A 72089-nucleotide genomic window follows, 5' to 3' on the forward strand; every position below is an offset into this window, starting at 1 on the left:
CAGAAGTTCTTGGCAAAAATTCAAACAGCTCGCCCGGCTGTTGAATAGTTTGCAAATGATTTGGAGGCCTGCTGAAAAAGTATTCAGCTTGTGGATTGAGGCCTCTCTCCTACAAATTCTGGAGGTAATTTCTGGTCTCTGGAGATTGATGGATTTGAAGTCTGGATCTCTGGATGTGAAGTCTGAAGTCAAAATGCTCCACCGAAAGTGAAAAACAAAAGTCCTATCTGGCTTCCAGTGGCTCTTTTTATGTGTTTAGAAAGTGGGTGGTTCGGCTAATTCTGCATGCCCAACCAACTAAGGGTTCTGATAGTTTGAAGAGTTTTCTGTGCTCTCACTGGAGAACAGAGTTGTGTGTCAGAGTGAGTCTTGAGGTGTCATCTTTATGGCATACAGAAAGAACACTCCCCTTGTCAATGTGCACACAAATCTATTTCTGATCCAAATACATATTTCCTAGATACACAATTTGTTGAAATTACATGTACATATTACAGATTACTCGTGGTCCATGCTTGTTCAGTTCTGATCTTCCTGGGGGCTTGCATTCACAAATGGCAACTTAATTTCGTTTTTAGTTGGTTTCCCAATGTTAAATCTGTATTAAAAATTACACAAATGTACACCCTCCTTCTACACACATTCCAGTAATGTACTAGGTTTCTAGCATAAACCCGGTGTCTGTAATATCAATAAATAGCGGGGTTTCGGCTCAGAACATGGTACAAAGTTGAATCAAGTCTTGAATTGTGGGTACATTTCTTGGATTAAGGTTCTCCAAATTGCACATTTTTTGTGAGCTTAATACAATATTTTAGAAGCATTTAACTTAAACATATATTTGCTGCAATATGATTCCACAAAAGTGTCTGAGTCCGCCCCCAGAAACTTGGGAGTACCACATGTCTCTCCTCTCCCAGGCAGGGCTCTGTTTACAGTCCATACTGAAAATCAACATACCCCATTCAATTGCAAGAGTCTACAGTGTCGGCTGAGGTCAGCCGGCCAGGGGCCCACTCTGCATTTGGTTAGCATGGACCTGTGATTTCCTGGGCTGTTGTGTGGGTCTCTGAGGTGAGAAGGTTTCCCAGCCTCTTGTCTGTTAATCCAAACAGATTGTCTCTGGGAACAACAGGTGGTTAAGAGTTTTAATTAACCAGCGGGCCTTTGATGGTTTCCAGCTGTCTCAGGAGGCTGATTAGCTTCTGAAGTAGCAGTTCTCCTGTCAGAGTTTAGACCGCTAGCGCCGGTTTGTGGACAAAGCTGGTACTGCACCAATTTTTGGGATCTGTCTTGAATTAATGCATTTCAATAGAGTGGTCTTTTGCTTAATAGTATAGAATCCTTGCTTAACATTGTTCTGATGGCATCCTTACAGTAGAGTGGTGATGTGGAACCCCCACAAGAAGGTTGCATCTTTAGAGTGGTCTTGTGCCCATGATTTTAGCAACTTTTTGACATCAATAAAAACGGATTTTGAACAGAACCATCTTTCTTTGCACTGGTGGGTGGAAGAGTAGGTGACCATTTTGGTGTGCGCAAACTGCGCGGTTCTCCTGGATTCTGGCGTGAACGTGGGCGGTGACAGCTCATCCCCACATCTACCCAGTCTATTGATTTAGCTGGTTCTGGGATAGAATAATGGGCGGTGACAGCTCATCCCCGCATCTACCCAGTCTATTGAATCAACATGGGTCAAAACCCTTGAAAGAAAGATCAGCCGATAGCATGAAGACCCACTATGACCTGAAGACCACCAGAAAGGAATACAGTGTAGGAGACCGGGTTTATCTGTACAATTTCCAAAGGAACCAGGCCAAACAGTGGAAATTTCTGCCTACCTGGAAGGGAGCTTTTGAAATTGTAGACAAGATTTCACCAGTCGCCTACAAGATCCGCATCCCCAAAGGCAGTTTGGCAGAAGGGGAAGACAAGTGGGTCCATATTAATCAGCTAAAGTGTTGCCATCGCAGGCACACTCTGCAGCAAGTGGAGGAGTCCTCTGCAATCCCACAGGGGGCCGCTCCAGATTAATACATTTCCAACTCTAAAATATCCCACATATAAAATACAAGAATGCAAATGTCTCCTGATTGATAAAATGTATATGTTCACCCCGATAGATTAATAGTGGTGGGGAAATGTCTAAGAATATGTTTCTGCCGCTTTTGCTTTGTCATCCTAGGTGAGAAGAGAGAGAGATAAACCAGGCAGACTGACCAAGGTGGATGACCCGGGGACCGGGAGTAAAGATCCGAGGGGCGCGGGGTATCGCTCAATACTCCCATCAGGACTGGCGAGGAGATCCGATCGATCCACCCGCGATGGAGGAAAAGATACTGAACTTTGCCATCTGCAGAATCAGAAGAAGATGAGGCAAACATCCCAGTCTTGCAAGTTCCATTGATGGAAAATCAATGTCATCGCAAAAGGGGGGCTTGTGGGATGTTTCAACCCACACATCTAAGCCCTGAAACATCATTGTGCATTACTGGCAGTGGAACCATCAGAATGGCCACTGGAAAGCATGCTGCTCGCTCAAAACCAGCCAAAAATTCACAGTAAAAATCTAAAGAATAGGCTGACACCCACTTTTGCCTATATTTGTGAGCACAGGAGGTCACTGCCTAAAACCACCTTTGGGCTACACACACAGTAGCCTGAAACCATTTGGGAATAGCAATACTGATTGCTAAAAGCAACCCAGTGCTGTGGGGAATTCATTTTTTTAATGTCAAAAATTGCTAAAATTAGGGCTCACCAAAACCACTAAAAAGATCCCACCGCCTTGTTGGGGGGTCAACATCATTCTCCCGCAAGAATCTACATGAATCTGAGGTCCACAGAAGTGCAGCTATATTTGAACAAAGTATATTTTGAGGATTGCTTACTGGTAAGGCAGCTGTCAAAAATGGGTGCAATACCGGTGCTTGACACTGACCGGCGCTAGCGATCTAAATTCTGACAGGAGACCTGTATTTCTGAAGCTAAACTGTACCCGGAGTTAGCTGAGACTTCAAAGGGTGGCTGTCCCCGGGAAGTCTTAACACCTAGTCTTCTCAGCAACAAGGCAGGAAATCACATTGTTCTGTTAATCAGATGGAGAGTGGCACCCTGGACTGCTGCCCTGCTAGCAGGAAAAACCGGACAATGGATTCCTTCAGCTGAATAGGGTATGCTGATTTTGGGTGTGAACTGTCAACACTGCTCTGGGGAAGGCAAGACATTTGACCTCTGAGTCAAGCCAAGTTTCTAGGGGCGGGGACAAACCAATGGGTGTACTGAATTGAGAGCAAATGTATGTTTTATAAGAATACTGATAACTAATTACACCAAGCGGACAAAAATGTACAATTTGGAGATTCTTAACATGAAAAATTTACCCACAATTTGAGACTCAGCTGGACGCTGTGGTATGTTTTGAGACCAAACCCCATAATTATTAATATTGTCACTGCTGTGTTTATGCTAGAAACCTAAGAACTTACTGTCATATGCGCAGAGAGGGTGTGTACCTCTGTGTAAGGTTTGGGGCGAACCCAATATATTGCGAAACCCACGAAAATCGCGAATAAGTTGTCATTTCTGAACCCACAATCTTAGAAAGAGATGGGTTGAACAGAGACCTGTCTTAATTAATTTGTGAAGTGTACATGTAATTTCAACAACTTGTGTATCTGGGAAGCATGTTTGGTTATGAAAAAATGTTTTCTAAGTAAATGCAAGGGGGAGTGTTCTTTCAGCCAAGCCATAAACATAGCATCACTCTGACTCATTCTGACTCACTACTCCGTTCTCCAGTCAGGTCACAGTAAATCCTTTAACCTATCAGCATCCTCAGAGGGTTGGCATAGAAAGTCAGCCTTCCCACCCACTTTCAAAAGACATAAAACAAGACTGCTGAGACCCAGATAGGGACATTCATTTTCCACTTTTCAATCAATTTCTGCACAGCACTTTGCCGGATGACTTCAAACCCAGTTAGATCCAGAGACCAGACTCTAGAACCCAGCTCTAGAACCTTAAGCAGGGGCCTAATCCAAAAGCTGAACTCTTCTCAGCAGGCCTCAGAATCCAGCAACCTAACAAAACTATTCAACAGCCGTTGAGCTGTTTGATTCTGGCTACAACCATATCCAGACCCAGAAATCAGAGCTGTATCCAGACCCAGAAAGCAGAGCTGTATCCAGACCCAGACCAGACCACTGTGCAGTGCCGATAGCAGACCAGAGGCCCCGCTGTGGGCAGAACCAGTGCCAGAGACCATCCCGTGGTGAGAGAACCGCAGCCCAAACCTGACCAGATCTGTGACGAGGTCCATTCCCTTCCAAAACTAGGAGTGAGTATCTAGAACTGTCCAGAACCCATCTCTTAGTTTAAAGTAATCTTATTCAAACCATTTCAACCTGTCCAGAACTTCATAGAAATCGTGTGTCCATTCTGTGATTTCAAAGCTGCAAAAGTGTCATCTGTCATTCTGAAATCTTGACTTAATTTCTGAAAATCTACCTCCACAAAAACATCTGTATCTTTTGAACCGTATGTCCTAGAAGCGAGATTTAGCATATTTTTCACTTTATTGCAATCACATTGAAAAGTATTTGGCCTGTGTTTTAAAATCATCCCTGTTTCTCTAAGCTTGCTGGAGGGGAACGGGAACTGAACTGCTGTTGATTGTATTCCTGAAAACCTGTGTGCCCTCATTTCCACATCTTCATATTGCATAGGGGGGGAGTGAGTTGTCACAAGGGAAAAAGTGATCATATTATCTCTTGTTGAATCCATATCAGTTTTATTTCTGTGCTGCATTCTTTCCATCATTGCTTTTCATTGAAACCATACAAAGTATTCTCTGCTACCTTATCCTTTCTATACCAACCCCTAAGTAATTAAGAAATTGTGCTACTGTAATATTATCCACTGTTGATCACTGTCATATTCATAAGTGTGCTATCAAATATTAATTTATTCATAAAAGTGATATATATATATTGTTTAATTTTTCCAATAAACCTTTTAATTTGCAAAACAAACCTACTTCTTGGCTCAGTGAGGTCAGGGGGATTCAAAGAGAGGGGCGTTATATAAGGGTTCATCATCCAGATTTAAGAACTTGACATTAAAATATATGAATAAGGGCTTCCATTGGGCATCCCAGAATAGGCATTGACTTAGTTGGAGTGCTTGATTGAAGTCACTTACACACCCAGCCGAAAATTGGTACTCATTTATTGACCTCAGAAGAATGAAAGTCTGAGTTGCCCTTGCCGGGATTCGAACCTGCGACCTGCAGATCACGCTCAGATCACAGCAATGAGCGATCAGCCTGCTGAGCTATCTTACCAGCATGAGATGAGAGCTCGGGAGACCAAAAAGAGTGTCAGAGCAGTAGAAAAGTCGAGCAAAGATTAGGGAAGAAATAAGAAGTTTGGAAGCTTGGAAAGTGAAGTGAGGAAGGGACTAACTTTGTGAATATTATGAAGAAGGAAACGACAGGAACGAGAGGTAAGAGAAATGTGGTGGGCAAAAGAGAGAATGGAATCAAAATAGAGGCCAAGATTATGAGCTGTAGGAGGGATAGAAAGATTGAATGGAGGCAAGGATATACATGGGGTGGAGGATGAGGAGCAAGAGTGTTAGCAGTGAAGAATAGGATTTCTGTCTTTCCTGCATTAAGAGTGAGAAAGTGGGAAGCCATCCAGGATTTAATAGCAGAGAGACAAGCTGTGAAGGTGTGGTGTACTTCCAAAATGAAGGAAGCAAAAGATAGACAAAGTTGTGTATCATCAGCGTAAAAGTGATGAGAGAGCCATGCTCAAGGGAGAAAGGAGAGGAGGTCTTGCCCGCCCAAGAGACAGAGAAGGTTCAATAAGACAGATAGGAAGAGAACCAAGAAAGGACAGAACACTTAAGATCTATATGGGCTGAAAGCAATTTCCGTACAGATTTTAATTACAGTTAGAGTTTCAACCATATCTTGTAAATGCATTACTTCCTCAGCTCATTTATTGGAACAGACACTTTAATTGCATTAACGCCCACCCGCCCATACAGTATTACTGCCAGATCATGGGTTAGGCGCTAAACATTATTTCCCATTCCCAATTGAGACCATTGGATTCAATGGGGAATTTTGTGCGCAATTACTGCTGGTGGTATTACCGCACAGTAATTGCGCAGAAAATCAGCATTTGTACGGCGTGTTTTCCCCAACTCTGAGCTGGGGGTAAAGATGCCATATTCATGATTGGACGGACCCTTAAATGCAGTGATAACCCTGATACCACGACATTTAAAGGCTACCGCCCAACTCGTGATGATGCCCACAATTTTTAGAGCATACATTTACAGAACCTATTCTGTGTTCAGCAATGCAATGGCTTCATGCCTCAGTCAGCATGTTATTAATATCAGTGTTTGTTACAGGTTTCATCTCTGCTAGGAAATCCAGAAGCAATGCACCCTTGTTAGTTGGATGTATATGTTCCTGAGCACAATCCAGCTGTTTGATTAGACTGCTGCCTGTGAAATGGGATGACATCCCGACAGCCTGTATACCAACACAGCCGCACAAAAACTGGTGGCAGACACATTTGCTTGCTGGCATCTGTCTTCAACAGTTGTCTGGCCACATGAAACAGACAGGGTATTGGTTTGCAGGGGTTAAGAAGCAGATGATGCTGTGCCTTGTGTGGCTGATGAGACATCAAGAACATTTGCTCCTGGTTTTTCAGCTCTGTACCATGCAGCAGTTCCTCAAATATTTCCCACATATCAGTGGGCATATCCTCAGATGAAGAAGAGTCATAAGGCCTGCTAATGACTGCCTGCAAGCACTGTGGAATCTCCCCAACAACTACCTGCTAGACTGTGCTGTGTCAGGCATTCCTCATCTGCAAGTGATCATAGAGCAGATTTCATGCAAATCTCCTTGTTAGCACACATGTCATAAGGCTACATCACTGTGGCACATGATACATGCACATTATGTGCAACAAAAGCCCACTGTGTTCATGAAAACTTCACATTTGACATACACACAGATATCACCTGCTACCTGAGAATACACCAAACAGGCTAAATGCCTTAAACCCTTATACGCAATGCCATACAATCAGGTTCACAATGGGCTCAACTGCCTGGGAATTGCAGCATATACAAGGTAAATGCCTGCAGAGCGCCATAAACACCACCAGTCAATGTAATGCTGCAAAATCTTCCTGCCTCTACTCTTCGACCTTTACAACCTATCCAGAACAGGACTGCGAGACTTGTCCTTGCCCTCAAGCCCAGGGATAATATCTCTCTAGCTCTGAAATCTCTTCAATGGCTCTCTGTGGCTGCAAGGATCCACTTCAAGACCATCTGCATTGCCCACAAGGCTTTCTGCGGCCTGGGACCACTCTACATTCAACTTTCTCTTCCAAAATATCTTCCTTCTCGAGCTCTCCGCTCATCCACCTCCAACTCTCTGATGACCAGACACTTCTCCAAGTAGAGAGTTGGAGGCATATATATCTGCTTGGCTGGGACCTCCCTCTGGAACAGCCTCCCTGCTTGTCTCAAAAGTGAGCAGAACCACCTCTGGCTCTGGAAGAAACTCTAGATCTTCCTTTACGCTTCCACTTTCTCTCTTCCTCTCCCCTGCTGATGCACCTGACTACTCTGCACACTGGTCACCTGGTCATCCTCTGAACTCTGACCCAGTCTCCTGCATGTCCAGTTGCCCCCCAGCACTTAAGGGTCTGTATCTGCAACCCTACAGTCCCTTCTCTCTGCACTTATGAGCCACCCGCTGGCTGCAATTGTGAGTTAACTGCACTTCCCCTTTCCTCTCCCCCATGGCACTTCTTCCATTCCCTCTTCCCCGCACTTGTGCGATCTGAATCACGCAAGGCCTAATAAGATCGTTATTTTGTCCTCCCTTGTTTCCCCCTCCTGGTCTTGTCGCACCTAGAAACACTTGTGTACAGGCGCGTTATGGATGCCACATCATATCATATTATATCATGCACACCAACAAATGTCCAAAAATGCAATGTTCAAAGCATCTGTAGACAGTGCCATAGAATGCACTGTAAAACACAATCTGCACATTCAACAATCACACACCTATGGTGTTCATGGCCCTTCAATCCCAGGTAAAACGCACCCATCATTCATACCTAGGGCATGACTATATGACCCATATTGCAAGCACTCATGAGTGTCTATCAATTCTGTTCATGGGTCATAGCCACTGAGGAGAAAACGCCCACTGAATATGGTCCACTGCATAAGTTCCATATATGTGACATGAAGATGTCCACTCTGTACACACCAGCAGAAAACATTTGAATGTAGTCACCACACCAACCGCTACGATGAACAAACACTAATTACCATGCTACAGATCAACCACACATATTCTCACACAACGCACATTGTTTGATAAGCATTACAAGTTTCATAACATAAAACTCAGGCTGACATGTAACTTACCAGATGGAGAGACATAGGGGTCAGTTCCTCTCCCACTGACAACCTGCTCTGTAGGTATCAGCAACTCATGGCCTCAACCATTGGCATTGTGACCTCTATGCTGGGGGTTTCTAAAATGGGGACCTGAGAAGACCTCCAACTCCTCCTCTTTTCCTTAGCATGACAGATGAGACAGCAATGTGCTAAATTGCCCTCTGACTACACAGCATATTTGATGACTGTGAGTGTGCAATGCAAGTATTTTCCATCAATGCTGATCACTACTGCATTTTAAGAGTGTGTGCACATGACAACATGATGGGTCAGGCAGCACACAAGCACAAGTTATGCTCCTAGGGTCTTTTCTCACCACTGCTGTCTAACTGTGCGCATGCTGTTGCACAATCATGCGACCTTCCCTAACACATTGCTGAGCATCAAAAGCTTTTTGTTAGCAGTGAATGTATGTTTGTGCCCACCAGGGTTATTCTGTGTATGGTATTGTAAATAAAACACTCTTCAGATAAATGTTTAATATTTTTGATTTGCAATTTTAAGAAGAAATACTTTACATTGACCAGTCCAGCTTGTATTTAGCTTGTATATAGCAAAACACGTGTTGAGGACCTATTGAATTTATCAGAAAAAAAATTGGATTAAAGTAGACACACAAAACGTATGCAAATTGAAAGGACCAATTGGATTAAAGAAGATTAAGATCAATTATGTAAATTGAGAAGTCTAATTGGATGAAATAACGACTAAAATAGGAATCATGAAAATCTAACATATTTAAGAATTATAATGGATTCAGGATCAACCAAAATTCATCAACATTAAACTGGATTCATGAAGACAAATATAATACAAGAACATTGGTTTGATCTATGAGGGTCAATTGGACTTATTAAGGAAGGACACTTTAAGAAAAACATAATATTTTTAATGTCTATTCTAATTAAAGTAATACAATTAAATTTAAAATTGAATACATGAATATATAGCACATGAATCACCCACACTGCACAAAGTACATTATTCTAGATTTGAGATTGTAAATAAAATACTCTTCAATTAAATGTTTAACATTTTGGATTTCCAAACTTAAGAAGAAACACTGCACATTAAACAGTCCTGATTTTGCATCAGCTGGTAGTCCCCTGAAAATGGAGATCATATTATATTTATTTTATTTTGTGTGTGCATTTGGTTTACGATAATAGTTCAAACATTTTATTACAGTAACATATTACAATGCATCTCTTAAAACCACCACTCCACATTTCTTACATTGGTACAGGTCTCTGCATAATGAAGAGAAAACAGCCTCCATCAGTTGACTCCACATGAGATCCCAAGGCTTATATCTCAGTCTTGAAACAGTTTAAAGGATGGCTGTAAGAGCTTCACAGTTAATATCCAGATGTTTGTTTCCACAATAGTGGCAGTTATCATTATCACACATGTCCCTCTTCTACAGTAAACAGTTTGCACGTGCTAACAAGAGATTTTATCTAAATCTTGAAGTAGTTGTTCCAAACTACCAAGAGGAAAATTGAGTTAAATATGATGCACATGTTCCTAGCTTATTGTTTGTGAGTCAGAATTTCAAATATCATTTAAGATGTACTAACTTGTCACATGTTTGCACCAATCCAAGAGCCAAAGATGCTTCTTAAATGCAAACAGATTTTCTAGGACTTCTTTGCTATCAAGACGCCATGATTATCATTATCCAATATATTTGGCCACATGTCAATTTAAAAGATTTGACTTTGTTGTCTCAATCTGCTCAAATAACACATTTGTTGGTGGCTTCACAAACTTATGACAAAGCAAAAATATGTTCCATCAAACAAGCATTCCCAGTGATGCCAGCCCCAATTCAAAGGGAGAGATAAAATACCTTTCCAAAAGAGGACCTCTAAGTAGTTAAAGACAAGTGATGAATTTCAAGACCAAATGTTACTGCTAGGACGACTTTAGCATTGTAAAACATTAAAATCAGTAACACAGAGAATTTTCTGTAGCAGTAATTAAAATTCCTCATTTGAAAGGTTTGGCCTTTTCCTATAAATTGTTAAATAGAGTGGTCTTGCAGGGATTTGTTTAGATTTTAAAGCCAAGATATTTAAAGTCATTTGCTAACTCAATTGGCTTCACTGCACACCACCATCCACCTCTTTTTCTCTTACAACTGGCTGAGATTGATAAAATCATGGTTTTAGATCTGTTAATCAAAAAATCATTAATATTGCTATATTGGCTAAAGGAATCAAGTAATCTCTGCAGACCCATTGAGGTCCAATCTAGAAAGATAATGTCACCAGCGTACAATCAATCTGAAATATATTTACTCTGCTGACGATTGGAGGAACAAACAATGCTGTTACCAGAGATGCACCCAAGTGAGATAGATAAACACTAAAAAGAAATGGAGCTAGGATGCATCCCTGGTGCAGACCTCTGGCAGTAGGAATTTCACCTGTTAGATCTCAGTCACTGTTTAGACAGACCTTTAATGCTGAATTTGTGTGTAGATGGACCAAAATGGCAAACAATCCACACGGAAAGCTCCAGCTTGTCATCTCCGCCCAGAGTCTCTCTCAGTTGACTTGATCGAACAATAACAATACATAAATTGTTGCAAAATGGACCGCTGGACCTGATTTCTCCCTGGATGAACATTGGAGGAAATACATTACCCAGCTGGCGAGTGAGGATCCCACCCACCACCTGAATTACTTTTAGAATTCCATTACAGTCCGCTCACCATTGTAACTGCTTCAGTATCAGCGACAATATTTTTCAATCTGCATCTAGAAGGGCAATCAGCCGATAGCTGGATGGATCTAATTTCCCTTATTAACAATGGGCACAAGGTGAGCGAGTTTCCGGGTGTATCAGGATTGCCTCCTTTTCACAATGGACTGAAATAATACATATAAGGCTGAGGCCCACAATTCAGGATATCCTTTAATTAACCGGTTGCATAGACCATTTGATCTTGCAGCCCTAAAATTACTCTTTTTTTTGATAAGAGGGTAACAATATCTTCAAAATCATCTGACAAGAACCAAACTTCTCTCTCCAAGTCTCCACATTGCAAATCCAAGTTTCACAGGGCTTTATATAAGCAGTGATCAAGACTGCAAGAGAGTATTGTGTTTCCCTACTTGGAGGCTGTCGAGTTGGTACCTCATTGATGCAGCTAGTATTGCCCCCAACCTACTTTCTTTGCAGTGTTCTGAGAAGTAGCACCTGCTAAATAGAGTGATGTCAAACTGATATTAAGCCTAATTGCCATTGTTACCATTTGTTGATGGTTTTCAAAGGTTCCTTCAATGTATCTAATGTTTGAAACTGATCCAAAAATAAATGATGGGATTGGTTCTGTGCCTGGACCACAGTGACATATTCATTCCCTGGGACTCATTATGAGAAGGGTAGTAACAGTGACTAATATCTAACTATGAGTGTGGATATCATAGGGAACTTATTGCATAAAGCACTATGGGCCTGATTCATAGAATTTGTGTGTGCTGAAAGGTGACTTTGCACACTTTTCAGTGCACAAAACATCTTTACCCGATTCATGGATCAGACGTTGTGTGTTTTTCCAGGACTTTGTGTGGGTCAGTCTTGTCTTTGCACGCAATCGAGAGCTTTGTGCGACACTTCACGCAAAGCGTGGGACGGGCATATGCATAGAAATAAATAGGGGGCGGAACATACATATTCCCCATTAGCCTGGCAAAATGAGAAAGAGCAAGAAATAATGTGGGCGTGTTGAGGTTATCCAGTGATTTTACAAAAAATGCTTCATTCAACATAGTTTTTACTGAAATGATTTTACTGAAAAAATACAGAATAAAATAAGAAAAAGATATATATGGGTTGAGGGGGTAAAACAAGTGCAGAGGTTGTTGGGGGGTTTGAAAACATGGGAAACAGGCAGTTTGCATGGGTGAGCCCCCAATAAAAATAATCTGTATCTTTTCAGAAAAATCTTTCAGTAGAAAATACCTCGAATAAAAAGCCTCGGTAAAATCACAGTAACCCGCATTGAGGGATGGGGCACGCAAACAATACACATGCCCATTCAAGCTCAAACATAACCAAATTCATGGACTTCAAAGCGCAATGTTAAGTAGGGAAAAGTCACATGCAAACTGTGTGATCACACTGCCACATGATAGTAAATGTAAAGTACAATGTGCAAAGAAAACAACGTGTACAATGCACATAATACACACCATTCCGATGTCGATCAGCCAGGATGAATGCAGGTATCGTGGGAGCCATTGTACATGGACTCAGAAGAAGAAGGAGGATGAAAATGGCGAGGGAAAGCATTTTCCTACCACGTACCATGCACTTTGCAATGCCAGGTGACCAGGTGTATGCAAGGTACAGGTCATCCCCCATATCATCTTAGACCTGCGATGGGAGTGGGAAGAAGACCTTGTTTCTCCCACCATCTTCTCTCACGCCCACACACCCCTGGAGAAGGTGCTGACACCCCTACATTTCATAGCAACAGGATCCTTTCAGCGTACCACTGCCCAATTTTAGGTGGCATTTCTCAGGTCATGCAATCTTGGTGTCTAGGCCAGGTATTAACCTGCATCACATCACTTGCATGCATGCGTAGGCACATCTACATGCCACACTCACTGCAGGAAAGGCAGTGAGTGTGCCAGGAGTTTTATGCTGTAGCACACTTTCCATGTGTACTTGGAGCCATTGAATGGACACATGTTGCGCTACGCCCCCCGACCTCTGATTGACAGAGCAAATTTACTGTCGTGCAACCGGAAGCAATGGCATTCCATCAATCTGCAGTTCATCTGTGATGCAAATGGAGTCATCATGCAAATCAATCCCAATTTTCCTGGAAGCACAAATGACAGCTTCATATACCGCCGGTCACCACTCTAACGGGCCCTGGCATCGGGATCCTTTGGCAACCCCTGGCTCATCGGTGAGTATCAACTGTCATGCACATACATGCAGTCAACTGATACATTGAACAACCGACCATGAAAATCAATGCCAATATTAACCATATACATGTTTGCAGGGGACAGTGCCTATGTAGGGGACAGTGCCTACCCACTCTCACCATTCCTGCACATGCCATTCAGGAATCCTGCCACACCAGCCGAAGGAAGGTACAATGCAGCCACTATAGCCACTTGGGGCCAAGTGGAGTGCACATTCTGGCTGCTCAAGTCACATTTGCGCTCACTTGACCACTCTGGTGGGCTATTGCCATATGACCCACAAGTAGTATGCTATATCATCGTGGCATCTTGTGTCCTGCACAATGTTGCCACATGGCGTGGCACACTAGTAGAGATGCCGGAGGGACATCACCCTCTGCCACAGGCACCACCCATGCCCTTGTTCAGCCAAAGGGCACAGGGAGAGGCTGCACGCAATCATCTCATGCAATTGTTCTTCACTTGAATACCAGCCCCTGCGGTGCACAAACAGTGAAGCCACATCCCTAGTGCCATTCAGTGATGAAACACCCTGAAAATGTGTGTCTGGGAGGGGTAAAATGCTTGTGTTCATAGTCTTCATATCAACTGCACCAACTACTGACACAGTAATAGCAGGTGGAAACAATACGATATATGTTTAACAAAACAAAGCACACAACCCAATCATCAAAATCACTTACCACTTTCACATGCCCAACAACAACAAATGTGCATGCAGACCCCCAGCAACCCATGTGAGAACGCAAGTAAGAAGGCACAGCTCAAAAATCAACAAGTAAATAACAAATGTGAGCACTGCCCTGACCACCCTATGTGTGTCACACCACAACACACAGGTAGACTGCCAACCCTATTCCCTGAAAGCAATCATGCACACAATACACATCTACATCAACGTCTCACCTTACATCTTTTCCCTTGCGTGCCTGCACCAGTTGTACCCAGGAATCAAACCACATGCCACTGTGTAGGTCTCCAAATCAGCCTACACTGCTGAGGTGCTGCACGCAGGCATCCACAGCACTGTTCCATTGAATATCAGCAACCATCTTCCCTTGCAGAATATCTCAGTCGAGAACAAGAACACAAGGTCACAGCATGTAACACATCTGTGCACCCAATAACACCACATCCTGTTCCCCCTTGGATGACATGCAAACTCTGCAAGCAATGACTCACCAGCCTACCATCACAATGTCACCCCTGCACGCATTCAGCTGGATCTGCTCTCCCTGGCCAAGCAATATAAAACACCCTACACAGTGAAAGCATCACCACCCACAACCCCTCCACTGCCTGCCCATCCCACCCCTGGGTGCCATGCAGTGAAGGGCCAGGTTCCACTTATCCCTTGTTCCGGGGAGGAGCCTTTGTGATATATCAGACCAGGCTGTAGTCAGAATGACAAAGAGAAACTCCCAAATAGAGATCCCTGAGAGGTTGGTAACCCAGGATTCCCTTTGCAGTCCTTCCAATGCCAGAATTTGGCATCCCCTGATGAACGTGGTATTAGGACAGTGTAGGAAACAGGGGTACCGATGATGGAATGTCCAAGGTGATGCTAGGTGAACCTCCCAGCAATTGCAGTGAAGAGAGGATCCGCCAGAAGGCAGCTGGGCAAACAGGCAGAAGTCCTTGAGGAAGGCAGGGCACTGAGGCAACAAGCAGAAAAGAGACAAGCAGGCAAGAGAAGTAATGAGAAACAGAGATCAAGGATACATGTACACAAAAAGGATCAGGCAGCAGGCAAGAGGAAGGGAAGGCAGAGCTCACAGGGACTGGACTGGACGGGCACCAATGAGCTTGGAACTGAAGGGAGCACTGAGATGCATTGAGCAGCTGGTAACAGGTGTCAAAATAACTTCAGGGCGCTGTGCACAGTACGCATTGCCATGGAAATCAACACCACCAGGCCTATTACGTGTGCTTGGTGTCCGGGGGTTGGACATCCTGTGTGGAATTCGACCATCCACAGAGGGAGAGTGCGCTAACTTGGGATTTTTGATTTTTTGATAAATGAGAATGAATGATGGGAGAAAGTCCTCTGAGAAATGAGTGTGGCCATTCCGCACCCATTTCATCTGATTCTCGCACCAAACACATAGTCACCTGTACTCTGGGAAGACACAGCCTACATGTGCCATCTTCCCCTGTCATATTCAAATGGAATGTGACAGCCCTGGGTACATCAAAGCATTCCAAGTAGGAGGAAGGAAAATCTTCCTCCAGCCATGAGTAGCCTAATTAAAATATCAAAGGCTCCATGGATCTGCATTCCTTTGTTCTCCGGGTAGTTGCAGTGCATACTAATGAGACATAATTGAAGCAAGCCTGCCGAGTGGGCTTTCTTGCTGGAGAGACAACAGGAAGACGGGACTAATGACCCTTTGGTGTGCAAAGTGTCAACTTTAAGCTAGTTCCCACCCCTCTGTATGAAAAGCAATGAAATGCATGTCTGGGTCCACCATTTATCGAAGGAAAACCCCTGCAAAGCTGACCCCTTTCAGAGGGGAGAAGTATGTGGTTTGGGGGAGACAGGAAGTCTGCTCCCAGAACATACTTCAAGGGAAAACCCAAGCTTTAATCAAAAGTCACAGAGGGATCAGTTAACCAGTGAGAAACTTTGATCTACAAAAGACAGGAAGATGGGTGGAACATAGGCATATGTTGTCACCAGCGTGTCTGTCCTGTTGTAGAGCACTCTGGTCCTGACCTCATGCATAACAGAAGATTGTTGTTGGGGAACCAGGATTGGTTCATTAAGGTAGGCTTAGCCTACACCAATCACTGGGGTCCATTCGGCTTTCAAAGAGGGATGAACACCTTACTTAGCAGATCATCTGACGACTTTGCAAGGAGTAAGAAGAAAGACTCATTTGGACCTGAGCTGAAGGTACAGTCTACCTTACATCTTCTGCCAGTGAAGGAAGGCCAGAAGTTCCAAGAGGGAAGCAAGATCCCTGCCCTAAACATCTCCCAGGGAACAGCCGAGATACCGGACTCAGAGAACCTATCCAGCAGCTCCAGAACCAGTACCCAGCCAGCACACAGCATGCCCTGCTAGGTTCTGACAGCAGGCTTCCTAGGTGGGAAGTGCAAGAGAGTCTCTGGACAAAGGACAAGCCGTTGCCTGCTAATAACCTCCTGAGCTTTGGCCCATCCGCCTTGAAAGGACACAAGACCTGCAAAGAAGCTAGGAGGAGTGCCACACAAGCATCATCCATCGTCCATCTTTATAAGGACAATTTTGAGACAGTCGAGTCCTCGAGCCACATCCAGCGGCACCACTGACTGTTGTCAAGCTGAAGTCATCAGAGCCATCTGGGATGCGTCGATCAGCATTCCAGATCCACCCTCCAGCACAGAGACAAGGATTCTTGGCCCCCTAGCCGCTGTGCCAGACAGCCTGCAGACGTCCGTCCAGACTCGCTTGCCAAACTGCCTGCTGCTTGGTACCTGCAGCTGTCTCTCACCACTAACTTTGTATCATGGGCTGCGCTGGAACTGCCTCAATACTGTCGAGCACCAAGAACCTCTGCAGCACCATGTACATTGTGGTCCTGCCCCCCCGGTCCTTCTCTGAAGGCTCCTAGAGACAGTTACGACCCTTTGCCCCTTTGGTGTTGAAACCAAATAACCTTGAACACTAAGACTGATTGCTTTACCAACTACCCTCCTGTCAGTATCCAAAGTGCACCCCTTTCCTTTGTGAAACTGTCTGTCCTCTGTGTTCCTTTACAGTGTGGGTTGTAATTATAGTGTGCTAGAACTGTCGTAGCAATAATAAAGTAGATATTTGTGTACAACCTTGACTGGACGAACCTTTTATCATTGGGTAATCATTTTATTTTCTTTGTGTTGCAACTAACCAACGATCCATGACCATGCAGAGATGAGCTTGCGGTTCTGTCCACGTTACCAAAATTGGACAAGGCGCTCTTATAATTCACTTGTATTCCAATCTGTTTGCATCCCTTCTTTTGTACGAGAGGTGTAGGGTTGATTGATTGTTTAGAAACTGATACTAATCCCTGGACCACTGGTGCCCCAGAAGTTGATTCATCACATTGATGGCAGAGGTGGGATCAGTTGGAGCATTGTGCACAGCTTAGTCATCCAGCGATAAAAGTACTGTTGCAGGCAATCTTTAGTCGCTGCTAGGTAATTGCAATAGTCATGGAGCTTGACATGGAGACTATGAAAGGCATGACCAAGGATGTCCTGCGCGTCTTATGTCAAGAGAGGGAACTCCTGAGGAAAGGCCTGTTTATAAGACCATGAAGGCAGCCCTCATCAGGAAGTTCTGTAAAACTCCAGAACAGTATCTAAAGAGCTTCAGAGAGCTCGGAAAGAAAAGTGGGCAGACATTTGAAGCATTCACACACTTTGCATTGAAATATCTAAGCGGGTGGGTGACTGATAGCAAAATTGACACATTTAAAGGGATGTACATTTTGATTGCCTGTGAGCATGTGTTGAAAAATTGCGAGGTTGACCTACACCAGCATCTAGTGGAAAAGTCTATTACAGATCCTAGGGAGCTTGCAAAGGCTGCTGACAGGTTCATGAGTACACAAGTCCAGAAAAAAGCTCATGCGAGTACACCCAAACGGGAAGAGAAATCGGTGGACAAAAAAATATACAAGGATGGGAAGGACAAAGGTCCAACCCAGTCCTCTTCAAAGTCAGATCCCCAAAAGAGTGAAGGGAAACCCCCAAACTCTAGTTCAGCCATGCACTGTGAAAAGATGAGTGTGGGCCACCCTTAACACTGGGACACCTGCGTTCTCACCACCCAAAGGTGTTTCGTGTGTAAGGAGCAGGGCCATAGGAAAGGGGATCCTGCATGCAAGGGCTCACCCAAGCAATCCGTAGTGAATGTTGGATGCATGAAGGAGGCCATCATTAGTGTGGGACTCTCAGAGGAGGATTTCCACTAGGCCAGGGAGTGGCCGAATGTGGATTCTTTACACTGAGTGGGAATGGTACCGAATCTCAGGAAGAGACTCAGTTCACATTAATACTAAACTCTATCTAGAGCACTTGTACATCTATGGACACAAAACTCCTGTGGTCCCATACACTGCTAGTGGCACCTCTGTCACCAGGCAGTGGGTACAACCAGGCCAGTCTATTGATGGGCCTGATGTGTGTGTAAATGTATTTGATGGTTAGAGTAAGTGCCCATTGGTGATAGTAGAGTTCAGCTGGCGAGGTGTAATGACCCAGGGCCGCGTAGCAGCGGAAGACCCCATCCCTGTCCCATGTCTGTTGGGTAATGATCTTCCTGATCCCAAAATAGTTGCAGTGGCGACACAATCGAGGGCCAAAGAGAACGCCAGATTAACCACTCTGAAAGCTTTAGGGCCTGGAGTGTTTCCAGATGGCTTTTTGGAAGGATCGCTGTGGTGGGTAGCCCCTAAACCAGTTCCACAGACTACTGAGTCACCTTCTCCTGTGGAGATGGGCTATTAGCCATGGAGGACTCTACTTTGGTAGCAGGGTACTCCGTGACTTCAGAGTTGCTTGGCGCAGCGCAGGAATCTGAGGAGGAGTACCAGGTGAGCACAGATCTGAAGGGTCTGCCCAAGCTGAATGAGTTTGCATCAGCTGGGGTCCCAGATCAGACCGACTTCTACACAGCCCAGAAAGAGTGTCCCACTCTGGCGGGTCTGAAGAAGCAGGAGGAGGCGGAGGCTAAGGGTGGTGTAACAGTTAAGGAATTTGTCCAGTCCTGCCTGACTTGTCAAGCTGCTGGCAAGTCAGATGGTGCCACAAAGGCCCCCTTAATTCCAATACCCGTGGTTGGGCAGCCTTTCGAGAGAATGGGCATGGATATTGTGGGTCCTTTCGATCCTCAAACCAGCTCAGGGAACCAATATATCCTGGTGGTGGTGGACCATGCCACAAGCTACCCTGAGGCTGTCCTTTTGAAGAGCATCTACGCCCCCTTGGTTGCGAAGGTTCTGATTAGGATATTCTCCCGTGTTTGATTCCCCAATGAACTCATTTCTGACAGGGGATCAAACTTCATATCAGCATATATGAAAGCTATGTGGGAAGAGTATGGAGTCACATACCGTTTCTCTAACTCCTTTCATCCACAAACCAATAGGCTGGTTGAGTGGTTCAACAAACCCTGAAAAGCATCAAATGAGGTTTGGAAGAGCACCTGAGGAAAAAATGGGAAATTCTCCTGATATGCCTTCTGTTCAGCTACAGGTAGGTGCCACAGAATGGAGTAGGGTTTAGCCCCTTTGAGCTTCTGTTTGGACACCCTGTTCGAAGTCCCCTCAGTCTAGTGAGGGAGGGATGGGAAAGCAAATCCTCATCCCCATCACGAGATGTGGTGAACTATGTACTCAAGCTTCGGTGTAGAATGGCAAAGTACATGGAACAGTCAACAAAGAATCTTAAGGACAGTCAGGATCTGATGAAGCGATGGCATAACCAGACGGCCACAGTGACAGTCTATTCTCAAGGCCAGTGGGTGTGGATTATAGAGCCTGTCAAACCCAGTGCCCTTCAGGACAAGTGGAATGGGCCTTACTGTCTGCTGGAAAAGGTCATTGAGGTGAATTATCTCATTAATGAGAAAGGACCTAAAAAGATGTGCAGAGTCTTTCACGTCAGTGGGCTAAAACTCCATTATAGCCGGGATGACTTTGTCAAGGCGTTAGTTACTGACGGAGAGACGAAGGAGGAGGGGACCAAACCCATCCCAAACCTCCTGCACAATGAAGGCACAGATGGGTCAGTTGAAGGTGTCAACCTTGCAATGGGTTTGTCAGAATAGCAACTGTCAGACTGTTTCCATTTACTGGGAGAGTTTGCCGGTCTATTTTCTCTGACTCCCAGTCACGCAGATTGGTGCACACATGATGTGGACACTGGAGACAGTAAGCCGGTTAAGAGTAGAATCCACCCGATGTCCGATAAGTTCAGGGACACCATAAAGGAGGAAGTTTCCAAGATGTTGTCCCTAGGAGTAATAGTGCGTTCCGACAGCCCCTGGGCTAGCCCAGTGGTACTGGTCCCTAAAAATACCAGTATTGGGAAGACTGAAGTTCGCTTTTGTGTGGACTACAGGGTGCTCAATTCTGTCACGAAAGCAGATGCTCACCCCATTCCTCGGGCAGATGAGCTCATTGACAAGCTTGGCGCTGTACATGAGTACTTTTGACCTCACAGAGAGGTATTGGCAGGTCAGCTTGACAGATGGAGGGAAAGAGAGGTTGGCATTCTCAACCCTGGAAGGACATCATCAGTTCACGTTGATGCCCTTCGGATTGAAGAATGCCCCTGCAACATTTCAGAGGATGGCTAGTCAGGTTTTGTTCGGACTGGAAAACCTCAGCGTCGCCTATCTAGATGACATTGCTGTGTTCAGCCACACCGGAGTGGATCATGTATTCCACCTGAAACAAATGCATCAGGTGCTGCAGAATGCAGGCACAACTATCAAGGCGACAAAGTGCCAGATAGCGCAGAGTACTGTGACTTACCTAGGCCACCTGGTCAGTGGAGGTAAGAAACAACCTCCTGAAGCAAAGGTACAGGCTTAGAAGGAGTGGTACATTCCCACCACACAGACGCAGGTGAGAGCCTTTCTAGGTCTCACTGGGTACTACCGGTCGTTCATTGAGGGTATGGGACCATAGACATGCCCCTGAATGATGTAACATGCAAAGATGCCAAAGAAGGTAACATGGAACCACGCCTGTCAAACCTCCTTTCAGGATTTAAAGGATGAATTGTGCAGGGCCCCAGTTCTGAAAGTGCTAAACTATGGTCAGGAATTCACTATCCAGACAGACGCCTGTGATTTTGGGATTAGAAACCATTATTCATCCCTGGACCACTGGTGCCCCAGAAGTTGATTCATCACACATCCACCCTGTTGCGGTTGGACAAACAGGGCAGCCCCACATGGCCTGGCATGCTGTGCTGGGTGTGGATTTGTCCTGGGAGTGCACTCCCATATATTGCCGAAGTGCAAGGAGTGACTGCCAGCATGGATAGACACGCCATGAAAAGGTGAGTGAACGAATACTGTGTGGCAGGCATGACAAATAGAAAAATGCAAAATGAGAAAGGGAACAGTGTGCATGATGTACTACGTAGATGTGTGGTCCAGCAAGGCTCCAATGCACCCCAAAAGCAAATATATGCAGTACAGAATACGCATATATATAAAAATATTTATATAAAAAAATATTGCAAACACCATACCTGGAAAGCTCCTGAAAGTATAAAAAAGCAGCATGCTATATGCAGTGGCACCCCTAAAAAAAGAAATGCATACCCGATACACTGTAGGCCTCAAAATTGACAAAAATAAATGTGTGGTTGTGCAGAGGCACCCCAAAAAAGAAACATTTATGTTGCGTTACTTAAAGGAAATGGCTTGCGTAGCACACCCAAATGCGTGTCTGCAAAACGTGTCCATCTGTGTTCCTTCTTGCGCACAACCACTGATGCCTGTCGCACTCTTTAAATATCACTGTCATTGACGTGTACCGCATAATCCCCTAGGTGTGTCATGTGCAGAACATAAGACATATTTTGCCTCAGATGCAACAGATCTTGATACCCCTTCCACTGCCTCCAGTGCCGTTACAATTACCTACTCCTGCCCTGTACTCCATCCCACCTTGCCATCTGTTGCTGCCTGCCGAGAGTGAGTGTCTGCTGCCCACCAATGCCTGTGCTCCTATGTCTGGCCTTTCAGGCCCTATGACAACCTCATCTGCTGTCTTGGACTCCAACCTCTCCATTCCACCACCACTGCTCCACAGCCCATTCACAGAACCAAGTTAGCCCACCCACACCTGCCTCTGGGGTTGCCATGTCTGGTCCAGCCTCCTCATCACCAAGTGGCACCCCCATGGCAGAGAAGCAGGGGGCTGCCATCTTCACCTCACATGAAATTGGCATCCTGGTAGATGGGGATCTGGGAGCACATCACAAATGCCATCAACGTGGAGGTGGTGGCAGATCATTGCCCAAAGACAGTGCAGAAGGGATGGGAGAACCAGAAGACCTGCAACCATGTCAAGGCAGAAGCAAAACTCAAGGCAGGTGCCATTGTGTATGTGCACCATGCGGCTGCTTCAAATTTTCATCTGTCAATATGCAGGTCCTTGAGAGGATCTACCCAGAGGTCCATGCCCAGATCTGTGAGTGGCAACTACGTCTTCAAGTTGCTGGTGTGTAGCCATGCAGTGCATAGCTCTACAGTGTATGTGTGTTGTGCATGGGCATGCATGATTGCAGGTACTCCTTTCTGTATGTAGCATGTGTGTTGCAGTGATCCACAGTGGCATGCAGCCTCCTGTGAATGCTTACCATGTGTGATGTCAGATATTTCTTGATTTTACATTTGCTGGTATGTGTGCTGTGGTTTGTTGTTGACTTGGGCCCCTCATTGTGCACATGCAATGTCAGTTGATGGTGACATGTGCTCGGACAGAAAGGATGCCAGATTATGATGTTGTGGCCATGTGAGGGGCATGCATGCAGGACACCTATATGAGCAGTACATTTTCGAGTGAAGCCATTCACACTCAACATATGGAGGTGTCACATGTGTATGGATGTCAGTGACCGTCATGTTTGTGCATTGACCCCCCACGGATGGGGATGTGATCTGACATCCCACTGCATGTGAAGTCTGAGTAGTCGTGTGATCACGCCGTATGTGTGTGCTGGGTGCAACAGCCTACACACTTGTACCTCTGCCATTTATGCATGTATGTGTTGCATGCATACAGGTCAGGCCATCAGTGAGGCATGTAGCTTCTTTTTACTTGGTGGACAGATGCTCAAGCAGGTGTTTGCATGGCCGTGCTGTGCATAGTACAATCTTGAGTCTCTTGTGGTATCCAGCATACAACTGGGTTTCTTGTCACCAGTATGTCCCCAACTGTACCCCAGAGCATCTATGCACCGAGCTATTCTGTGGTTGGCCACCAAACTAAGTGACTCACTGACCATCCCTGTGCCCTAACTCCTGGGGCAATGCAGCTGGTTACATTTGGGTTACTTTGGCAATGCTATTGTGCCATGTCATGTTTCTTGCAATGCGGTTGTGGACCACCATCTATGTGCTGTGTTGACATGTGAATGTGTAATGACTGTAACTCATCATTGACTCTACACTTTTATGTCAGTTTTCGTGGAAAGTTCATGGGCTTGTGTGAGTGGCTGCTGCTGGTTGACCCATGTTTACTTGTTGTTACTGGCTATGCAGTGTATGCCACACATGCTTTCACACTGTTGACTGATGTCAATGTTCTTTGTCTGCTTTCCCACAGTTGTTGAAGTTGGTGAAGAGGGTGTAAGTAGTGTTGTGTAGCAAGGACGCAGTGACTCGTTCTCCATATCAAGATGCAGACCACAGCCATGCCCCTGTGACACCTCTTTGGAGGGCCATGTGGCTGAGGGAGTGTCTGGACCACGGGTGTGGCTGCTGCTGATAAGTCCCAGGATGTGAGGGAGGCAGGAGACACCTCAGCAGTAGCAGGACAGTGTGATGTCACACACAGGGGCCATCTAGTGTGCAGACACCCTGGAATCATCCAGGTTGATGGAGGTTGGGATGGGGGAGGTTGCCATTGCGGGCCTATCCATGGGGTCAGGTGATGTGCCTGTCCATGACCATTGTGCTGCTCCTGCTGGTTGGTCTTACAAGGTGCACTGCAGTACTTTGTGATGATGGGCAGGCTACTCGCAGTCAGCCTATATTTCAACACAGTGAGCTGTGCCACCTCATGGCCATGCTGGCAACAGCACTGCTTTAGGGTGGTCTCTGTGGGCTGTTCCCTTTAGTGACCCCCTTTTCCTCTTCCTCCTCTGTGCACCAGTCATCCTCCAGCATGCCTTCTGGGTCATGCTCCACCATGGCACCCTGTGCATCAGTCCCACCAACAACACCCTGGTTGAGCTTTCGTCCCTGCCCGAGGTGAGAGTCCAGCAGAAGGCATATGAGGTGGTCACTGTGCCTCCTAAGGCACTAACACAGGCACAGGCAGTGGATGGTCAGCAGGCATCTCAGGGCAGTGCAAGTGCCGTATACCCTCTGTGACAGCCATCAGTTCAGAGGGTGTACCTCCATATCTTGCACTCTGCACAGCGGCAGCAGGTGATGACCATGCAAGTACAGAATATTACTGGAGTTTCCACCCGGCGGAGTCTTTTGGCACCAGTGAGGCAGGAGGACTAAAGGGGGGCCATGCAAGCTTTGTCATCTGTGTTTCGAAGGTACCAGAGTCAGCTGCTGGTAGAGAGGCAGCGGGAAAGGGGGAGCAACTGTCATGGTGGCCAGAGATGAGGTGGTGCTGAGGTGGCACTGAGGGGACCAAGGAGGCGGGCTGCCATCCTGGAAGCTACTTGTAGGTCAGCAGAGGAGGCAGAGCAGCAGATGGTGACCTCCCTGCAAGCCTTCTAGGTAACAACATAGGCCTGCCTAAGGGTGGAGGATGATGCATGTGACTCAGAATTGGTCGAGGCATTTTCAGCGATCAGAGAAGACTAGCCTGCTGCCTGTGGATATAGTTCATTAGGATTAGGTTTCATTCTTTACTTTTATTCATTATTTATCACAGGACTCTTTTGGGATTACCTTAATTTCATTGTGTGTTTAATTCGATTTTAATACAGGCTGTGCACCACTTTATTCCACGCTTCATTCAGTCTATTTGTGTTCACATTTACTTTTTTCACCAGAGTCGGACTGGGACAAGAAATAGGCCGGTCACCCAAAAAAAAGTGGCCCACCCCTCGCCTCAAAAAAGTGGCCATCCCCTTGCCTCACGACCCTTGATCTCTGATGACATCACCGGAATGTGATGTCATTTGACCCCACCCTAAAGTGACATACTGGGAAGTGATGAAACACAACCTTTTACCCCTTGACAAAACAGGAAGTGGCATCAAATAGCATTGTTCCCTTTAAGTACACTAAATTATTGTGAATCCAAGGTGACGTCCAAGGCCAAATGATAATATGTTATTGTATAGCACTTACACTGAAGCTCTTTTTTATAGAACAAATATGCATTCAATATCACCCAACCTGTGTTGGTACTCATTTATCAAACTAAGAAGAATGAAAGGCTTTTTGGTAAAAAAAAAAAAAAGAATATAGGAAAAAAAAATACTTTAAAAACAAAACACATTTCTTCTAAACCAGCCAAGGCATGGCCAAAAACCGGCCCCAGCCCCCAGAGACAATTTCGGCCTGGCCATTGGCCGAAAGGCAGAGGGGCCAATCCGACCCTGTTTTTCATGTACTACCAGTGTATCTGTTCTTTGTCAGTTATGTGTATTGTGGTCTCACTGTGTGTGTCATGTTGATGCTGTGATGTTTGCTGGTGGAGAGGTGCGCATGTGCCTGACATGTAGGTGTGTGGCCATCAGACAGCTTGAGGGTGCACTGCATGGTTTTCAGTTTTTATCCGTGTGCAGGGGCTCTGCATGTTTGGCGGCAGTGTGTTGATGTTGTTGGAGTGAAGGCTTCAGTTGTGTGTGTGTGATGGTGTGCATACAGGTTTGGTTGTGGTGATGAGTAGATGTCTCATGATGGTTTTTGTAGTTTCTCATTGGGGATGGATTGTCACTTGTTCATGTGTATAGCAACATGTTCCACATGTTTTCATTGTGTGTTGTAACTGGTGTCATCTCTATTGCCTCTGCACATTTGCTACTGGAGGTGGAGTTTATTGTGCGTTGATTTTATTTCAGCTCCACTGTTTTTTAGGTGTTCCCTTGGCACTTGCTTGGGATTGTGAATGTGCTCACACTTAATTCACTGTTGTGTTTATTTGGCATTGTGGGTGTTGCTGTGAGAAGTGGCCTCACAGTGGATGGATGGCATAGAAACATCACTTGTGCATTTGATGGTAGATTGCTGTGTCACTCCCATGTCATGGTCCCCCACCCACACACATCTGCAGTCACAAACTACTTGCTCTCATGTCATGCATCACCTCTGCCACTGGAATGCAGCTGAGTCCCATGATTGATGTTTCAGTGTGGCAGCACACATTTCCTGTCTCACTGATTCACACACTTCCTGACTGGCTTCCAATACTCCATACACAGGCCTGTCATGAGTTTGTCCGTGACAGGGACTTTTGCCACCCCTACCAACCTGGCTACTTTTTCATGGACTGAAATGCACTAAGTCATTGCATGTGAAATTGCCCAATCTATGAATCTGTGTGCGTCTGTCCTCCATGAGAATTCACTTGCAGTGCGTTGAGGCCATGTCAATGGCACATGGGCACTATACACATGCCACTTTGATTTGAATTTCCATGTCACATATACATGGGGTGTCCACAGTGTAGGTGGTGAAACATTGTGCTGTCCAGTTGCAGTGCTGCAGACTCTGGTTTACCAGGGTGTGATATGAGATGCTCTAGTCCTGTAATGAACAGCAGTACTCCCAGTTGATTGTGTTGGTGGAGGATCTGTGGCAGGTATACTTTATGGTGGAGGCAGACCAGAGAGGTTGAAGTATGTTGCACCTCCACATTGAACTGGTAGTGTGGCAGACTGCCTGGGGTAGAGAAGGAGGTGATGGGGTATGGGGGCTGGTGGGTTCTGTTGGGACTTGAGGGGCCTCCCTGGGGGTTGCGGCAGAGGTCAGTGGGATGGTGAAGGGTTGTACTGTCAGGGGGGCTGCCTGGAGTAGTGGCAGAGGTCAGGGGTACCTTTGGATGGTGTCAGGATGTGAGTGGACTGCCTGGGGTAGTGGCAGAGGTGAGCGGGGCTGGTGGGTGGTGTCAGGTTTTGAGCGGAATGCCTGGGGTAGTGGCAGAGGTGAGGTGGGCTGGAGGGTGGTGTCCGGAATTGAGGGGGCTGCCTAGGTGCTGTGGCAGAGGTCAGGGGTGTGTAGGGAGGGGTGTGTACTGTCAGAGGGGTGCCTGCGGTAGTGACAGAGATGTGGGGGGCTGGTGGATGGTGTCAGGACTTGAGAGGCTGCCTGGGGTATTGGCAGAGGTGAGGGGACTGGTGGGTGATGTCGCGACAGGGGTTGCCTGGAGTAGTGGCGGTGGTGAGGGGGCTGCTGGGTAATGTTGGGACTTGAGGGGGGCTGCCTGGAGTAGTGGCATGGGGGAAGGGGGTGGTGTCAGATCTTGGGGGGCCTGCCTGGGGTAGTGGTGTAGGTGAGGGGGGCTGGTGGGTGGTGTATTTGCAAATGTTTTGCCATGACTGCTTAGTTTAGATCATCTGGCACCAGTTTTGCTCCTTATATCATGGGGAATTGAGAAAAGATCTTCTGTCCTAAAAAATGTTGTCATATGACGAAACAATGGAACAGGCGGTTGTTGTGATATGTTTGCTGGCTAACATGAAAGAAATGTAGTTAATACACTTTATGTTACACAGATAAATAGTACAGAAACCGGTATTAAAACCCTAATGAAAACAGATTGGGACACAATCTGTTTGCTCCATTCTGTATTACCTAAACAGCAAAACTGATTAAAAAAGCATTTGGTCAATTTTTAGAACCACTGCAGATAGAGACAAAATAAACCATAGTTAATGGAGGCAATATCTTTGCTGGTAATAATGTACAGGAATGTCCTATGTGCAGAGCACATGACTATATTACATTTTTAGAGCAGGTTTGAATTAAGAAGCATGCTCAATTCAGAGGAAGCATTAATCCTTAATAGGGTCACTACATACAAGGGTATGCATTCTTTAGAATGACAGTCTCTGCTAATACAGTATGAATAATTAATTAGTAAGAATGCATAGCAAATTAATTCACTGTACAAAAGGAGTATGACATATTGAACTGTGGTACATGCCACGAGGAAGAAACATACATTATGAAAATTTTACTTTTTGCAGAGAACATGCTCATAATTAACCAGCTCGCCCTCTCGAGGAAAAACAGGGGAAAAAGAAGAAAAAAATATGCACGTCTGACAGTATACTATATTTCTGGAAAGGAAGAAGTTAGATGGCAAATACATGTAGTCTATGCACAGAGGAAGTACTGCTGTGCAAGGAAGCTAGTTCTCTGGGAAAATGAAACAAGCTAAATGAATTACCTCATTCACGCTTCCCATGAAGCGTGCTTGATAAATGCAAAAATATTCAATGATGAAGCAGAGGAAGTATTGGGCATAATTGAGCTTCTTGTTCAGAGGAAACAGGAATAATTACCACCTTTTCTCTTGGCAGAGGAGATATGTATTATTGATACGTTTACTCTGTGCACAGGAAATATGAATAATGAAGGCGTTTACACTGTTAGAGGAAGCTTGAGTAATGGACCCAGCTGCAAGTTGTGCAAACAGGAATCATTAATGAGGTCACTTTCTTTAGTGGAAGCATGATTAAGTCAAATACCTACTTGCTCTCTGCTGAGGGAATGTTAAAAAATAGGATCAAATAACATGCTTAAGTGCGAGATATAAATTTGATAATTTAGTAGGGTACATATGACAATTTACTTCATTCAAAGACAACGGGCCTCATTACAACAGTTCCACAACTCTGCGGGTGGGTGCTGTCTCACCTGCCAGGATCAGACCTGCCGGGCGGCCCGGCACCCGCTTGCAGAGTTCTCATAGAAGCAACGGCACACTTTTTAATGGTGCCGGTGCTTCCGTGTCCCCATTCCCATGGGAACGGGGACAAACAAAATTGCCAGTGCCTGACTTCCCAGCCACTGGACTTGCAATAGCCCGGAGGCACTGGGAAGTTAGGTGCCAGTAATACATTACGGGTCCGGTGGCTACCTGCTAATTTTACCGGCACGGTTACCGCTGGATCCGTAATGAGGCCCAATGTGCACTATCTGAAGTTGGGTCATATCCTGGCAGTAGATTCGTCAGAATACTGCCCAACACAATTACTGTTACCGCCGGATCACAAGTGGCAGTGTTAGTCCCCATTTTTTAGTCCATAGGACAAAATGGGGCATTTTCAGCGCAATGACCTTGGCGTAATTGCGCAGAAAATGGTCTGAAGCTCAGCGCATTCATCTCCAGCTCAGAGCTGGAGGTGTATGCGCCGACTTTCCCCATAACACGGGATTGGGTGGTGCGGTAATGATATTACTGTCCAATTTTTACCGCACCACCCAACTCCTGTTGAGGCCCAATGTATCATAGCACTTTCCACTGTGTGGTGAGAAATCCCTCCATGAAGGAAATATGGCAGTAATGAGTGTACTGCTCTTAGCAAAAAGGACATATGTCATGTATATATTACCAGAAAAAAACTTTTTTACAGTGACGTTATGGTAAAGATGAACTAATGAAAACCTATGAAATTCAGTGGAAAATCTTTGTTAAAGGGACGTAATAGTTAAATTGAACTAACAAAAAAATATATTTCAAATTCAGTGAAAAAACGTTGTTTAAGTTGCTCTAATAAACACCTTTCCAATTCAGGAAAAAACTTAGTTAAATGGATGTTATGATTACAAGTAAAATAACAAAATAAAAAAGAAATACACCACTTATGGTAAGCTATGCAACCATAACTCGCACCACCGCCATACACTGCTAACACTAACACCCAAGACATTAAAGATGACATTACAAATGAGATCATCGATGACATTCCTGACATCACATATCTGTTTTTTTTTATTTTTTTATTCTGTGACAGTATTAATTTTAAGATGAGGACTTCATGTGCTTGTACTGCATTGAAACCATGATTCATCCATAGTATTGGCCCAACCCCAACGCTGAATACATTTTTCGGGGGTCATTACGACCCTGGCGTTAAGGGTTTAACGGCGCCGTAAAAAGGTGTCGGCGCCGTTAAACCCTTAACGCCTGATTACGAGGTCCCTTTGTGGGACCCGACCTTAACGGCTGGTTTTACCAGCCGTTAAAGTAGGGTGCCGCAAAGGGACCTCGGTGCTAATTACGGTACCGCAATTTGCGGTACCGTACTTAGCGCCTTCCCCAGTCCCATTGAGCCCTATGGGGTGAAAATGGGAAAAGGGAAGGGCCATGGTGAAATGGGGAAATACCGACCTGCCAACCTTGGAATGGGGCGGTATTTCACCATTCCACCATGACGGACTCGTTACAACACCGGCACCAACCATGGTGCTAATAGCGCCATGGTTTAGCGCCGGGGTTGTAATGAGGGCCTTTGTCTTTATTTGGGTTAATAGGCAAAAGTTTCAACTGAAACATTTTTTTAACATTTTATTTTTTATTGTGGTATTGTTAATACAAAAGTACAAACTTTTCACATAAACATACATTACATTTACTTTAAGTTCATACATAAAATTGTTAAAAGAAAGAAACCTGTTATTTAATGCACAAAAAGAAGAAAAAGTCTTATCAAATTTAAAATCCAATCAATCCATTATTAAAACCTTCATTGTTCTCAAGGATGATTTGCAGAAAATAACATAAAGATATAATCAAGCTTTGCTGTGAACCCCACCTTAATCGAATGCAGTGGAGGTCTGTCAGTACAGCATTGCCCAATAGGCGATTTCTATCCTCAGCCATGGCTGAAATAACCGTCACCACATGTTTTAAGCTTTCCCCATCACTGTTCCCACAGAATCTACAACTAGAGTTTCCCTGTGTGCGCTTCCATTTAACTATCCGTTCCAACTTTGGAAGTTGGTAAAGGCGGAAATGCAGATATGTGTATCGTAGTGTTGGGAATGGGAAGATGGAGATGTATTTGGAAATGTCTTCCCTTTTAGTGGTGACTTTTGCATATTCACTATGAAGTTGATACAAGCCCATTTTATTCACTGTATCCGCCCAGTCTTACCTAAAAAGCTTCCTTTTTGTTAGGGATATGTTAGTTGTGAGTTCTGGAGAGGAGCCAATCAGTTGTAGAATATTCAACATCCGTTGTGTAAAGCTAGTGATAGTGGAGCCAGATTCATGTGTTTGTTTTATCCCCCAACTCTCATACAAAGAGTCTGGTGGCGGTTTCAAGAGCTTTGAAAACTCATCCATGTTCCTCCACAGAGCTCTCGCTGCTAAGGAAATCAGGCCAAGCTTATGTCTTATGATAGCATTTGGAAGTGAGTTTGCCAACCCATGAGTTCTTTTCCAGAATGAACCCTGCATGGAATTGACGAATAGGCCTAGATCAACCAGGGAAATGTCCAGGCCATAAAGCAATGTTGGCTCCACTTTGAGCAGATACAATGAAAGGAGAGGTCTCCGGGAGAAGTGAGTCAACTGTGAGTATATGCGCTTCATTTTGATTAGCAACGGAGTACATTTCTTTTTTAGGGAGAGTTTCCAGTTCTCCTTGGAGCTCTTATTGGACAGCTCATATCCCAAGTACCTCAGAGTTTGAATTCTTATCAAGGGGTTCTCCCCAAATCTCCAGTTGAAGGTTTTAGTGTACTTTTTTGTGGTAAAAACCATTACTTTGGACTTGTGGCCATTCATTTTGAGGTGGTTCTCTACCACATAATTAAGAAAAGGCTTAGCTTTCGTTGCAGACTAATGGGAGTAAGATTGAATAATACTATGTCATTTGCAAAGTCTATCCAATCAAGAGTTACCAAGCACAATTTTACAGAGTTGGTTGTGCTTCCTTCCGCCATCTAGAGGTTGAATAGGGTTGGTGAAACCACACACCCCTGTTGCAGACCTACAAAGGTCGAAATCAAGTCGGATTGGGTGTCGTCCCCATTCAGCCTCACTCTCAGTGTTGTATTTGTGCGAAGCAATGCCAGGAGTTATACAAGATGCATAGGAATATTCGATGCAAGGAGTTTAGCCCAGAGTCTTCCTCTACTTACAGTGTTGAAAGTGTTTGACATGTCTATAGAGGCCATGTAAACAGTTCCTACCCCACCTCATGTTATGGCTGCCAATAGGTGGGACATAGTGAAGGCATTTAACAATGTCCCCATACCTGAGAGAAAACCTACATGGAAGGGAGACAGCAAGTGCAGTGCAGCCGTTTTTGCTCTCAATTCCTTCATCAACAAAGTTGCACAGATTTTGCTTGATGAGTCCAAGAGGACAATCGGCCTATAATTTTTTGGGTTTGCCTTGTCACCTTGTTTGTAGATGAGGATTATGAGTGATTGTCTCCATTTCTCTGGGACCCTCCCTTTAAGAGAGACATTATTAAATAGTTCTCTCAGGGATCTAAGCCAGGCACTCATATTGCCTTTGATCAGGATTGGGGTAATAATAATAATAATAATAATAATAATTTGGCATTTATATAGCGCTACGAACCCTCAGGTATCTGAGCGCTGCTTATTATTACCCACGGTGTGTGGTGCTCATTTATCGACCTCGGAAGGATGAAACGCTGAGTTTGGCGCTGCCGGGATTCGAACCTGCGTTTGCAGGCTCTGCACTGATGTCAAAGCGAGCGCTCTACTCGCTGTGCCACTTGACCGGCTTAATGTCAGAACCCGGCACCCTCAATGCCTTGGCTTTCCCAATAGCCCACGCAATACCCTCTTCATCCCAGATGTAACTAGTAAGATCACCATTTGATTTAGTGTAATGATATGGTGTGTTATCATCTTTAGGTGGGGAGTATTTTTCCTGCAGGTAGCAGACCAATACCTGTAATGATATAGGACTTAACATGCCCTGCTCCGACCCCTTTGTTGTACCTAGCAACCGTAACCAAAATTTAGAGGAATCACTGTCAATGATAGTTCTTAAAACCTCCAACTTCTGTATATGAAATTCATAATTAAACCGTTTTTCAGGCTTCCATCTCGCACCTCTCTACTAAGTTTAGCATAGAAATTTGTATCAGTATTTGTATAAAACTTTCTGACGAGGGATAATCTTCACCAAATAACCATGCTTTCGAGGTATTGCAAACCCATTTCATATCTGATCGCACACATGGGCAAGCACTTTGGAAGAAAATGAAAAATAGAATGCCATAATGCAGCTTCCAAAGTGCAGAGTTCTAAAAGTATCCAAGTGGGAAATAACTTCAGGCCATAACAAAGTTTAGGTACCACTTTCGCAAGGTAGAATTTGTGAGATGGAAGCACTGAAAATGTTGCATATAACACCACATCAACACCACTCCGACCCTGAACCTTTCAAAACATCAACTGACCAGTGTCACACTAGATAACAAGAGAATAGAGATATTACCAACCCAGTCCCACATCCGAAGAAAGGTTCAGACACACCTATCAATCCAAACAATACTCACTATGATTGTAAGTGATTTCAACCCAGCACTTCACCTAAGTCAATGCCTAGCGTGTAATGCCCAGCTGAAACCCTTAATTAATTATTTGTGTCTATAAGTTCTTTTATTTCTGAACGATGTACCACTCATATCACACACCTCTCTTTTAACCTCCTCTTCCCCCATTCACACTGAGCCAGGAATCAGGCTGGTTTGCAAAGTTAACAATATTTATTTTATAGATTTCACAATATATATAATCAATATTTTAATGAGTATACAATGATCACCAATGGGGTTATGTCACACGAAAAATCTCTTTAATCACAAGGAGCAATGATGGGAAAAATTAATGCAGCACAGAAATAATACTTTTGTGTATGTTCAATCAAATGGCAATGTGGTTACTATTTCCCCCTGCACACCCCTCAATCCCCCCAATATGCAATATAAAGAGATAGAAAGAGAGAGAACAGGTTTCAGGAATGCAGAACTCAAGCAAATATATCAATCCCAATTTCCCCCCAGCAAAAACAGAGAGAGAAACAACAATGATAGCAAACTTGTCAAAAATGTTTTTAAAGTTGGCTTGAATGAATGGGTAAAACAATAAAAATTGATTTAATTCACTGAAATTGTTTAAATACTAATGGGAGCCGCTTTGTATGGTATCAGACAAACACTAGCAATGATTTAAGAATGATAAGCAAGTTGAAAACTTAATTTTGAGCTCAGGTGCAATGAAAAGCTATTTCACACGTTATAGATTTGAGTTGGGATGCGGTTTTGGGTTGTTTAGAAAGCTTAGGACGGTAGCTTCAAGTAGACACTTAAATTTGTTTCTAGCATAAAGTATGAAGAAGTTATGAACGTTTTCGTGGAGGTCGTTTTTTTTAGATAGAGGCAAAATTGTCAAACAAGGATGCGCTTTTAAAATTACAAACAAGGTTTCTTTACACTAGGAATAGACTATGAAGATACAAACTACACGACACACAGCCACCAGATCAGGACATCAGCGATCAGATTTTTGCCCGCCGAGACGCTTGCCTTTCTTCCGATAAAATATTTCAGTGCAAAGATGATTTTAACAATATTATTACAGAAGGACTATAGAATAAGAGAGAGAGTTCAGGTAAGACAAAAAGGATCTCTAACAATACAGTTCTGGATATGAGATAGATTTGATTTGGACAGGGATGACTATAGATAGTACATGGCTAGTGACAATCCTGTACTATGGATACTCACTACCAATGTTTTGAATGGACCAATCAGGGATCTGGTCAGGGATACTTTCTGGGACAGACTGCTGGGCACACCAGACTGGACGCGTGAGCGATCAGAAAGGCCCTCTGGACACCGCACGCACGACTGGACTGGATCTGCAATGGTTCTCTGGTCTGCACAGCACAGTATGGCACGGCACAGGGTTTAATCTGCCCTTCTGGTTATGAAAATGATTCTTTGGCAGGCAAGCAGTTACGGCACAGCCTGGCTGCCCCTTTTTGGTTTTCCCTTTAAGTGGAGGGATGGGTTCCGGAAGTTAGGCCCAGCTGAAAGTGTTCAGCTATGCTCTGAGCCTTTCTGCTTGTAAAGTTTTTGGAGTCTGGAACAATGAGTATGGATGGATCTCCTTCAAAGTGCTTCGCTGAAATCGGGATGGTGGGTGGATCAGTGTGTCTTTGTGAACCTTCAGCTGTCTCTATTTATACATTTAATAAAGGGGTGGGTATGCTGAATTATCCTGGCACACCCCCAGGTATTCTATTGGCTAGGGTCTTTCCTCTCCCTTGATTGGAGAAGAAAACGGAGTGTCATCATGATGAGGTGGTTTATGAGGCAGGGAAAACCTCCCCTTTGTTTTTTGCACATGAAATCTACTTTTCACATAATACATATTTACAATTTTACAAACTTGATAACAATAGCATATCCATATCCCATACTAAGTGGAGCAAATATGCTTCCAAACCCCGTCTCTGTAGGATCTTGGGTCTGGATCTGACAGATTTTCGCACTTTTTGTCCGGGACACAATATCTGTTTTGTCCAAACATGGTACACATGTGCGCATTGCATAGGTGCATAAGTGTGTGAAGTTTCATACTTCTGACATAATTACATTTGGTATAAAACCACAATTTCTACAGTTATGTCCCAGAACATAGCACAGAGTTCTGGCTCCTCATAAAATGTACAGCAAAAATTTTGATTCAGAAGTCCAGGGTTTATATATTTTTAACAATTGTCCACACTAAAGTATCAGTCTTATGAGAAATCTGCTTTTTGATCCATTGTGAATCAACAAAACTGTTTATCCACACCTCCTTGGCTCTCTTGCATCTCCAGCAGTAATCTACTCCTACTTCCTTCTGGCAGAGAGCACTGTTGACACTTTAATCTGCATATCCTTTCAACCCAGGAAGGCCCATTGTTTCTTCCCAGAGCATCTCCACTGCCTCTCCCCTCTTAATCAACACCTGAATGTGCGTTCCTGACCTTTTGGTCTGAAGCAGAAGGGAGGTGTCTTTCTAAGAAGGGGAAGTTTCTTTGTAGCTTTGGCTGAATCAGGCTTACTTTAATAGTAAATGTGTTACATTTTTCTTTGTTGAAAATAAACTTAAAATTTAAAACAAACACCTAGAACACTGATTCTAGGCTCTAAACCATGAAGTTTAAATAGTGACAACTTGGTTTGTTCTTGATAACAAGTCACTTAGATTTGAGACATTAGATCTTAATGGTACAACTTTTACAGTTTTAAAACAGACTTTTGAAATAGTCACAGGTGGCCGCTGGTACTGCACCCAGATTTTGACAGCTTTCCCAGGCAGGCAAACTGGCTGTGGATGTTTTTGTGACCAATTCAACTTTCCTGGATATTGCAAATGCACAATAATTCCTTGTATTCCATAGCATGGGACACCCAACAAGAAGATTGGATGTTTGCGGGTGTTTGGGACCAGCATTCTGTATTATTTTAGCAACCAAGAAAAGATTTAAAACCAGATTTCGGATTTCTTTCAGCAAGCACTGCTTTTCATCTGTGCTCCATTTTTACATGGTGGACAGCCCAGTGATAGGTTTCCACAGTGAAGTCTCTTTCCACCACTGACAACAAGCAAAGTAGATTTGGCAGCCATCTTTTCTGGTTTCAAAGCACAATTTTCATAGGTTTTGGCACGCATGGGGTTTTTGCGTTCATTTTGCTGATTCTGGTGCCACCAGCACACAGGGATGTCGCAGGGCAGAGTGTTGTGCGTTAAAACATCCTACAATCCCCCCGCTCGCAATTTGACTTTTGGCCACCCGTCAAGGGGAAGTCGCAAGATTGGGATGTTCAGTTTTTTTTCTTTCTGGTCCAAATGGCAAAATTCATCTGCTTCTCCCATCAGTAGTGAATCGCGGTTCCCCTCACCCATTCCGGATGAGAGTATGGAGCGATACCCCGGGCCCCTTGGATCTTTCCTTCCTGTCCCTGGGTGGTCCTCCTTGGTGCTCAAGATCCATGGTTTCCAATTCTAGGATGACAAAACAGAGCATATTTGTAGACATTTCCCCACCACTATTCATGAAGCCCTGCGCTGAGGAAAGGGCTGTGCTTCGTGATTCTACAGTGTGTTTACTACAGCGCTGTTGAGCCGCTGTTTGGCTCTGGTTGGCGAAGCTAAGGAGCCAGGGTCCCAGCCTGCTCTCAACCCGCTGCATTCACCTTGACTTCTTTCTGTTCTACTTTTCTGCCCGGATTTGTGCGAAATGACTCTGTCTGCGGAGGGACCTCAGAGGCGGAAAAAGTCTGCACAGCTGCGACATCTGCCAAATCCCTGGTCCACAATGAAGGCAGCCGCCGGGGACAAGGTAAGCAAAGCCACTGGACGGGCTCTATTGGCTTTACATTCCGCTAATGTTCCAATATTGACTTTGGGTGCCGCTACGCTACAGACTTCATGAACGTTGCAACCTGACGCACAGTGTCAAGTATCTGCGCCCCCAATTTCATCTTTATTCACATGTCCTGCTGTTTCTGCAGTCCAAGCCATTTCATCTTTGCATACTAATATCGACCCTAATCGAGTCGCTACTCATGAACAGTCCTCTAGAACGCACGCTGTGGAAATTGATGTTATCACCTGTGGTGCCGCAAATGCTGTTCCGGCCAGTGCTTCTATTGTGCCCTTGGTTTGCCTGTTAGACATCCAGGCCATCCATCAGCAACAATTCTTGGACGATCCCCCTACCCACTCCATGCTCATTCCCTGTCCTTCATCTTACATTGTGGCGCTGACACAGCCCTCTTCCCCCATTAGTTCTGCTATCTCCTCTGAGTTGGCCTCATTTGCCTCCACAGCGCCTGATACTGTCAAATTAAATGATCCTATTCAAAACATTGATTTGTCTTCTGATAAAAGAACTCTGCCTCACTCGATCAGCGACGAGGAACTCCTGAAGATTTCGAACTCTGTGCTGAATATTCAACTGGCCTCTTCATTGAGTTTTAAACAACATTTGGCGGCTCATCTGTCTCCTCTGCCCATTTCCGTTACAAATTTCCCTCCCTTTGATAGGGCCATTTTGCAGCAGATGAAATCTCCAAGCTGTCCTCTGTCAAAACCTTCGTCAACAAGGATGGGAGTGCTCTTCCCTCCTGCACTAAATACGACTTTTGCTACTGTCTCTGGAATCCTGTCTTCAACTCAGATCTCATCACCTGCAAGTAAAAATTTATCGAGGCCCCTTGAATCTGTTCAATGCTCCTCGTCCGTCTCTACTCTTCCAAGCTCCTCAATTAATCCTATTGTGATGAAGATAGCTGGTCGAGCTTCTTCAGACTCTGCGTCCGATGACTTTGAATTTGGCAATGACAGTACTTTAGCTTGCCAAGCGCCGGAGCATGGTCGACCCTCTACGTTGAACTTAAATGAACCATCTTTGGAGGTTCCTCCCTCCTGTGCAGTTCATTCTTTTGTCCAGGACTCTGAACTACCTCACACTCACCTTGAGCGGAGCACAATTGCTTGTGCTAGCCGCTTGTAACGGGTTGCTGAGCTAAAAGCCAGGGGTACCTCCTCAACTCCCTCCATGGGTGGGAACTCTTTGATGAACGCAAGTAAACGACTCAATCTGTGAAGCCGCCTGGATTAGCGACCTGGTAACCAAAACAAAAAATCTGAGTATGCAAGGCGCAAAAATCAACAAGGACTACGGGAACTTTTCAACAACTCCTGTAATAATGTTCTACCTTCAGAAGGTAATTCCAACTCTTACCTTCGGTGTCGAATCAGCCTGGAATGTCGACCATAACCTGTGGCAAAAATTAGAAGGCATGTTTTGGAGGCGTGTGCTAGGCCTTCCTAATTATATTTCAATGTCAGCTCTGAGATATGAAATAGCCCTAAATTCAATCTACATGACAATTGTGTGGAAATCATTATCCACTTTACGCAAAATGCTGCTTGGTTCTTCCATTCCTTCATATAAAATCTTTCAGAATGATGAAGATGGTCATGACTCTTCCTTAATATTATCATGGAAATTCAAATTACATGCAATTATGGAAGATGCTGGCATATCTGAAGAAGAGCTACTTTGTCGTCCCAAATATGCCAAAAAAAAGCTAGCTGCATGGGACTGGATAACAATTTATAATAATCGCCTAGCACTCAAAACCTCTCTGCCGACCATCAGAGGTTTGGTGAAACTACATCTGCAACCCAAATATCTTACAAACTGTCCATCTCGTAACCACAGGTCACAGTTCCTTAGACTCAGATTGAATGCTTTAAACACCAACGAAATGCTTTGGCTATGTAAGAACAAAGAGACAACAACCAACACTTGTCAATTCTGTAAATCATATGAAATTGAGTCCTTAAAACATCTAGTTATCGCATGCCCGATGCTGACGAACTTGCGTGAACTTCACTTAAGTGAATTTTAACCTCAACTTTATATGCCTGATGACTGGTGGGAGCATGTTGTAGCAGGCCATAACATAAAACTCTCCTGTGATTTAATTAATTTTCTTGACACATCGTTGCAGTTAGTTTCAAACTGAGCTACAAATATGATCTCATGAACTTGCTGAGGCTGTGCTTTTTCTGTGTTTATTTTCTTCTGTTATGCTCTGTTTTTGATCTTACCTTGATTTCTTTTGTATTTTTTATTTCTTTTGAGAACATCGATCTTTGTCTACAATCCATTGGTATGGAGTGGAGAGTTCATTTTTTTTCTGAAATTATTGTAACAAAAGTTTGATAGAATATATTGAACTGAAGTTTTACAATAAAATAAAATAAAAAAAATAGTGGGGCAGACACATACATTTGATAGATACATGACATACGTTTCTGTTTGCAATTTATTACTAATTCTAAACAGGCGGGATAGCTTTATAGTTGGAATTCTAGGGGTCTGGAGTGTTCCCCTCTGGGTTTCCAGATGAATGTTCTAGTTGCTGCAGAGTGTGCCTAGGATGGCAACACTTCAGTTTGTTGATATGGACCCACTTATATTCGCCCTCTGCCAAACTGTCTTTGGGGATGCAGATTTTGTAGGCGACTGGTGAGATTTTGTCTACAATTTCAAAAGGTCCCCTCCAGATAGTCAGAAATTTGCGATGTTTGGCCTGGTTGCTTTGGAAATTGTATAAGTAGACCCAGTCTCCTAGTTGGCATTCTTTTCTAGTAGTCTTTAAGTCATAGTGGGTCTTCATACTGTCTGAAGATCTTTCTAGATTTCGGTGAGCATAGGCAAAAGCATTTTGAAGGTGTTTTCTCAGATTTTCAACATACTCATGAGTTGTGGAGGCATTGATCAATGTCTGCTCTTGGGTTCTGTAGAGCAGATTCCGGGGAAGCACCATCCTGCGTCCAGTCATCAGCTCAAATGGTGACATTTTTGTTGCAGAAGAAGGGGTAGATCTGATGGCCACCAGGACAAGAGGTAATCGAATGTCCCAACTTGGGCCATAATCTGCCACAAACTTTTTTTTAATATGCTCACAATTGTCTTGTTGTATCTCTCCACTGCAACACTAGAGGCTAGCCAATAGGCAATGTGTAGCTTCCTTCTGACCCCAAGTATCTCCCTCATCTTTGTCATCAGTTTGCTAGTGAAGTGGCTACCTCGGTCTGACTCGATCCTTTGGGGTAGTCCAAAATGTGAGACGATGTGGTTGATCATCAGGGCAGCTGCTGTTTCTGCCTTGCAATTTGGGGCCAGGAGAAATTCCACCCATTTAGTGAACAAGCATGTCACAGTCAACATGTACTTGTTTCCCCTAGAGGAGCGAATCACGGGCCCTATAAAATCGACTTGTAAATCTGACCAAGGCAGTGTCATCCCCTCTTTTGGAGAGGCGCACAGTGTGTGAGGAATGTTGGCTGAAATTGTGCACACACAAGACACCCCTTCAAGTATTGGTCGAGGTCCTGCCCCTTTGTGGCCAGTATGCAACCTCTCTTAAGATTTCAAGTGTTGTATGAAACCCCCTATTACTGGCTGGGGCCGCATCCTGGGTGTGACTTAGCATCAGGCTTCGGAATGAGGTAGGGGCCACCCACTGATCATGGCCAGCTAGGGATCTCCCTACCAACAAACCGTCTTTGATTCGGAAAATTTTTGGACATTTCATCAACACTCTGAGGTCCTCTTTCCCAATGTAATTGGTATCCCTCAGGGGAACGATTTCAGGGTCCTCAATGAGCTGATAAAACTTACCAATTATCGGATCCCCCTTTTGAGCCGTAATCAAATCAGCATCTGGGGTCTCCTTACTCCATTGTGCAGTTTAGAGTTCATTGTGAGCATTTCTCTGGGACCTAGTGATAGCAGTGACATGGATTTCCCCCAACAGGGATTCGATCTCAAGTAGATCCCCTCGGATGGCTCTGGTTTTGGCCAGCTGATCAGCTAGGTCATTTCCAGTTTTGTCTGGTCCCTCTACTTTAGAATGATCCTTGATCTTTTTCCAGTAGGTAGTCATCCCATTCGAGGTGACCAGATCATCAATATTTTCGATTAATTTCCCATGTTTGAATGGTTTGTTATTAGCACATAGCACGCCTCTGGTTTTCCAGTTAACCAGGTGCTCCACGAACCTGTTCTGTACATAATCCGAATAAGTGATTATGACCAGTTTGAGGAGTTGGTGTTGGACAGCAGTGAGGATGGCTTGATGCACAGCCATTAACTCTGCCACATGACTACTTCGGGACCGATATTGTACCCAGCGGAGGGTTCTGGGGCATCATTCACCCATGCATTCCCTACGCCGGCCACAAGTTCTTTTTTCCCGTTGTTGTCAACATGGTAGGAGCATCCATCCACATAGACAGTGGGCATTCCCTCAAACTTGTCTTCTTCAAAGACCTTGTGTGGGGAATTAAGGTATGCCTCCATGTTGTCCTTGATTTTAAGACTTTCGTCCTCGAGACAGTTTTCTCTGGCACAATCATGCAAGTCAGCCAGACCTTGCGCAGGGGGACTGTTCTTGTTTTGGCCATATCTGACCTCCACAGGAAAGCCTTGCATTGACAGAATCCAGGAAGTAATTCGGCAATTACTCACATTTCCGGCCCGGATTCTGTCACTTTGGGGATATTGCAGAGGCTGGTGTGGAGTCTCCACTATGATGTGTTCCCCCTGGATAAACGGGCGGTAATTCTTCAATGCCCACACCGTTGCCAGGAGTGCCTTTTCACAATAGTTTATTTTTTCCTCCATAGAGGATAAAGTTGTACTCGCATAGGAGATTACTTTATTAACTTTGTCATGCTTTTGATATAATACTGCAGTAAAGCATGTATTTGAGAACCCTATCTCCAAGAAGAACTCATTGTTTTTGACAGGGTAAGCTAGGCAAGGCGCTTGTGAGAGGCTTCTTTTGAGTTGTCTTATTGCCTTGGCTTGTTCCGGACCCCACTCCCACTTGACCCCCCCTTCAAAAGATAGATCATGGGTCTTGTGATCTCTGCGTAGTCCTCAATTAACTTTGTCCTGTAATTAGTCAGTCCAAGGAGGCTCCTTAGTTCCCGCAGAGTTGTGGGGTCTTTTAATTTCTGGAGTGCTTCCACTTTCTTTTCCTGGGGACAGAGACCCTGAGGAGTAATCTCATGCCCCAAGAAATTGACACTGGTTCTGCATCACTGTGCCTTTTGAAAGGAGAGTTTTGCTCCGGCAGCCCAGAACTGTGTCAGAACATAACGGATCTCCGCTATGTGTTCCTCCACAGTTGAGCTTTTGACTAAAACATCATCTACATAGGCCAGGTTACCCCTTTCACCCAGGTCAGGCATGGCCTTGTGTAGAAAAATGTTAAATTCATTGCCGAAGTTGATGTATCCGAAGGGAGTCCAGGTCCATGTGTACTGCTTACCCCGAAGGTGAAAGCCAGTTTGTATTGGTTCTCCCTACTGACAGGCACAGTCCAGTACCCATTGGTCATGTCAATGGCAGAGAATACCTTTGACCCTTGGATCTCGGCCAGCCCTTGGTCAATGTAGGGAAGAGGCCATCGGGTAGTATGGACCCATTTGTTGAGCTCCCTTAGGTCAGCACAGAGTCTCCAATGGCCGTTTGGCTTCAAAATCCACAGCACCGTATTATTGAAGGTGCTGTGGTCTGGCCGGATTATCCCACGTGACTCAAGGTTCTTAATTATTTCAGTAAGGGACTCCATTGATGCGATAGGCGAGCGATATTGCTTCACAAACACTGGAGTCATGCCAGCGTCAGTGGGAATTGCTGTTGTGTGGATGTCGGTGCGACCACAGTCATATGAGTCCACCGCAAAGAGATCTTGAAAATCTAAGAAAACTTGTTTCAATTTTTGCTTCTGCTCCAGAGTCTCACAGGCTTCAGCTAGGTTGACTCTCTCTTCAACCATCTGCCTGAAGCCTGGAAAGACTTCAGGTTTTGCTATCTCAGTGGCCTCCTCCAGCTGGGTGGATAAGTCCCTGGTCAAAGTGCTGATTTGGACTGGTGGCTTCAGGTGGGGAAGGCAGTCCTCGCGGACTTGGAATATCACCTCATCCCTCCTGAAGTAACAGGTCACATCCTCCTTACCATAAGAGCAGGAAGAGTACACCAGGAAATTCCCCCATGCTGGGTGAAGATACTGTCTGGTGTTGTGTCATCGTCAGTATCACTGTCAAGACAGTCCTTGGGGATTGGTCCTAACAGTTCATTACCTAAATCTATGGAAAAATGTCGGTTTTCAACTGCCATTCCAATAATGGTGCCCGCGGCTAGAGTGATACTCTTTAAGTCGCTGTTATCTACCTCTATTGGAATGGTGTTGTGTTCTATGTTGACTAGTGGTGTTGGGTTTACCCAGAATCCCTGGGTTGGAGATATGCATTGAGATGAATATGGCCGTCAGGGTTTTTAAGTTTCTGTCCTCTTTTAACTTTCACTTGCAGGGAGAATTGTCGGGTCCATTCTGGGACGGTGACTTCCTCTCCAATCTGAATTTCAACTGCATATGGCAGCAGTTGAGCTGACCTAAATGCTTTCTCTGGGTCATCAAAGCCCATGGGATTACCCGCTAATCTGGACCAAGCTTTGAAGTTTATTAGGTCCAAACTAATGGCAAAGTGATTGAGAATTTCACTGCCTAAGTAAAATGCGGCAGGGACATCTCACACGACCCAACAATTATGGACTATGCTCTTGTCACCTATACAGATTTTGAGCATACACCTGCTAGGCAGGAGATGTTTGGAATTGGGTGTTTCCAGGTCAATTTCCCATTTGTCTATCAGTTTAAATGTGGGAATGGCTGGATCTTTTGGGAGTTTGCGGAACATGGCTTCGCTGATGAAGCTCTTACCATTTTTCACACACACTGGGGAGAGAACAGAGTCCTTCCTTTCATTTAACTTAATTGGGATGAACAACTGCTCTCCAATTTTCTGAATATCAGCCAAGCTTTGAGCTGATGTCTCATCTTTCTGGACTATAGGAGTGGGATTTTCTGATTGTGAATTTGTAAAGAATTTCAGAGTGTTTCCTTCCAGTGTGGAATGCCACCTTAGACTGGAAGTAAGGTTGATTTTCAGAAATAGAGAGGACCCCCCATCACCAGTTTGTTGTCCTACTGCAATTACTGTCACATCTGGTATTTGATTGTTCTGGAAGTGAAATTCTATTTGGTCAGGTTTTTGTTCAACGATGTGGCAGGTGCCGTTTAAACTAACATGTTTGACACTCTGTTTCAATTTTATTGGTCGGCTAGTCTGGTCTAGAGGACCTTGTTTACACAATCTATTAGGGGTGACAACCTTCGCTGGATGTCATTTCCTAGTAAACAAGGTGTGCCCTCTGGATTCACAACTATGACCGGGTGCTTCACCTTGTGTTGCCCAATTTCAATATCCAAATCCGCAGTCCCCTTGATGGGAATTTCCTTCCCTTTGAAGTTCTGAAGTTGTCCATGAAGAGGGGTGAGAGGAATTTGGTATTTCTCCCCCCTTCCCGAATTCAGTTGATCAAAGGCACTTTTTGACAGAAGGGTAGCTTGGGATCGAGTGTCCACCAGTGCCAACATTGTACACTGCCCCTCTACCTGGACCGGGACATAGAATCTTCTCTCCTTCTCCTCAAGGGGGAAAAGATAATGTACATTTTTGGACAAATGGTGGGTTATTTTATTGGTTTTGGACATTGATAGCAAGGTTATTTGTGCAGAATTATGTTTGGAGTCTTGGGAATCTGAAAGAAAAAAGTGACAGCTAGATATGGGGGAGGTTTTGGGTTCCCCTGGTCCTGGGCTGCCCCCCCCTTTTTGGAAGCAGTCACCAGAATGGGTTTGAACCAGGGGATTTTCATGCTGATGATTCTGGGGCTGGATGAGGGGCGGTGTTAACTCAGTCCCCACATCTACCCAGTCTGGATTTGGATCCTTTGGGACCCATTTTTCTTTGGGAGGAGTTCCCCCATCTCTGAAGGAGAAGATCCTTTTCCCAGGATCCTCTGAGGATCCCTCTCCTTCTAACTGGAAGACTTGTACCTCCTTCACAAAATGGGTATTTCTGGGCTCTTTATTTCTCCTACCCCCCCTCTGCACCTTGGGTGGCACACTTTCAGGGGCAGGAGAATTTGGTTCTGGTTCCTGGGTTTCCAGGGGCTTTTTACAAGTGGGGAAGGAAGCTTCCTTCAAGGCTTTACACCCCCTTTCCCCTTGTGCCTCCTCCTTTGGAACCGGTGGGTTGTCGGGGTTCTTCCCCCGTCATTGCTCTGGAGCACCAGGTCCTGGATTTGAGGCATTCTGCGCCGCCATGCCCATCTGAGAGTTCTGTTGAGCTCTCAGCATGCGACCCAGATCCTGTGCCATGTTTTGGACCTGGGGCTCTAGTTGGGACACCCGCTCTGACTGGTACGGGGTCCTCATGTCTCCCCTGGGTTGATCCCTGGAAGGGTAGCTATCCTTTCTCCCAAAATACCCTGGGTTAGGAACATTTGGATACCCTCCACCCTTGGCCTGGATTGTTTTGGGGGTTGAAATTTTGCGGGTACCTTGGGAAGAAGTTCTGTCCAGTATTTGGGGGATTACTGCCCTCCTGGGGGAAGTGAGGAGAGAAGTTCCCTGGGCTAGCTGGTGTTTGGTTGGATCCCCCCCCCTTGGGCTGGAGGAGTCCACATATACCCCAGGATGGGTCTATTGCCCTTGTTGCATGGGCTGATGCAGTCAGGGGAGTTAGGGGTCCCATTTGTGGGGTTGCCTCCATGGCTCCCTGTTTGTGATTGGCCCAAGGGTCTTCTGGGTTTGGGATGGTTTTGATTCTGTGCGGGCAGGTTTTTAGGCCCTCTATCTCTAAATGTAAAATGGGGGCAACCTTGACATCTGCCACTTTAGCAGCAGCAGGGGTGTTGGTTGTTTTGGGGATTTTGGGATTATTTTTATTTTCCACCGGCTTTTGCACCTCATAAATGCGCGTGGCTTGTTCAATGACCCAGTTTAGTGATCTTTTCTCATGAAAGTCTCTCACTAGCTGGGTCATGATATATTTAGGGAGAGCTTGGAAGAAAGTATTTACAAACTCTTTGCTGTCAGTGTGCACCCTTCTAGTGGTCTGGGCATAGGCACGCTTTAATTCTTGAACGAATTCTTGTGGGTCCTGATCTTCCCCACATTGCAAGTTATAGGCTGCCTTGCGAGCCTCCTGAGGATTCCTGTGCACAGAAAAATGTTTCAAGATGGCCGCCCGATAGGTGGACCACCTGGAATGATTCTGATCCTCCAGCCCCGCAAAGAAGCTGGAGTACTCGGGAGAGAATGTCCACTTTACATATTGAATACAGCTTTGGCTGTCCTTCAAATGGACAGTTTCCATCATTTTTTCAAAGAGCTCTAGGTGCTCCCAAACCGAATACTTTGCATTCTTATGATAGGGCATGATGACGCTCCTAATGGCCTTTATTTGTTTTAGGGGATCCTTGAGCAAGGCCCTTTTGACCGTGTTGGCTTTTTTGGTTAAGGTGACCCTGGTCCACTCATCCTCTGACTCAGAGGCATTGCTATCAGAGGTGCCTGTCTGGTCCTCTAGGCTCTCCCGGATTCTGCGAGCTAGGGAATGGCTGGCAGAATGTGGGGGCCTAGTTTCTTGAGTCCTGTGGTGCTCAGAGGAGTCTTCTGATTCCTCTTTGCTCCCAAGATTTGCTGAATACCCCCACCCCCGACTGTCCTAGCTGGGCAGAGGTGTTCAAGATGCCCTTAGTGGGCCTACTCTCTTGGAGTTCCCCACCAAATTTTACCATCTGGTCTTTGGGTAAATGGTATTTTTGAGGATCCATGTCTCTTACCCTCCCCTCATTGGAGTCTCCCTGATCAGAGAACATGGCCCTAGCACTTGGGAACCCATACACAGATGCTCGCCCATCCATTCCTGGGAGGTGCTTATCTATGAGCCCCATATTAATCATTGGATTGACGTCTGCCATTCCCGTGGCCCTTGGCTCATGTGCACCAGTGGACATGGGCGTGGCAGAGTCCATGGAGTGGAAGAGATGAAGGCCTATGATAATAGGGTTCCTGAGGTTATGCTCAGGTGTTTCCCTTTCCCGGCAGACCTCATCTCTCTCAGCCTCTGCTCCCTGTAGCCATGCAAGAACCTGACCTTTCTGTTCCTCTATCAAGGCCTTGCTAGTCTCTATCAGTGATTCCTGCATAGCTACCTGTCTGTGGAGCCTGTCATTTTTCTCGCAGAGAGCCTCATTGTCTCTCTGTGCTTCCTGTGTAACTATGGAATATTGGGCCAATTTTTGCTGCAGGAGGGTTACCTCCTGAGTCCTGTCCTTACTGGCCTGGTCACTTTTTGCCAGAGCATCTTCCATCCTCCTGGAGTGCTCTAACAGTTTTGTGTAATCTTTTTGGAGCTCACCCAGTCCCTGGAGGGCCAGGTGATGTTCTTCCATCTTATCTTTTAAATAACTGACCTCCTGGCCTAAGGTGTCCCTTTCCTGAATGAGAGTATGCCTCTGTGCAGACAGGTCGTCCCTGTGTTTTTGGAGCGCACCAGCTTTGTGGCGCTCTCCATCACATTCTGTCTGGGTGTCAAGGTCTTTCAGGATTAATTTATTATTCTCTTCTTTTTCTTGGTCTAGGCAGTTTTGCAGGGTGACTACCTGCTCTGCGCATGCTCTATTAAAATGTATTTGCTGTTCCAGCTTTTTCTGGCTCTGTAGTAGATAGTCCAAGCTTTCTTGGCACTCCTGCAGGGCCAGCGCTTTGGTATCCTGCTCTACCTTCTCCTGCTGCAGGATATGCATATCTTCTTTTATTTTTATCACATACTGCCTGGTTTCAATTTCTGATTCATGGCTCTTTTGTAGCCTTCACTCTGCAGAGTCCAGATCAGTTTGGGCTTTTGTAGTTGCTTGTTTGCCAGATCTAGGTTTTCGGCATATTTGTCCTGTTTTGCTCCAATGTGGAGGTACAGATATGCCGCTATTTTGGCAATCTTACTTTGCTCTTCTTTTATCTTAGGGGCCATATACAGTTCACTCAGTGCCATATGTAATGGACCCTGATCCTGCCATATATTTAATCCTGTTGCAGTGGCCTGTTCCTTAATTTCCTGCAACCAAACATTTTCATCCTGTTCTGTCCATTCACCACTGACAAATAGTTTGTGCAGTAGGTGTTCTTTTGCCATATTGATTTCTAGCAAGGTCGCCATTCCGGAAATATTAATTTCCTTTCTGACTTACAGGAGTTATTTTTGCAAAACAGACTAAATTCCTTAGAGTGTTCCTATTGAGGGGTGCTTTTCACACTGTAGCACAGTGTGGTAGCCCAACAGGGTTTATGTACCCCGTTAGTTAGCACGCTGTATTAAGCTGTCACAAGTGGTATGTCTAATTCAGAAATCCCGGCATCGAGCCCCCAATCTTGTAAGTGATTTCAACCCGGCACTTCACCTAAGTCAATGCCTAGCGTGTGATGCACAGCTGAAACCCTTAATTAATTATTTGTGTCTATAAGTTCTTTTATTTCTGAACGATGTACCACTCTTATCACAACCCTCTCTTTTAAACCCCCGGTCATACTGAACCAGGAATCAGGCTGGTTAGCAAAGTTAACAATATTTATTTTATAGATTTCACAATATATATATCACACTATTTTAATGAGTATACAATGATCACCAATGGGGTGATGTCACACTAACAATCTCTTTAATCACAAGGAGCAATGATGGGAAAAAATAATGCAGCACAGAAAAAATACTTTTGTGTATGTTCAATCAAATGGCAATGTGGTTACTATTTCCCCCTGCACACCCATCAATCCCCCCAATATACAATATAAAGAGATAGAAAGAGAGAGAACAGGTTTCAGGAATGCAGAACTCAAGCACATATATCAATCCCAATTTCAGCCCAGCAAACACAGAGAGAGAAACAGGAACAATTGCAAACTTGTCAAAAATGGTTTTAAAGTTGGCTTGAATGAATGGGTAAAACACTGAAAATGGATTTAATTCACTGGAATTGTTTAAATAATAATGGGAGCCACTTTGTATGGTATCAGACAAACACTAGCAATGATTTAAGAGTGATAAGCAAGTTGAAAACTTAATTTTGAGGTCGGGTGCAATGAAAAGCTATTTCACACGTTATAGATTTGAGCCAAACAAAAAATGTGTGGCAAACTTTTTTGCATGCGGTAAGTGCGATTTTGGAAAAACTATAAGGATGTTAGCTTTAAGTAGACACTTACATTTCGTTTCTAGCATGAAGTATGAAGAAGTTATGAAGGTTTTCGTGGAGGTCGTTTTTTTTAGATAGAGGCAAAATTGTCAAACAAGGATGTGCTTTGAAAATTATAAGCAAGGTTTCTTTACACTAGGAATAGACTGTGAAGATACAAACTACATGACAGCATAGCCACCAGATCAGGACATCACGGATCAGGTTTTTACCCGCCGAGACACTTGCCTTTCTTCAGATGAAATATATCAGCGCAAAGATGATTTTAACAATATTATTACAGAAGGACTATAGAATAAGAGAGAGAGCTCAGGTAAGACAAAAAGGATCTCTAACAATACAGTTCTGGATATGAGATAGATTTGATTTGGGTAGGGATGACTATAGATAGTACATAGGCTAGTGACAATCCTGTACTATGGATACTCACTACCAATGTTTTGAATGGACCCGTCAGGGATCTGGTCAGGGATACTTTCTGGGAAACACTGCTGGGCACACCGGACTGGACGGGTCAGCGATCAGCAAGGCCCTCTGGATACCGCACGCACGACTGGACTGGATCTGTAATGGCTCTCTGGTCTGCACAGCACAGCACGGCAAAGGGTTTAATCTGCCCTTCTGGTTATGAAAATGATTCTTTGGCAGGCAAACAGTTACAGCACAGCCTGCCTTCTCCATTTTGGTTTTCTCCTTAAGTGGAGGGATGGGTTCTGGAAGTTAGGCCCAGATGAAAGTGGTTCAGCTATGCTCTGAGCCTTTCTGCTTGCAATATTTTTGGAGTCTGGAACAAGGAGTATGGATGGATCTCCTTCAAAGTGTTTTGCTGAAATCGGGATGGTGGGTGGATCAGTGTGTCTTTGTGAGCCCTCAACTGTCTCTATTTATACATATAATAAAGGGGTGGGTATGCTGAATTATCCTGGCACACCCCCTAGGTATTCTATTGGCTAGGGTCTTTCCTCTCCCTTGATTGGGGAAGAAAACAGAGTGTCATCATGATGAGGTGGTTTGTGAGGCAGGGAAAACCTCCTCTTTGTTTTTTGCACATGAAATCTACTTATCATATAATACATATTTAAAATTTTACAAACTTGATAATAATAGCATATCCATATACCTTACTTTGTGGAGCAAATATGCTTCCAAACCCAGTCTCTGTATGATCTTGGGTCTGGATCTGACAGATTTTCGCACTTTTTGTCCGGGACACAATGGGCCTCATTACGAGTCCGGCGTTAACCGAGGCGGTAAAACCGCCTGGTTAACGCCGGACTCGTATTACCATTCCGCCTCCGTGATTCCCGGAATTACCGGGGCATCACAACCCCGGTTTTCCGGGAATCACGGAGGCGGAATGGTGTAAATCCCCATTCCCATTGAGTCCTTTGGGACTCAATGGGAATCGGGATCATGGAAACACCGGCAGCATCTTGTAATGCTGCCGGTGTTTCCTCGTCCGCCTGCAGGCGGGCGGTGTTAAACCCGCCAGGTCAGACCTGGCGGGAACATCACCTCCCGCCTGCAGGGGTCGGGATCAGGCGGTCCGGAAACAACGGTGGCGGCGGGTTTACCGCCACCGTTATTTCCGGACCGCCACGGTCGTAATGAGGCCCAATATCTGTTTTGTCCAAGCTTGGTACACATGTGGGCATTGCATAGGGGCATAGGTGTGTGAAGTTGCATACTTCTGACATAATTACATTTGGTATAAAACCACCATTTCTACAGTTATGTCCCAGAACATAGCACAGAGTTGTAGCTCCTCTTAAAATTTACAGCAAAAATTTTGATTCAGAAGTCCGGGGTTTATATATTTTTAACAATTGTCCACAGTAAATTATCAGTCTTATGAGAAATCAGCCTTTTGGTCCATTGTGAATCAACAAAACTGGCTATCCACACATCCTTGGCTCTCTTGCATCTCCAGCAGTAATCTACTCCTACTTCCTTCTGGCAGAGAGCATTGTTGACACTTTAATCTGCATATCCTTTCAACCCAGGAAGACCCACTTTTTCTTCCCAGAGAAGCTCCAGTGCCCCTCCCCTCTTAATCAACACCTGAATGTGAGTTCCTGACATTTTGGTGGAAAGGAGAAGGGAGGTGTCTTTCCCAGTGGGGGAAGTTTCTTTGTAGTTTTGTCTGAATCCCGCTCCCGCTTACTTTAAAAGTACATTTGTTACATTTTTATTTGTTGAAAATAAACTTACAATTTAAAACAAACACCTAGAACACTGATTCTAGGTTCTAAACCATGAAGTTTAAATAGTGACAACCTAGTTTGCTCTTGATAACAAGTCACTAAGATTTGAGACATTAGATCTTAATGGTCCAAGTTTTACAGTTTTAAAATAGGCTTTTGAAACAGTCACAGGCAGCCGCTGATACTGCGCCCAGATTTTGACAGCTTTCCCAGGCAGGCAAACTTGCTGTGGATTTTTTTGTGACCAATTCAACTTTCCTGGATATTGCAAATGCACAATAATTCCTTGTAATCCATAGCATGGGACACCCAACAAGAAGATTGGATGTTTGCGGGTGTTTGGGACCAGCATTCTGTATTTTTTTAGCAACCAAGAAAAGATTTAAATGCAGATTTCGGATTTCTTTCAGCAAGCACTGCTTTTCATCTGTGCTCCATTTTTACATGTTGGACAGCCCAGTGATAGGTGTTCGCAGTGAGGTCTCCTTCCACCACTGACAACAGGCAAAGTAGATTTGGCTGCCATCTTTTCCGGTTTCAAAGCACAATTTTCATAGGTTTTGGCATGCATGGGGTTTTCGCTGCCATTTTGCTGATTCTGGTGCCACCAGCACACAGGGATGTCACAGGGCAGAGCCTCGTGGGTTAAAACATCCCACATGATACAGCAGGGTCAGCACAGCACCAACAAAGCGAGTCAGCCCATGAGGAACCAGCATCAACCCAACCCAACCCAAAGGGATACAACTCTAACGGAATTAGAAGTACCTGAATCAGGACACAAACCCCACTAACTCAACCCTCAATCTCCTGCATACTTAAAACACACAAAGCCACACAACCATCTCTCTCCCAGCAATCTGCACTCACTTTACCACACTGCATCAACAACACATAAACATCACCTACAGCACTCGAGGGGCCTCATTACGAGGAGGGCGGTAAGGAGTTAACGGCGCCGGTAAAGGTGCCAGAGCTGTTAACCCCTTATGCCCCATTATGAGGTCCACTCGCAGGACCCACTCAGAACGCCTGGTTTTACCAGACATCCTTAGTGGGTCCCGCAAGCTGCCCAGCTTGCTAACAACGGGCCCGTCATTAACAGGGCCGTTGTTAGCATGCTCTCCATTCCCATTGAGTCCTATGGGGGCCCAAATGGGAATGAGGATGGACCGGGTCCGGGTTCCCTGAATGGTGAAATACTGTGCCCTATAAGGTCGGAATGGCCCGATATTTCCCCATTCAGGGAACCCGGACTCGGGTTTGGGGGTATCCATGCCCTTATTAAGGGCATGGCTAGCTCCAAACTCGTAATGAGGCCCGAGGTCTCGCCTGATCTGATACTAGCACCAAAGCCCAGCACTCGGTGTATACCGAGCTGAAGCTGCCAACAGCACATTACTTCTCCCACTCTCCTGCTCCCATCCCCCCGACTAACTCTCCCCGTCCTTCCTGTTTACAGATCCGCCAGAGCGCCTGGGGACCACATAACATAACATAACATAGTTCCTGTCCATTCTTCTCATTTGTCTAGCTAAGATGCATGTCTTGTCCTTCAAGTAATTTCTATAGAAAGACTTTGTGCTTTTAGATGTAATTGGAAAACCTAGATGTACCATGGAGGTTTTTACTTGCAGTTTACATTTGCCTAGGGACCATTTAAAGGGAATGCAGGTGCTCTAAGCCTATAGAAGCTTTTATTGATCAATTAGCAAGAGGTTATCTGCATAGGCTACCCATGCATATTTACCCCTCCTATACACAGAGGTACGAAAGAAAAATTGACAGAGAGGTGGCAACATCGGCTACGTAAATGTTGAATAAACATGGAGCCAAAATACATCCCTGCTTCATTCCATTTCTAGTTGAAATAGGCTGAGATAAGAAACTGACTATTTAGCCTGACTTGTACACAAGATCCTTTGTGCATATGGATTAGTATTCATAATAAGGCCTCCGGGGGGCACCATTTTTCCAGTTTTGCCCAAAGTGTCAGGCGACCAACGCTGTCAAAAGCCATTAGAGGTCCACAGAGGCTATATAAACTGGAGGTGAATTTCCTGCCCCCACCAAATGTTGGAGACTAGAATGGAAGATACCACCACAATCCGTACCCAAAGTTTTACACCAGTCCAAAATCATGGATGGAGAAAATCATATGCTCCAGAATCATTGCAGCAAATATCTTACATTCCGCATCCATAATAGTAATTGGGCGGTAGTTGGTTGGGGAGGTTTTATCCCCCTTTTTGTATATAGGTACTACATAGGAAATCCTCTAGGATGAAGGCATTGGCACACTGGAAACAATGCCCCTAAACAGAACTCACAAAATTGTCGACCACAAAGGCACATTAACTTTAAATACTACATTTGCAGTGGAGTTAGGACCACAAGCGTTAGAGGGCTTGGCCCAGACAAAAACAGTCAATCGCTTGCTGGGTATGTACCAATCACAATGGATGATCTCCTTGTCTGGCTTAGCATGAGACAAAACCTTAGGCATATAAAGTTTTATAAAATGATCATACCAAGTTTGTTCTGCAATTGGATTAGTTTGCATAACCATTTGATTTAACTTCATTGCATTAAGTAGTGACCAGAAGTTAGGTGTTTTATGTTTTTTAGAGCTTCCATCATGGCCTTCACGTCCCTTTGATATTGCAAGTGATGGTGAGATTTTAGCCAATGTTTCCTCTTCTTTTGGAAGTGTTTGTCCCCACTTGCAATTTCTATATCCATCTTGAAGGAGACCCTAAACCTACGTATGTCCTGTCTTATGGATTTTTTCATGATCTTAACCTGAATGTCAAATTCATGATAGTGATTTCTAGCACTAGTGGTCTTATTTATGACCTTAGGTATTGAGTCCAACATTGAGCTTAAGGAAGAATCAAAATAGATGATTAATAAGTGGCATTTTTAGTGCATAATTGCAGCCTTCAAAGTCCTCCAGAAGTAACACTTTTAGTTTCACAATGTTATTATGATGCCGAGCTATACGGTTACCTCTCACGTTAGCCATAGCAGACAGGGAAAGATACTCCCTCGGACAAAAAGAAAGCAAGCCCATGATTTGGACTCTCAACATAGCATGGTCACTATAGATATTTGTTAGAACAACCAAACTTACTACCAAATTGTGAAGGTTTTTGTTGAGAAATACATAGTCGATAACTGAAGCCACATTCCAACAAATCCAAGTAGGCGTTTTAGGGTGATTACCCTCATCAAGCATAGACATTCCCCATCATTCCAGAAAATGACGCCATTTCTGGACCTGAACCATTGTCCTATTAGACAGGCGGGCTCCTCAGTGGGCTCCCTTCTTTGGAACAGCCCTGCACTCTCTTTGTCTTGAGCAGAACCTCCTTAAGTTCCAGAAAAGCCTCAAGACCATCCTCTTTACCTCTTCCTCCCCTCCCTCCCTGCCTTGATAATCTCACAGTAGCTTGACTGGTGTGCAGGGCCCTTATGCATCCTGGGGATCCTGACCTCCCACATCTTATCTTCCCAGCTACTGTCTGTCCTATGCACTTGCCTCGGCTCACCTTCCACCACTGGAGGTTGCACTTACACTTCATAGCACTTCACCAACTGTTGTCCATGAGCATCACAGCACCTATCCGACACCCCTCTCCCCTCTGCACTTGCATATTCTGAATGCTCACAAGGCATAGTAGGTTTGTCATCCCCTCCCTGTTGTATCTTTTTGTTGTTAATAAAATTAATTAATTAAGGTTGTAATTACATTGTCTAAAGCTCAAACAATTTTGCCTAGTGCACACTTTTTTCTTAAATTAGGTAAAAGTATTAAGATGCTTAGCGGGGTGCAGGGCAGAATATCAACCCTGACACTGGGTTGTACCAAACTATGTGAGAACAGCAGGTGTCCACAACCTTTGTGGAACACTCCCGTCCCTTGCACACCCTGTAGTTGAAAACACAACCAAATTCTCTTGCGTAATTTCAAAAATAAAACTTTATAAAGGGATGATTTCGTCATACATGAATTTTGTACGCCAGTTAGGGTTAATGTAGACAAACAATAATTCAACATTCAATTTGTATCAGTTCATAACCAACATTGTCTATCATCCCCTGCCCCCCTCGCTGTTGCCCTCTGGGCGCTTTTAAAACAGTATTTGTTTCCTATATGAGCACCTAACAATTGACCAATAAATGAATAAATAAAATATTAGAGTTATCATGCACAGAAGCTCCCTATTACGGTTCACTAGGGTCCCCTATGTTCTTTGAGGTAAGTAGTCAATAGCTGTGAAAGTGTTGGACAAGCAATCAGAATTAAAGTCCTCAGTGAAAATGATTTCATCACCAGGGAAGTTTCCGAACCAAGTTCCCAATTTATCATTTAAAATCCCCAAGGTATCTGCCAGGAAGTCCAATATAAATTCAACAAAATATTTTTTAGAAAAGGTTGATCCATCCCTGCAATAACTGCAACAAGTAAACCCTTTGTCGCTTTCCATGTTTCTAGGATCTTTAGACCCCCTACCTGATTTTATGGCAATTAGAAGATCTCTTGCTTGTCATCCTCTAAGACCCTGTTTAGCAGGTTTGACTACTATATCATAACCATCAAAGGTGAGAAACATGACCATCCAAGTTTCTTGTAAGAAAATAATATCATACAATCCAAGCTTACATCAGAGGGAGGGATCAGAGCAAATCGAGGTAAAATCTCTGACATTCCATGAAAGCAGTGTTAGGGACCCCTCAGTACTAAAGGGAACCATTTACATCCTCAAGTTGAGCAAGCCAACACCCATTAGTGATACCATTTGTTTCATATGACGATTTTAGCTTGTGGTCGACCTTGTTAGGCATTGCCAAAGTGCTAGGTACTTCATTCACTCCCCCGTGTTGACCTAGTCCCTTGTCATCCCTGCCTAAAGAGAACGGTATCAGATCATAGCCCATTCTTTGGAGATTAGGAACCTCCTTTAACAATATCTTATAAATCATAGGAGAGGGGACAACCAATCTAACATAATCATATGATCTAGGATGGATAAAGTCTGCTGATTTTATGTCATTCAAATCACAAAGTCTGAGAGCCGGGATAAAGAGATCTATTCAAAGAATTTGGGCCCCCATGATCAAACATATAATTAAGGATAATACTAGGTTCTTCAGGAAACACTGGCTCTCAAATCGGAAAATCCCTATCTATAGAGGTGGGGTGATTAGTAACCCTGCTTTACAATAGGGCCAGTATTAATTGCCATATTACAGAGGTTTCAGGTCTGTTATGGATTGACTTGGCCACTTTAGCAGATGTTTCATAAGATTGCAAACTAAGAGTCCCATATATGGATCCATAGATGGGTTTGGACCCATCATTGTAATATTATCCGAGGATCCAGATTTAAGAGACGATTCAGGAAAATTCACACTCTGGCCATCAATCACCTGTCAGCCCTCATCTAGGACCCTAGTGCCACACACCCACGCCTTGCACGCCCTCGCCCCTCACCCAGGCTCCCACTTTCCAGTCACCATCCTGTGTCCTGGCGCCTGTACCCGTTCTGGCGTTAGTCCTCCCGGTGACAGATGCCTCATCCTGGCACCGGAGGCCACATCACCATGGACACCGTGATTGCCGACCTATCACGCATGCGTCAGGCCCGTTCCTTGCGTTTCCCGCATGTGCAATGGCACCGGTTGGCAGAATATGCCAACCAGTCTCATGAAAGCCTCGCTTTTGTACCGCATGCTTATTTAAGCCCAAGGGTGCAGCTACACAACGGGCCTCATTACGACCCTGGCGCTAAGGGGTCTGCGCCAGCGTTAGCTGCGCGGACCCCTTACCGCCAACTACGAGTTCCCGGAGCGCCATGGTCATTTTTCCGCCCGCTTTTTGCGGGCGGAAAAATCCATGGCGCTCTGGGACCTTGGTGTTAATTACGCCACCGTACTTTACGGTGGCGTAATTAACTCCTTCCCCACTCCCATTGAGCCCTATGGGGCCGAAATGGGAATGGGGAAGGGTAAATGGGTCAATGGGGACTTACCGCCCCGCCGACCTCGGAATGGGGCGGTAAGTCCGCCATCCGCCATGGCGTAAAGGGACTTTGCGCCATGGCGGAAAAGTCCGCCGATGGCGGAAAAAATCCGCCAGGGTCGTAATGAGGGCCAACGTGTCTTAGTGTGCTCCTGCAGGTACCTAGGTTCCTGCTGTCCCTTGTCCTGATTCCCCGGTCTTCCCTTTTCTGCCAGTTGTACCTGCCTTGTCTGCTGACTCCTTGCCTTTTGCCTTGCCTTATCCTTGCCTCTGGCTCCTTGCCTCTCTTCTCCCAGCCTGTCTCCTCTGCCTGTTCTGCCTGCCTCCCTGCCTTATCCTTCTTCCTGCTGGGCCACAAACTTCCCTTCATTGGCTATTGAACAACATCTGGCTGTGCCTTTTCATCACTTTGGCTGCTAATATCTGGAGTCCCTTGTCATCCTGCCATCGGACCAGCATTCCTCTCAGTACCTCCCCTGTCAGTGTTTACACTGTCCTTGCACCCCGCGAAAATACAGGGTAGGTGTTACGTGATATGGGGAGTTGGGTTGGTAAACCTAGGTACCAGATTTTTGTCAAGCCGATTCCCTGCATTGCCAAAGCAACACATCTGGATACGTTGCAACGGATCACCACACCAAATCAGGTATGAAAGTTTGGTGGGACGCCACCATTGACAGAATAAGATGGCTGCAATCCCCCGATATGGAAGCCATTCAGGAACTCAGGGATGAGCTACAGAATCTGCATGTGGAAGTGGCTGCTTTGCGTCAGGAGAACACAGCACTCAGTGGTCACCCAAGGAGCTACAGCTTCATACTCGGAAGGAGCTGTGGCTCATGGTTCCTCGATGAAGTACGATGGGGATCCCTGTAAGCTTACTGAGTTTTGCAACCACTGCAGGATACACTTTCTTTACCGTCCTACGTACTTCCAGCAGGACAAACCTAAGATTGGACATATCTTGAGTAATCTGACCGGAAATGCCCTCTTATGGGATACCCCTTACGTGAATGCCAGCAGTCCTATGCTGCACAGTTTTGCCAATTTTGAAAAGGCATTCATGGAAGTCTTCCAATCACCCAACATTGTTTCCACCACACAGAACCAGTTGATGAACATATGCCAAAAGTTAATGGACTTGGTCCGTTACCTTGGCCGTTTTTGGCTGTTAACTCAAAAAGCACAGTGCCCAGAAGTGACTCAGAGAACATTGTTCAAATGCGACCTGGAGAGAATAAATCAAGGACAAACTCGTACATAATCCCGAACCAGAAACCTTGCAAGCCCTGATAGAACTGGTTTTACGGAACATAGCAGTGGCGCAAGAAATAGGAACGGTTCAATTTTTTTGGTCCTACAACGATGAGACCAGTGACTCCCGCGTCAAGTGGCAACTCACTGGAACCCATGCAGTTGGGGGTTATGTGCGGGCCGCTAACCGAACTAGAATGGAAACATAGGTGGCAATATCACTTGTGTATGTATTGTGCGGGTACTGGACATTTCCTTGGGAATTGTCCTCTGAGACCTCCTAAACCATCCGAAAACTAGCTGGCCTCTTGTTTATTAAAAGGGTGTCAACAGTCCCCACTAGTCATCAATACCTCCAGAAAAAGGAACCAATGCCGGCTGCTCCTCAATTTATCTTACTCCTGACATGGAATGCCAACTCCTTTCCCAAAGAAGCATTTGTGGACTCTGGGGCATCCGGGTAATACATCTACCAAAATATGGCCATAGGAGTAGGTATACCATACCGATCATTGATAGAAATGTCACCATGTCATGGACGGAACACCCCTGGCTTCGGGTCCCTTCAAGCAACATATCCAGCCAATACAATTGCATATTGCAGACCATCAGGAACTTGTTTCTTTTGACATAATTCAATCCCCCCTGTCCTATCCCGTGGGGCTGGGTCTGCCTTGGTTAACCAGAAACAACTCCTACATCAAGTGGGAAACACACACAATCATCTTCTGCTCCAATCTGTGTACCACAGCCTGCTCCAAACCCACCACTGATCAGGTCCACACCAGTACCAAGGAATTCCAGTCCATCAGGTCCATGCACATCTGTTCATTTTCCTTGATTCCTGCTGCTTACCAGGATTTGGGTGTTGTCTTTTCTGAACCCTAAGACATACCATTGCTGTCTCAGAGGCCATATGATTGCAAGATCATTTTGCTACCCAACAGGCGAATACTCCATGGTCAGATTTACTCTCAAACACCACATGAAAAAGATATGTTATGAACGTACATCCTGGAAAGTTTGGACAAAGGATACATTGTACCATCGAAATCAATGGCAGGGTCCATCCCTTTTCTTCACCCCAAGAAAGAAGGAACCCTAAGACTATGTGTGCATTATTGTGATATCAATTAGTTGGCCAAGAAGGACTTCTATCCATTGTGATTGATCCGCAATATTATGGAATCCCTAAAGAAGGCAAGGCATTACCCCAAACTCAACCTAAGAGGTACGTATCACCTTGTCCGTATCAAAGAAGGTGATGAGTGGAAGACGGCATTCAAGTCACTTATGGGGCATTTCGAGTATAGGGTAATGCCCTTCTGCCTTTGCAATTCTCCGGCCACCTTCCAGTGTTTCATGGTTCATGAGTTCTCAGACCTGATCTGACTCACTATGTGGGTATATTTGCATGACATTCTCATCTTTTCCACCACCCTTGAGCAACACGTACTACATGTTTATGACATTTTACAGTGATCGATTGACCATCACTTGTATGCCAAAGCAGAAAAGTGACAGTTCTACAGTCAAGATAGAGTTTCTGGGCTACTTCATCAATCAAGACGGAATCCAGATGGACCCGAAGAAAACCTAGGCAATCCATAACAGGATTTTAAAGCCATCGAGCGGTTTTTAGGGTTTGTGAATTTTTACAGGTGCTACATGCCTCAAACTTCTCTTCCTTGGTTATTGAACATCATCTGGCTGTGCCTTTTCATTACCTTGGCTGCTAACATCTGGAGTCCCTTTGTAAAAGTATATTTTGCATGAATACCGCCTGATAGTAAATGATTGGCCTAAGCACATTTGCATCACACTATGAATTGCATTGAAGGAACCTGAAACAGGCTGACTACGCTGCCATTTAGAGTTATCTGCCATTTTGATCACGTCTTGCTTTCTGTCCCATGTTTAGAATTGTGCTTGTTTCCATGATGTCAACGTAGATAAGAATGGTGAAGCTGCTAAAGTGGATTGTTTGTCCTACACTGAGAAACCTTGGAGTTAAACAATCAGTAATTTAGATACCATCTATTCCAATAGTACCTTCCCTGTTCAAACATCAAAGCAAAATGATGAATAGTTGAACGTGCTCTTCTTGCAGAAAGCTTTGTTTTCGCGTCCTGAAACTATGCTGAATTTAAGCTCAAGAACAAACGCTAGACAAATATAAGCAAGTAAAATAAGGACTGTTACCTTTGTGTCCTATATTTGGAAAACATATGAAGTGTTTAAAGGAAAACAACAAACTATTCAAAGATGTTTAAACAAGACTTAGTTATGTGGATAGGCCATGAACCCTAGGTAAATGTATGACACAAAGAAAAGCTGGACGATGTGTCTGGGATTGTGAAAAATCTGTATACATGTACATGTATTTGAAATGTCCAGCACTCTCTCATCTCATGGTGTCTGCTTCCACACATTGTGGGGTGTTGAGAGCGAGACAGCTGCCTGTTAATAAATGTACATGGTACCTTAGGACTCATGCCTGGCTTATTTCTATTATGTGGTATTAAGCCTTGACATTTTTAATCTGTTACCTTGTCATCCTGCCATCGGTCAGCATTCCTATCAGTGCCTCCCCTGTCAGTGTTCGCACTGTCCTTGCACCACGGAAATACAGGGGAGGTCTTGCGTGGTGTGGGGAGTTTGGTTGGCAAACCTAGGTACCAGATTTCTCTGGTTTTTGTCAAGACGATCCCCCCCATCGCCAAAGCAACACACCTGCATACATCGCAACGGATCACCACACCAAATCAGGTACGAAACTTAAGCGGGATGCCGCTCTTGGCACCTACTTCCTCTATGTTCAATATTGGAATCATTCATCCCTGAAGAAGTTAGATCCTTTAAACCCACCCCCAAATTCTGAGAAACAGGCTTACAAATTTGGGATGAATACAATTGATTGTTAGGATGTTTTTTCACTATTTCTATTGATATCAAATTCACTGTAATGCAGAGGGATGCACCAACCATTTATTGGTAGGTCTGAAGACCCGATAAAATCAATTAGACCCACCCCCCTTATACTCTTTTCCATAGGCAAAGATACAGGATTACTTTGATCTTTATTTGAATCCTCCAAGGCAGACCATTCAACACAGAGCACATGATCTGTCATAAAGCAAACCTTTGAGTCCTCAACAGGGACTTGTGGAAGTCATTTGTTAGTGGACATAGGAACACGATCAGTTTGCTTAAATATATCAAACACTGTTGGGTGTTTACCCTGAACCCTTCCTTTGTGTTTCATTGCATCAATCAGCCTTGTTTCCAAATCCTTATTTGCCACCATAGGGGCCGTAGCAGCCTGGGCCCCTTGCCCCCTTCGCTTAACTTGGTGAGGCTGATCAACTGCCTAGACCGAATCTGAATTATATTCCATAACCATTAAACGATCATTGTCTTCATCATCTACTAACACGGGAGACACATCATATTGTACACAGTCCTGTAAATCAGTGACTGCTTCCAAACGTCTATATTTTCTAGAAGAAGTATTAAAACCCTTTGGCAATGTTGTTAGATTGTTTTTCATTTTTTCTTTTTTTCTATGGGTATACCATTATTCAGACCCCCCCCCCACTAGATGCAACCCCATTGTTAAGTGCAGGAGTGGGTATCATGATGTCATCAGTGGGTGTACCATTATACATATTGTAAAATCCTTTATTCTCTTGAAATTATCCTGTACCTCATGAACCTCAATCGGTACGCCTAAATGTATATTAATGGCCCTTGGTGGTTGATCATCCTCTGACTCCCTTATCAGACAAATCAGCGACATTAAAAAAGCAGGTATTTCTTGTAGACCGTTAGAGTGGACTTTTAATTCATTCGACATGTCCCCTTGCATAGTCTGCATAATACTATTATGTTCATAACAATCCAAATCCCCTTCTGAGGATGCTCTCACCGATTCTTGGGCTGAATTGAAACAGATCCCCTCCCCTCCTTTAGTCCTCCAGGTGTTCTGATCGTGCTAACAGTGAGATCTCTCCAGTCAAAAACAGGGGGGAGTGTTCAGTAAAGAATTGTTAGGGCATTCTGGAGGAAGTTGAGCCATTGCTGATGATTATTTTCCCATTATCTGATCATGAACTACTTGTGGTAAATATCCTATGTCCTCTATAGGAATCTGGTGGGGATCACTGGGTCTATTAATATGTTGGGCTACCACAGTAGATGCTTTCAATTTGGATAAATCCCTCTCTTTCTAATATATCCAAAATGGTGTCAGCCAGCTCAGAAGACAGGGGTAGAGGCATGGCCATTGCCCGTGACAAGCTATTCCATCTTGTTGTAAAGACCAGGGGTGCACCAATGATGTTTTCCTTGAAGACACCATACGCTCTTCCGCATTGTACTTTTAAGGGCTTAAGGCAAATCACCCAAGAAAAAAAAAGAAAATGTTGATCAATAATTCCTGCAAATAAAAGGTAGGTTAGGGAGACTGAAGGCGCCCCCTTGACACAAATGCTGGTTAATTAGTGTATTTGCTCACTGCCCAGATGATACCAAAATACAAAAAGCCTCTGCCACCTTGCCGCAAGCCAGCAAACAGCCAACAGCACTCTGTTTGATTGCTGTATTCATAGAAAAATCTTCACTACAAAGATTCTCTTTCAATAGCATCTTTTATGTGACATGGATTTATTTTTTACAAGGCTACTGATCACCGTTGATATGTTGCAAATGAGACTGTAAGCGTACCCCTTATACCGACATTCCATTTGCATTGTTAGGCAGTAGTAATTTCATATGTGATGTCATCAGTGTTGCATAGCGTTCCATAACTGGCAAAAGTATTGTTTTTTTTATTTTACTTGTAACCATAATGTCCCTTAAACAAAGATTTTCATGAATTTGATAGGATTTTTTAGTGCAACTTAACCATAACGTCCTTTTAACAGAGCTTTTTTCACTGAATTTCGTTGGTTTTTAATAGTGCATCTTAACCATAACATCACTTTAACAATGTTTTTTCAGTGAATTTTATAGGTTTTCATGAGTGAAAATGTTTGATGATGTTACATCACTGTATTTAAATATTAATAATTCCACTTTTAACAAGAACTATAAATCTTCTTTAACAAATATATTTTTTGCAATGCATTTTGATATGTGTCGTTATCAGCAGCGCATGCTGGGGATGCAAGTCATGGTTGCATTGCCTAGGGCATGAAGCTCGAACATGACCCCAATCCCACCAAGCCACCCTTGTTATCCACAGTACCTACCCTGCATCCCTAGTTCAGTGTCCACTATATCTCCATAATGTGGCCAATGGCCAGTGCTCATGGCTTGCAGCCATTGCCAGTCTCCATAATCCATGGGGCATGTGCTTCTGCTATGCTACATTCCCCAATAAGCAAATCAGAGTAGACATTTGTCCTCGTCGAGGGCCAGGCCCACTGCCCAGGCAGCAAAGTTGTATCACTATTTGTTGTAATTACATTTTGAAACTTTCCAAAATGTAAAAAACTGACATATTTGCAAAAGCATTATTTCAAGTCCTTGCTCATGCTCCTCACGCAGGTTTTTAGCAATCCTGTCCAACACTTCGGGCTTTAATCACGGGCAGATTTTCTTTTCCCATTCAAACCTATACCAATTTTGAAAACTTTACTACATAGCCGGTCCATGGTGGCCATGCCCACTTTAACCCCATTGCTTGTCCCTCGTGGTCAAGGCCAGTGGTCAGATTGTCCAGGTCAGGCTATGACCTGGGCAATCTGGCCACTGGCCATGGCCACAGGCTACACCTCAGTCACCAAAGAGATATCACTATTTTTTGTACCTACATTATGACACTTCAAAAAATAAAACACAGACACACTTGCAAAACCATGCTTCGGGTCCTTGCCAATGCTCCTTGCACAAGTTGCTGCAAATCCATCCATGTTTTATTTTTTTAATAAAGTCATAAAAGTCAGAATGGATGTACTGAAAATAGTCATATAACTTATCTCCCACTTGAAAAAAATCCAATCATACTTTGCACAAACATTAAAAGTTGGGTCTATCATTTTTCTGCAAAGGTCTGCACAGATTTATCAAACAGCATCATAGTTATAAGCCATCTAAAACTGTGGATACCCCCCTCTAAATTTGCTCCTTCTTGACAAAATTCCAACAAGCTTTGAAAAAGCATTGAACTTTGGTTCTAAAATCTTTTTGCAAACTTTTGTGCAGATTTGTCAAACGGCACCACATTTATAAACCAATCAAATATTTTGGGACCCCCTATAGTTTTGCCCGCATCTAGGCAAAACAGCACCAACCTCTGCAAAACTATTCATGGCCAAGTCTAAAATAATACGGTAATGTTTCATTTAATTTCATTGAGTGGCACCAAAGTTATAAGCCATCCATTTTCACTGACCCTTTAATGCAGAACTATGCATGGATGTCGCCGAATGTCTGAGATGTTCATGGACTTTGGAGAAGAAAAAAGAACAGGTTTTTGGCTTTTTATGGCCATATCCCATTCCATCCTTATCACCCCTCACCTCCCCAGAGATTGTTTCATTATTTTGACAAGTGTAATATTGTGTTTTTTAATACGTTTTCACCGCAAAGTTCGCGGAACCAGGGAGCCGTTTCAAAAGCTTTGCTGCACCTCACATTTTTAATTGACCAATCAGCAAATGTGTAAGATGTCTGGGAATATCACGCTACTCTCTGATTGGTTCAGAAGCGTCTGTGGACACCAAACCAGGAAGTCAGTACGTAGACTGGACCCAGATGTCACTAACATTTTCTACTTACTTTTTGGCGATTCTGGAAAGAATCTACTGGACAGATTTACACCAAATTTGCAAAAGCACACTTTAGGGAGCAAGCTGCCGCTCCTCGCACAAGATTGGTGCAAATCCATCCAGCGATTTTGTCTGTAGGGGTGAGCACATTATTTTTTCCATTATCTCTATGAGGCTTTCAAACGCTTTAGGCCCCGCTCCTATAACTTTGCCCCCCTTGACAAAACCACACCGAATATTGCATAATCATTAAGAGGTGGCCAAAGTTATAGGTTACTGACTGGGTCCCGTGCCTGCTGGGCCTAGAGACCCAAGCTACTTCTCACTGATGATGCCCAACAATGCCGAAACATGTTTGGGGATGCTTGTGGTCTCGTGCAGAAGGGATGTGACCTAGCAGTTCGGGCTGGACTGCCCCTTTTGGGGTGGGACCAAGCTTCATTTGCATATGGTCTTTCCCCTTCTGTAATGGCTTGGGAGGCAAAGAACGATGGTCTGGAGGGTTGCCCCGAGCAATGCCAGTGGTTAAGATTCAGTCTAAACCTTCAAGCTATCACCTCTTTGTTTTTGCAAAGTTATAGGCCACCTAGAAACTGCTCTTCCTATGAGTTGAGCATCTTAACCATAATTACACGGCCGTTAGCGCAGGCCATGTAATGTATGTGTTTATGCAGGTATATATGCCGGTTTGTTTATATTTGTTCAATAGATCTGCTCTTCCTGTAGAAGTATGATTATTTGATGAGTTTACTGTTTTGGGTAAAAAACAATATATATATATATCATAATTGGGGAATTTACAATTGTGTCCATGGCAACACAGTAAGAAAAATGATTGTGTTCATTGTCAATGCAAAGGAACAATTGTATGAATAATTGTTGAGGTAGGTTTGTTGACAGAAATAATCCATACCTCAGTTTACTGAAAGGAGGAAGTGTATATGAGAATACAAATTGCATTTCACAAATGTGTTGAAAAAAGGAAAAAAGAAATATGTTGAAGCAATACAGGTGTATAGTTTCTCGCGCCACAATTGAACAGTCTAAGCAGCAGGTTGTGCTTTGAGGTAAAGCAGTGGTATTCAAGCTTTTTCATACCAAGCGCACCTTGTGTAAAATACCAGCCCTCCCGGTAAACCTTTGGGCCCCGTCAGCCGTGGCAGAGCCAGGGAGCCGTGGGGTTAGGGGAGGGCGGCCGCCTCCCTTCGTTGTCCTCTGGGGCCCAGTGAGCCGCCACACAGCTACCGCTGGGACCCTATTAGCCCCCCCTCACCTTGGCACCAAAGGCTGCCTTTGCTACTGGCCCTCAGGGGCCCAACTCTCCAATTGAAGACCACCCATGTAAAGGTATAAAAGTTCATTTCATAAAGAGGAAGAATTCACCGATGGCTGGAAAATGCAGTGGATTATACAAAAAAATGAAGACATCAATCAGAAATCCCCCAGAATATTCATCTTTCTTTGAGAAGAATGTCAACGTGAATATCTATTTTTAAAGTGATCCAAAACAGACCCTCTTCTGGGTGAATGCATCAGGTGACAAATCTTAACAAAACCCTTTCCAATGCCCTTTATCGCACAACACCATTCAGAGCGGATTTTACCCTATGAGACAGCTCGGGATTCCATAGAAGCTTTATAATAACCTTATAGTGTGTATAGGACGTGTAGGGGGAATGAAACACGTGCTCGTATAAATAATGAGGGAAAGCATTGAATGCATTCATCGCCCTGCCACTGACCTGATGCAGGATGCTCGTGCGCGTTTGCTCTTCATCCACCAGTCCTGTGTGGTGATAGGTAGCATAGAGAAAAGCAGTGTGATAGAGAGGACTCACATGACTTCTCTGATGTCCGCTTATGAAGGTTGTGGCTAACATGCTGGCACACTGTTTTTAATCTTGTGTATGTAAGGGAAGTATGCGTTCTTGAGAAAAACACATATTTGATTGTCTGAATGCTGTATCCTACGGTGACGTCATAGTAGACAATTATGTAATTCATAATCAATTTCAGTGACAGCATGGCATGGGTGTACAGGCTTATGTTTTAACTGCCCCTTTTGTGTTGTTTAGGGGTAAAGAGAGCGGTCCTGCCACGGGTGTACAGTACGGCCTTTACTTCAGTCCTCACCCCCTGCAATGTTAGCCCATAAGGAACAGCACATGGGGTTGAAAAGAGAATCAGGAGGTTAATGTACATACTAAAATTGTAGATGGGTAGCTTTAATGTATTTACAGGTGCATTTCAACTCACGGTTTGAGTGACTTTACAGCAGTCTCAAGCTTCTGGGCTAGCTACTCATCTTCCCTACGTCGTCAATTGCAAAATATTTCAGTTTCCTTTTTCGGGTTGTTTTTTAGGGCAATCTGACCATGCAATTAAACTGTGTTGCTGTGAGAGTAAACTCCCACCACAACCAATGCCTTTGATAGAGATGAACATTGGCTATTGGCTATGCAGGTGTAGGCCCACTCCCCGACATAGACACCCATAATATAAAGAAATATGACAAACCCCAGCGGGGAATGAGACCAAGAGGACAGGCTGCAAGAGTTTATCTCTTCATATAAGAATTGGCATCCAGAGAACTCTGCTGCCCGAGAGCGCTCTGGCAAACATTACAAAGATGGCAGCTTATAACGAGAAAAAACGGAATACATGGCGTTGTTACATATGGGACCTTATTGGCAACGGATTGGATAAGACACACAGACATGTATACAATGTATACTTTAGTTCTGTTGGCGGGAGGACTTGTCCCACAAGGTCCAGTTGTCTGTGTCCAGGAGGGGTGAGGGTCAGGTCACGGTGAAGCAGGGCAGGCCCTAACTAATCTAACATAACACATTAAGCATGCACTAAATAATCATTACTGAGACTCCTTTGAACAAATCATTATAGCAGTACATTTTATGGTTATACTAACATCATTATTTACTGGGGTCTTATGAGGCTTATCACAACTCATTGGGGTTTGGATCAGGTGGGATCGTTGATCATGCGGTAGGCCTGGTCACATCAAAGAAGCTTGGGGGCATGCTGACATTTGTTAGTTCTAAGGGGCAATATATGGTGACAGAGGTGGGCTGGTGTTAGTAAGGGCACACTGGGGTGGCCATCACACAGAGGTTACATATCTGGTACATCAAGAGAATACCTATTGGGGGCCATGAGGTTATATTGGCAGTAATTGCCCACCCTAAAGGGGGGGGGGCCCCAGGGGGACACGGCAGGTTTGTGGAGATGGATGAGTTCACAAGGCATGGCCTGAGCCGGTTCACACACAAGACAGTAATCTCAGAGGAAGGGCGAGGTGTTACATTTGTTTTTGTTGCAATTACCTCCGGCTCAGGTGTGAGAATGAAGCTGCGAGGCTTTCAGACACAGGAAAGAAGGTGGGGGCCGTTGGGAGCGCCGAGCGTGGCGTAGCAAAGGGGAGAGAAGCTTTCTCGTAGTATCGCAGTGAAGCCTAATCCAAAAATGGAGTAGGGGGTGTCCAAAATGGATGCCGAGTGTCTCTAAACAGCCCTCCTGTGTCGTCATCAGCACGTGGGCTGGTTATGTACACAGGGGCAAAAGGAGGCTTCCCCCACTGTTGGTCGAGCAAGTGGCATGTACCTTAGACTGAATGAGTGGGGGCCATACTGGCCCGGCCACTCCCACACATTCCCCCCTTTTGTTACATCTAATGTAACAAATTACTTCGTCCCATTCAGGGGTACCCTTTATGGGCATCCATGCTCAGCATACACTGCGCAAACTATGCCCATTTCTGGAATATACATCAGGTGTACAGGTCATATAAATTCCTCCATCCCCATCCAAGTCCACCCACACTTCCGTGTACCATTGCAGCTCTGTTGGTTCTTTGATTGTGGTATGGTATAAATTATCCACCCTATCTCTATTTTGACGATATACTGCAGTCATGTGATAAGTGGGGGGATTGGGCTCTCCAGTTTAGATTTGTGCATCTATTGTGGTTGCTACCGTTGCTTGTCTGCCCATTGTTACCATCATCATTGCTGAGCTAGGCATGGATTTTGCACAACATCAGATCCCTAGTTGGCACACACCGAAAAATAGTAAGATAAAAATGATAGCTGGAACAAAGATTTTCATCATGACGCTGAACCATGATGGTATCCAGTTGAACATGTTGTCGAACCAAGTTGTTGGTTCCACTCCTCCCTCCTTCCTCATGCATTCCCCCAGGCTGTGTACTGCAGAGATGACAATATATGTCATCGTTTCACCTGAAGGAGCGATATGAATTTGTTAAGTAACATGTATATAACATCATCATATGCTTTTGCATGCATTATTCATTTCCTATACTACTTTACTATCATACTCTTATTCCACGCTATTGATGTGCACATCTTATACTATTTCTCGTGTATTCTTCTATTATCGTCATTGTCTACTTAAGTTATTTTTACATTTTACTTTTGAACCTTGGTACCATCAATCATTAATTTCATAGTATGCATTATAACCTTTTTGTAATAACCTTAGAACAACTTTTACCGTGTTAAGAAGTCAAATAAAGTGACCGACAGATGTAGAGGTGAAGGTGAGGGAGAGTGAGAGAGAACACACACTTTATCATATCCATAATACAATATCGCCCTACTCTATGTCATATATACAATTTTTCATTTTCTCTGTCGTTCTTTAGCTCATAATCTTTCTTGTTTTCTTTGTATTTTATTTGCATCTCTTTCCTTTAACCGCATGCAACCTCATTGTTGCCCTCATGCTCATTATCAGAGATTGTACTATCGCGTGCCTTTCTCACATCTGATAAGTGCACCCAATATTTCGAACCCTTCACTTTCACGGCGCAGGAGTGCAATAGACCACTTCATATGGCCCATGAAACCTTGGTGAATTCCACCTACACACAAAACTTCGTACATATACATGTTCCTCTGGCATAAGGTGGCCCTGTGGGCTGTCCTTCTCTGGCATGGCAGTACCTGTTGTTGCATTTCCTGTAAAAGGTGGCGTTATTTGTCTGGATATTCTGCGTATTGCGATATTCCTTGAACTCGTTCCCGAGCACTGTAGCAGCCCCGTGTGCATACGAAGCTCCTCTTACTGTGGAAACAGGCATATGAATGCGTGTGCCGGTCACTATTTTGTGGGGGAACAGGTGGTGGTGCTTGCTTGGTTGCGTCCTGAGTTGGAACAGTGCTTGGGGCAGGCAGTATACCCAATTCCTTTTCAACGTGTTACACGGTTTTGATAAGCTACTTTTCAATAGGCCGTTTATTTTTTCCACCTTTCCGTTGGCCATCAGATGATAAATCGAGCACAGTTTGTGCTTGACCCCCAGCAGTGTAGTTACTTCCTTGAAGAGGTCATTCACAAAGTGTGTGCCATTATCTGACCTTATCACATCACAGATTCCCCACCTTGAAAAGACCTCGTGCACGAGGAACTTAGCAGCACACTTGGCGTCAGGGTGAGCACACCGTCCCGCTTTGACCCACCTTGAGAACTGGCACTCACAATTAAGTATCTTGCTCCATTGCATCTTTCTCCCATATCTGCATAATCTATATGCAGCTCTCTGAACGGACCTACTGGTCGCGGTAGGATACCTCTCAATGTTCTTAGTGTCCTTCCTGAACTGTATGTTTGACAGGATGTGCATTCTATGGTAAATTTAGACAATTGTTCCATTGGTAGGGAAGTGTAGCTGTTGGAATGCAACCTCTAGTAGTTTTAATGGCATCATCACTTTACCTGTTAATTCCTGTCTCCACATTAGATCAGTTGGAGATTGCTTACACCCTCTCTTTGTCCATACCTCTTTTTCTTCTTCTGGTGCTCGTCTCTGAAGTTCTATTATTTGAGAGGTTGGCATATTGTTATACCATTCCTCTAACGCGTATGGTGTTGGTGTTTCAATGAGGCATTCCATTGTGTGTGGCATGTTAAAATAGGCTGCATTTTTTGCTGTTGCGTCTGCTGCTGCGTTC

This window comes from Ambystoma mexicanum, chromosome 10 (assembly GCF_040938575.1).
Source record: "Ambystoma mexicanum isolate Mex_15411 chromosome 10, UKY_AmexF1_1, whole genome shotgun sequence".
Lineage (NCBI taxonomy): Eukaryota > Metazoa > Chordata > Amphibia > Caudata > Ambystomatidae > Ambystoma > Ambystoma mexicanum.